Source organism: Diceros bicornis, chromosome 11 (genome assembly GCF_020826845.1).
Source record: "Diceros bicornis minor isolate mBicDic1 chromosome 11, mDicBic1.mat.cur, whole genome shotgun sequence".
Lineage (NCBI taxonomy): Eukaryota > Metazoa > Chordata > Mammalia > Perissodactyla > Rhinocerotidae > Diceros > Diceros bicornis.
In genome coordinates this window covers 9,025,108-9,097,196 of record NC_080750.1, presented here as the reverse complement: position 1 = coordinate 9,097,196, position 72,089 = coordinate 9,025,108, and the positions used below count along the sequence as shown (strand labels likewise).

Here is a 72,089-nt window from a genome sequence, read left to right as displayed (position 1 = left end):
GATAAATAATTAATTCCAACATATTTGGAATTTAGCAAAATGCTTGAATTCTAGATAACCCAAAGTAAAAAAGTATATATAGATATAATATATATATTTACACACATATATATATAAACATAGCAGGAATCTTCAAATACTAGAAAACAATTATGGAAATACTAAATAGCAAAACTTGTAAGATGCAGGTTAAGTGTTACCTTTTCTAGGAAATTCATGAAGCTTTACATTATCTTTTTTAAAATGAGTATTTTTGATATTTAGGAAGGTTTGCATTTTAACTCCAGTGGTTACCTTTAATTCAAATCCTACCTTTTTGCAATAAGCTTATTCCACTCTTTCTTTGTACAACACCTGTTCTTTACAATAAGCAGCAATAAAGGTGGCTACTTATTCCTCCATTTCCACCCAATTTTAGCCAATTGTATTATTTTTCTTGGTATTTATATTTCTATTGTTAAACATGTTTATGTTCTTGCTAAATAATTTTTCAGCTTTAAATAATAACCTTTGTCTCTAAGCCATTACAGTTGAAGCAGTTCTCATGCTTATTTTACTCTCCATCTCCTGTTCTTTTCCCAGTTTTAATGGTTGTACCGTTCCTATAATGTTCTGAGATCTGAATAAATATATTCAATGATCACTACCAGTCCTTTGTCAAAATTTCCCTAGTTAGTCTTGGTTTCGAGAGAGCTTGTCTTCTGGTTGCTAGTCCAGCATGCAAGGAGCTTGGAAGTTGTTACTCCCATTCTCAAAAGAAAAAAGCTGAACAAACTGAGAAGCAACAACTCTTCTTAGTTCCACCAGAGAATTGAAATCACTGGGCAAACTACTACCTCAAAAACTGGAGATTCAGATAAGTGGATACAGAGAACCATAGCTTACCCGAGCAAAATCTCAGGAGCAGACAGCTCTGCTGGACCTAGTACTGCGGCTCACGTCCAAGAACAGTGGAATACAACCGAAAGAACTGCATGTCTCAGACTTTGTTTAAGAAGAAGTCTCTAAGGAAACCCCCAGACAACAACAGAGATAAAAACAAGGACACCAGAGGAAATTTTAGACTCTGACATCTATAGCTACAGCAACCGTTAAACACATCCCTACTTTTAGCCCTATAGATATAAAGCCTAACACTAAAGGCCTATTTATCTCAGTTCCTTTTACCCAGGACATCATTCCTGGATTTCAACAAAAATTACAATGCATATTAAAAGACAGAAAACACAGTTTAAAGAGACAAAGCAAGCATCAACCAGACTCAGATATGGGGAAGATGTTGGAATTATCAGACTGGAAATTCAAAATAACTATAATTAATATGCTAAGGTCATTAAAGGAAAAAGTGGACAGCATGCAAGAACAGATGAGTAATGTAAGCAGAGACATGGAAACTCTAAGAAAGAATCAAAAAGAATTGCTAGAAATCAAAAACACTGTAACAGAAATGAAGAATACTCAATAGACTAGACATGACCAAGGAAAGAATCAGTGAGCTTGAAGAAACTGTCAATACAAACCTCCAAAACTGAAATGCAAAAAGAGAAAGAATGAAAAAGATGGAATAGAACACACAAGAACTATGGGAGAATGGCAAAAGGTGTAACATATGTGTGATGATAATACCAGAAAAATAGAGACAGGAACAGAATAAGTGTTTGAAGCAATAATGATTGAGAATTTTCCAAAATTAATGATAGACACACCACAGATCCAGGAAGCTTAATGAACACCAAGGAGTATAAATACCCAGAATCTTCACCTGGGAATATCATATTCAAACTGCAGAAAATGCAAGACCACGACTAAAATCTTGAAGGAAGCCAAAAAGAAAAAAACAAAAACACTTTACCCATATTGGAGCAAGGATAAGAATTACAACAAACATCTTCAGAAACCATGCAAGCAAGCAGAGAGTGAAGTGAAATATTTAAGATGTTAAAAGAGAGAATTTGTCCTCCAGTTTCCTCAGGAAAGTCTCCTGTGAATAATAATCCCTCCTATCCGGTAATCTCTGTGCTTCTATGTAACAGACAACTTGACTTGGTGTAAAGTCCTTGATTCATCCTTCTCTTACCCATCCTGTGAGTACTGCTCCACTGTCTTCTGATACCTAATGTTGCCAGGAGAAAGTATAATGCCTGCCTGATTTATTTTCCTTTATAAGTGACTTATTCTTTTCACCTGGTTGTCCGAAGTATTCTTTCTTTAACTCTAAAGTCCAATGATTTTACTAGAATATATTTCAATGTTAAGAGTTTTGGGTGAATATTCCTGGGTATATGCTGTGCCTTTTCAATTTACAAATAAAAATTTTCTTTTAAGTCAGGAAAATTTTCTTGAATTATGGTTCTGAATATTTGTTCAGTTTTAATTTTTCTTTATATTCTCCCTTATTTTGCCTTTTTTCTTCCTAATACAGTGTGGTCATCACTTCCTGTTGCCTGGCCACCTTTTACTAGGCTTGCTGTACTTCTGATTGATGACTTCCTTCATAGTCACACCTACTTCATTAAAGGATTGTCAAATTTAGGTTGCAAAGTTATATTTCAATTTTCAGCTGCTTTGTAATGACTTTTTAAAATTCATCTATTAGAAAGTTATGCTGTACTTTGTGTTTTTTTAGATTATCTTTTTGGGTAGAATTTTAAGATACTATCCCTAGGTAACCTTGGTCACAATACAATTAGCTCACTCTGTCATCTTATCCCTGGGCTGCTCACCTTGTCTGCGGTACTGCATCCCTCACATGGCCACATGTGAGCTTTGGGTCACCAAGAATATACATTACTTTTCTCTAATGTAGAAAAATAAGCTGTCCTTGAATATCTCTGCGCCCGATATCTCACTCAAAATAGACTGAATTTACAACATTCTGCTCCTTCACTGGCACTTTGAATAAAGGAAGTCTTCTGTCATCCTCAAACTGGATCCATGGACAAGTAAATTGAGATTCCCAGCAAGACAGTGTGTGCAAATTTTGGTGTACGTTTGAGCATGTATATTTTTTCAGCGACTGGGCTCATTATTTTCCTTACAAGCAGAAAGGGGTCCAAGAACAGCAACAACAGAAAAGGTGAAGGACTTTTTGCATTGAGGAAGGAGCACTAAATAAGACCTCAGGCAATCCACAGTTTGTGCCATTTACTAGCTGTGTGGGCACGTCACTTGCTACCTCTGGGGAATTAGTGATTTTAAAGCCCTTGATAGCTTGAAAATTCTGTGAGTCTAAGGCCAGAATCCTCTCTCAAATGCTGGCTCCTCCAACAAATCCTTAACAGCAATTCACAGACATTCCTTCCTTGTTATCTTCATTATGTGGTGCAATAATCCAATTTTGCTACTGTCAGAATTGGGGCCAGAAGAGTGCAAAGCTATAAAATGCACTTAGTCTTAGACCTAAAGGACAGCAACAATCCAGAGTGCACAGATTCCAACTCCTGAAGCCACTATTTTTTATGACATTTAGATTGAGCTTTCAAGGCCAGAGTTAAAAGAGGAACACTTAATTTGGAATGAAAGCTGCTATGGACGGCAATGTAAAGTTCAGACAGAAAAAGACTGGCGGTTCTTCTTTAGTTATTTTTACATTCAGGTTAGAAGTTAAGGTCGTGAGAAGTCACTCAAGGAAGATCTCCAACAACTGTCATCCCCCAGCCCACATCTGTCCCTGTTTATTAAACAAAAACCAAACAGAAAACTCCCACTTTTTGTATAAGACATTTGAATCTATAAAAATTGTAATATTTCATAGGCAACAACATAATATAACTTGAAGAATTGTGAAATAAAGCTCTCCTTTAGAGCTGTGGTATTCAAAGTGGTTTCTTTACAATTGCACCCCAGTGGCCACTTTCTTTGACAAATGAGAATCAAAATAAATGAGACATGGGTCCTTTCTTTAATCAGAATTTTCTTTTTAATCTATTATGATTGCTTATAAGATTTTGAATGAAAAAAAGTTCCAGCGCTGAACTAGATAAATAAATAAATTAATTAATTAAATAATAAATTTGAAAAATTTGACTAGAAGGAAAATGAGATTAAGAAACTGTAGGGGAGGTCTCCATTAAGGAGGAGTTCCTCTGAGTGTACCTGGGACCTGAAGATACAAATGTCAGGCTATAACACGCCCCTTGTTTTCCAAGATGGTAACGAGAAGAGTACTACAGATGCTGTCTTTTTTTTTTTTTTGGTGAGGAAGATTAGCCCTGAGCTAACATCCATTGCCAATCCTCTTTTTGCTGAGGAAGACTGGCCCTAGGCTAACATCTCTGCCCATCTTCCTCTACTTTATATGGGATGCCGCCACAGCATGGCTTGATAAGCGGTGCATAGGTCCATGCCCGGGATCCCAACCCGCAAACCCTGGGCCGCCAAAGGTGAACTTAACCCTTGCGCCACTGGACCGGCCCCTACAGATGCTCTCTTAACCTCCGAATAACTTACTCTACAGATTAACAGACAATATAAAATATACTGACTTGTTAAATGCATTTGCCCAGGAGGCTAATCTCTGCTATGCTGTGCTCTACTGCTTTTATCAGTTGAATCGTATGTTTACCAAGAATCAGTCGCATTTTGCCCAAGACCTGTTACATCATTTGTAATTATCATTGCAATTATGTAATTCAACTAAATATTGCATAAATAAATGAGTGAGTATATAATGGAAGAGAGTTGTTTCTACAAATGCTTTTGAAGTTTTCAATAATAATGAGTTGCTAAAAATGTTGCTGCTCAATTACAGTGGACAGGCAACTCTAAAAGTCTGCAAAATTTATAAAATATAGGAATTTCTGAATTAGACCTCTTCTCACTCCATTTTTGAGAAAATAAAACTGGATGCATTTTGTGTCTCTGTGCATTTTGTGTGTGAGAGACAAAGACCCCACACTCAAAGGAAAAATCTTCCCAAATTGGCTAATAAATGTACATTTATATGTTTTAAACTAAAACAAAATGTTTAAGAGATTTATACATCATTTCTTTTTTGTTACTTCAAATAACAATTTCAAATAACCAATCAACTTATATCTTAAGGGTCAGGTAAGGTGGCTTCTACTCTATATGTCAGAAAGGGAGTAATTTTAAGTGGGAATTTCCTGGCCTTAGAAAGGATAAATGAAGGGAAATTTAGATTTTTTTAAAAACAGAAAAACACAACTCCTGCAATATGACACTTAATATACAAGGAGGTGTGGTGCAGTTTGTCTCAACACAGCCTTAGTGTTTGTACAGCAAGCATAAACGTGGAAACCGGAACATGATAGAAACAGTTCAAAACTTCAGTTTCCAGTAATGATTCTGGAACATTCATGATGCACAGCAGAGTGGAAATTGGGGAGTGCCTGAACCTCATGCAGCTCACTGCAAGCTTCCCCAACGAGTTCAGGGTAAAGTGAATGCTGTTGGTGCTCTGCCCAGGTACCATTTTCTCAGATGCTGCACTCATCAGCCAAGCGTTGTGAGTGATGTCAGCAGCCTCCTTGAAAGAATTAATCTAAGCCAAGTAGAAGTCACCTCGCTCAGGAGGCTGTGGTCATCCTTGCTGCAGATCACAGACAATGATTAACCGACACGAGGGTATTAAACAGTCAGGCACCATGTATTGGGATGAACCAGAAGAGAATACCTGGGGTTGGATAAATAAGCTGTTGGGTCAAGAGGGAGCTAGATAGGGGAGAGTTTGTCAGCATGGAGATTTAACATTTTGGACAGAGCTCCAGGATTTGATTCCAATATGCTACAAGATGGTTCTTGAAAGCAATGGCCCACAGTAAATGAAGTAGAGATACTAGACTACTGTAGGCAAAACGTGGAAGAAGGAATCTAAAGGCTCAAAAAAATGGGTCTTGAATAAGCGCCATACATAAAGACGGGCAATACATTAGCTGTCCATGTTCTTCAAAAGGACTTGTAGGGCCAGCCCCGTGGCTTAGCGGTTAAGTGCGCGCGCTTCGCTGCTGGCGGCCCGGGTTCGGATTCCGGGCGCGCACCAACGCACAGCTTCTCCGGCCGGGCTGAGGCCGCGTCCCACATACAGCAACTAGAAGGATGTGTAGCTATGACATACAACTATCTACTGGGGCTTTGGGGGAAAAATAAATAAATAAAAATTAAAAAAAAAAAAGGACTTGTAGCTGGCCTCAATTTTGAATGTGTTCACCAAGTCACAAAGACAAACTGGCAAAGGGAAGAAGTCTTAAGGCTGAAATCATTGGCCGATCATTGAGCCATGAAGACACAAAAGCAACTCCTAGTAATGCAGGCTAAATAATAAAAACAAAAATAAGAAAAATGGAGCAGATACATTGGTGCCCACTGTGGAAGAGATAAGTAGATAGAAGGACTTGACCAGTTCACATCACCCAGCCTCTGTCCTTGACCACACCAGTTCTTCTAAGAGCTCATGACCAGAGTAGACATGGAGGTAGGGATGGATGCCAAGTGCGGGCCCAACGGCATGGGCTCCTTCTCATCAAGGTTGATTCTTATACTATGGCTGGTAAATGTCTGATCTACCAGAAACAGAGACCAACATTGATCCCTCAAAATTGTATCATGCCTCAAGGAGACTAACCAGTCAGTTACTGGCAAGTTGATTATATCAGGCCCCTTTTATTCTGGAAAGGCAAGGATTCATACTGGCCAGGTTTGTCACATATTCTACACATGGATTTGGGCAGCCAGAACTAGTATCCAAGGGTTCCCAGTATCTAATCTACCAACAAGATCCTGTAAAAGATTGCTCTGGACCAAGAGGCCTACCTTAAAACAAAGGAGTACCGTGAGATCCACTGCTTCTACCACAAACCACGCTATCTAGAAGTTGCTAACCTCTTGAAGATATAGTGGAGGCTCCAGCTTGGAGATAACATGCTTTAATAATGGAATTTTAACTTCCAAAACGAGGCATATGCATTTTTTTAAATGGCCAATATACGTTGCCATGTCTCCAATTGGTGAAGACATAGATTCAGAAACGCTGCATAGCAAGTCACCACAACTGAGCAGCTTCCAACAACACACACTTCTTATCTCACAGTTTCTGTGATCAGGAGTCTGGACATGAGGTAGCTGGGTCCTCTGCTTAGAGTTTCACAAAGCTCCACTCAAGACGTCAGCCAGGCTGCACCTACATTCGGAGGCTTTACTGGGGAAGAATCTGTTTTAAAGCTCACTCCATTAGTTTCCCAAGGCTGCAATAACAAAATATGCAAACTGGGTGCTTAAAATAACAGAAATTTATTGTCTCATAGTTCTGGAGGCTAGAAGTCTGAAATCAAGGTGTCAGCAGAGTCACGCTCCCTCTGAAACCTGTAGAAGAAAATCCTTCTTTGCCTCTTCTAGCTTCTGGCGTTTGCTGGCAATCCTTGGCATTCCTTGGTTTGTAGATGCATCATGCCACTTTCTGCTGCTGTCCTCACATGGCCAGCTTCTCCCTGTGTGTCTCTCCTCTCTTCTTGTCAGGACATCAGTCGTATTGAATTAAGGGCCTACCCTACTCCAGCATGATCTTGTCTTAACTAAGTACACCTGCAATAACCTTATTTCTAAATGACATCACATTCTGAGGTGCTGAGGGTTAGGACCTCAACATATCCTTTTGGGGAACACTATTCAGCCCATAACATTCACTAAGCTGTTGGGAGAATTCATTCCCTTGTGGTTGTAGGACTTAGGTCCCCAGCTTCTTGTCAGCCTGAGGCTGACTTTAGTTCTCAGAAGCCTCCCACATTTCCTAGAGGCTGCATGCAGTTTCCTGACCCTTGGGCTTCTTCAAAATGGCTGCTTACTTCATCAAGCCATCAAGGAGCAATAATCTCTCTAGCACAATGATGGAAATGACAACTGTACTGGGTTGAATAGTGCCCCTCTCCAATTCATGTCTACATGGAATCTCAGAATATAACCTTATTTGGAAATAGGATCTCTGCAGATGCAATTAGTTAAGATACAGACACGCTGGATGAGGGTGGGTCCTAAATCCAATAACTGTGTCCTTATTGGAAGGCCATGTGAAGACACAGACCGACGTAGAAAGAAGGTTGTGCAATGATGAAGACCGAGATTGGAGTGATGTAGCTACAAGCCTACAAATGCCAGAGATTGCTGGCAAACACTAGAAGCTAAGAAGAGTCAAGGAAGGATTCTTCCCTAGAGCCTTAGAGGAAGCGTGACTCTGCCAACACCTTGATTTTGGATTTCTAGACTTTAGAACTGTGAGAGAATAAATTTCTATTGTTTTAAGCCATCCAGTTTGTGGTAATGTGTTATATCAGCCCTAGGAAATAAAAACACAGCCCAATACTTTGCTATATTCTATTGGTTAAAAGCAAGTCACAGACCCCATTCACATCCAAGGAGAGGAGATTACACAAAGGTGTGAACACCAGTAGGCAGGAATCATACAGGGCCACCTTAGCAGCTCTTGCTGCTGCCTGGGCACTTGAGACTTCTTGTGCCAGTAGGAAACTAAGCAGAGAAAAGAGTTACCATACTCACATGACGTTAGACCTAGTCATCATTAGTGGGTAAGGCTACTGCTAAATAAGAATGACAAGCAGGAATATTTCTGGCACTAAAGTGATCTACTAGGCTTTCTCTTGGTACCTTAAGTTAAATGGAGACCGGAAATAGGCAAGTTCTACAACTACGGCCTGATAAGGCTATAGTAACCAGGGCCTCATGATGAGTGATGAGGTCTGGATTCACCCAAGAAGCAAGTCACATAGTACTAGACAAAGGGAAAGGCAATCTAGAATGTGCCATGGAAGAAGAAGAAGTTGAATATCAGTTATTATCTCAGGATCAACTAAAGCATTAGGAACGATAGTTCAACCTACTAACTCTCCTCTGAGGTTTCCCCAGGAAGTGGAGAATTCTAGTCCTGGAGAAACTCTGCCTGGATGGAGTGAACTTAATGTAAAAGAAGCACGGAGACAAGGGGTGAACTATAATGGATATAACTGGCAGTCTGCCCGGGTCTCCTTTACCAGCTGGTATACCCAGCCTCCAAGTGATGTGAGGATTGGCTGACAACAATGAACAGGTTCTCATTTTCCAGAGAATTGTCCTTGGCTAAATAGGAGCCACCTCCATCAGTTGGCTATGCCCTTCTTACCCTCTCTCTCCTCAAGGTAGGATTGAGATTATGATCTCAGGAGCTGTTCCAGAGCTTTCCCGTGGGATCTGACTAAAGCTAGTCTCCACCTGAGGACATGTTCTTGCTTGGCTTTTTTTCGTTTACTCAGATTTGCGTTCCTAGATCTTCTTCTCTTGAGAGCAGTTTCGTAATAATTATTTGAACAAGGATTGTCATCTCAGGCTTTGCTTCTAGGGAAACTTCTGTAAGACATGGGCCACTTAAGCAAATAAAAACTAGTGGCCCATGTCTTACAGTTTTTATGGGCTTAGGGTGCCCCAAATAACCTTTCCGTTTGCATTGTATTTGTCTTGATTAGTTTTTTTTTTTTTTTAAGTATATAACACACCTATCCCTAATTGTCTGAATTTCTGGATTTCTTCTACCATCAAGAATGAACAAAAACACAAACTTGGAGAATTAGCTGTTATGGATATTTATTTTAAAAAACCTCAAATTATTGATCTCTTTGTGAATAATACTCTTTGAACATACCTGCATGGATTAAAGGTTTTGTATTATTTGATGAGACTCCCCTTTTGCACAGCACATGTTCCCTCATAGAGAGAAAATTCTGTACTGCTCAGGAGCTGGCAAACCATGACGTTAAAGTTGTTCAAACTCAGTTCCTTGGGCCCCTAAGTGGGAAAGGTTGGCTGCAAGCCATCAGCTGTTGAGTTGCAAATGGACTCTCTTGGTTTTCCTATGTCTAGATACGGTATGTCTTAGCATTGCTGGAGCATTTTGGGAGTGTGGCTACATTTTCCTCATAACCTGCTTGTGATAGTAGTTTGCAAACACTTGAAGGGACCTGGTACTGATACTGAATATGTACCTACTTCAGTAAGACTTTCAAAGTCACACCCCCACAAAAGTATTCAGCATTCATTCCACCACCCTCAAATCCTTCCCTGGAAATTCCACGCTGACCACAATCAACTATTGTACTTTTATCTTTACATTCAAGCCACAGAGGCTGAACCGTAGCAAGTTTTGTCAGAAGAAATTGGTGAGATATTCTGATAAAATTACTGAAAAATTTATAGTGACTTGGCATGTTCCCATACATTGACAAGGTTCTTTCTTGATCTAAATCAGCACCTTCTACCACTTCATAAGGAAGGAAACTTGAGGGTAGGGTGGAATTGGGGTGGGGTCACAGAGCTGTCAAGTGAGACTGAACCCAGTGATCTGCAAGAACCAGGCTAAGGCCACATGCCCTTTTGGAGATTTCTGTCAACCTGTCCCATCATTTCTAACACAAATAAGAGATTACCTGGCAACGTATACTTGGAGATTACATGAGTTCATTCACGTTAATAACAAGAACTGGACCATCTTTGCCTGGAATTTAAATGAAGTCCTTTGTCTTGATGCCTGACCTCCCTTCCCAATGGTGGAGCTTAGAGGTTCTCGAGTCCCCCCCCTGACTTGTCTCTAAAACTTTTGCTCCGCTCATGGAGGCGCAAGCTTGGTGCTGAGTCACCACTCCTGTCAACCTATTTGGCTTCAAAAATTTGCTGTGTTCTCAGCTTCTCTTTCACCCAAGTTAATTGCATTATGTGAGACATTTAAGAGGGCACTCACGTTAATTTTGTTCCTGATTTTGATTTACAGATTCTGGCAATAAATGCTTCCTCACAAACACTTCTTTGAACTATTCTGGTTTTCTGGTCAAGTTCCATAGTCCCCTCTACGTAGTGTACATTTTTAATAAACCCCATTACTTAATTCAAAATGGGTAAGCCCTCTAGCTGTATGAGTGATGAAAACTTGGCATATGTGTCTTTACCACCTTCCACTCTTCCAAAGACTTACTTAAAAACTGATAACGAATCATGCACCAAGATGGACACATCCTTGACTTTCGACTCATATGCTATTTTAAGAGAAATGTCCTAGAAACTCGCTAGAACCTGAAGGGTGGCAGAATATGCCACTCCAAAATATGCCGCTTTAGTATATTGATTATTTCGAGCTGTAGTGCTTGACAAACAGCAGATGGAGGGAGAGGCTTTCTCTGAACTCCCCTTACCTGACTAAAGACAGATCCTCCAAAAGGAACTCAATTGTCATAAATCCCCTCCACGGGAGTTTCATTAACTAGGGAAGATTGATCTTATTACAGGAGAGGAGGCTAAAAGTTGACACCACAGCCAGACAAACTTTGTCACAAAGCATCATACCTCCCATCTATTCTTCTAAGGGCCCATCTTTCCTAAAAATCATTTACTTTCCCCTAAAAGGCCTACCACCATCCTTTCCCTATTAAGATGGTATTTAAGCCTGAATTCTTAGCCATTTCTTTCAATTACTCATTTTCCCCTGGGTATCTCTCATGTACACATGACGTATATATGCTAATAAACTGCTGTTTGTTTTTCTCTTGTTAACCTGTCTTTTATTACAGGGGTCTCAGCCGGGAAATCAGAAGAGTAAGGGGAAAATAATTTTTCCTCCCCTACAAACCTATGTTTTGTTTCTCAATTTTCATACTTATAACATTTGCCTAATACATTTTTCATGGTTCAAAATTATCATCCCCAGACTTGCCCCTCCTTAAAAACTCAAAAACACTTTAGCTTTTAGTACCTGGGATAACAAAGAACACAGGGGTTTCAAACTGATTTAGGGCCAATGGTTTCAAGTGATCTGCCTGGGGTACAAACGAGTATACCCTCCTAACCGCATCTGGTCTGGCCCATCTGCCTCTCTGCCGTATCACTCCTGAATGTGGCTTTCATTTTTCCCAAAAGCAAGTCATCTTTCTTTAAGGATTTTTAAGAATTCTTGCCAAACAACTTGAACTTCCACAACACTACAAAGGTGACATCTCCTGTGGGAGGTTTTGGAAGGAAACCAACAAGGTAAATTTCCAGCATAGCATAATTCTGGTTCTTTGGTTAAAGAACTTATCTCAAATATTGTTCTCACAAAATGATTCTAGCTGTGAAATCATTACCACGCAAACTGTGCACTTTACCTGAAAGCATTTTCCAAACGAAGTTATAATTTGTGCTAAGTCCGTTTTTCCTCAGTGGCACATTCTGTTAACAATTTAAGTGATATGGTGGAACATTCTTTCCTCCAGAGTAATGAATATTTTGATTTAGATATAGATCTAGATTTAGATATACACTATGTTCAACAATCTCAGATGCCAGTATCTGCTTCCCTGCTGCGTGTCAGTCTAGCATTTTTGCCCTAATTGAAGAAAGAAGAGAATTAAAGTCCATAATCATGTGATCAAGCCAGCCAGGAAAACTGACACATACAGATAAGATTTTGCTTTGTGTTTGTGTCCACAGAGGGGAAGAAGTATGGGAGTGATTTTCTATTCTATTAAATTCTATCCAAAATACATATGGTTTTAGTTTTAAATGCTTGGAGCACCTCATGTGGTCATCCAGTGACCGTTGGCAGTCACCTTCATCACATACTCTTTCCCACAGCTCCTCATCCTTTTAACCACTTTTCTTCTTCCCGTTAGGTCTCATACACGGTTGTGTTTGGGATTGTGGATTGGTCATCCCTGTCTAGTTCTGCTATTGGATAGGATCCAAAGTGTCCGTGTGTATTTGTATGTTTTGGGGGAAGTTGGGATGACCATGGAGGAAACAATCACACCCTGTGGTGGTACAGGGGAGAAAGTCTCATGGTGATCTATCCTCAAGATCTCTATATAAGAGGTATTAAGACCTTTCACTCTGGCAAGATTAAATCCTGCGTGAATATTTCCTGTATATATTTATGCTAAAATAAATTTTCCACATTGTGTTGCAAGATGAAAAGCCATTCTCTGTGTCCTGGCCTTGTTTTGATGTAGTCTTTCACATCACATTGACCATTGCCAGTTGAAATGATAGAAGTGCATCCTTGATCTGGCAATTAAAAGCAGCCCTTCTTTGGTGACTGTCACAAACAGTGGATGACAAACTCCTGCTTACTCAATCTATTCCTCATCTGGTGAGTCCGTCTTTGGTTTTCAGGAGATTGATTACCTTGCAGGTACTGGGACATTTTTGTTGAACACAGAAAGGCTATAAATTATGAACAGAGTCTGAGCAGAGTCTAGCATTATACTCAAATCTAATGTATATCAAAATTCTTCAGATACAGTTATTCAATAGAATGATTATTCTATGCTCCTGAGCAGTTAGTTATTAATTAATTTTAACTTAAAACATTCTTATCAAAACAATGTGTCAAGTTAGAAAATTATCCAGAATCATCTTAAGAGAGTAGGACAGAGAGATACATCTTAAAACCAAGAAGGAATCAAGAATCACGTGGAGCATTTGGCACTGCCAGGGAGAGAGATCTAGAATGGAGTGACATGATAAGTGCCCTTGGCAGCCCTTCAGACCAGAGGCACAAGGATCCAGGTTGGATGAGGATTGCGGCAAAGAGAGTTTGCTAAAGGGGAAGTGAATGGAACTGATGAAAAATAGCTCTTCTTTTGCAACTCTGCATAGCGCTTGTCTTTGTGGGGTCAATCATAGAGCATAAATGGAAGGAATTGAAGAAGAGAAAATCTGTGTTATGTTTAGCTTATTCCCTCTTCCCATGCCTGCCATGGTAAATGTTGATGTGTTATGGACTGAATATTTGTGTCCCCCCCAAATTCATATGTTGAAATGCCAACCCCCAATCTGATGGTATTAGGAAATGAGGTCTTTGAGATGTGATTAGGTCATGAAGGCAGAGCCCTCATGAATGGGATTAGTGCCCTTATAAAAGAGACCCCAGAGAGCTCTCTCCTTTTTTCCCCAGCCACCTGACGACACAGCGAGAAGATAGCTGTCTATGAACCAGGAAGCACGCTAGTAGTACCTTGATCTTGGACTTCTCAAGCCTCTAGAACTGTGAGAAATAATGATTGTTGTTTAAGCCACTTAGGTTATGGTAGCTTGTTATAGCATCCCAAATAGAGTAAGGTAGTGTCCAATATTAGAAAGGAAGTTACTGGAGACCAGGGACTTTATTTTGGTTATGCTATCTAACAGTAATTGGCTCTTACACTAAGTATTCGGTAAATACTTGTTGAATGTGTGAAAATGAATGAATGAATGCATTATATATTGTAAAGCATTTCATATACGTATAAAGAAAGGAAGTCACCCCTAACTCACAGTTTCTCTACACAAAATGTCCATCTACAGATAAAAAAAGATACTATTAGACAATACTTCATCACCGGCTCCTGATTAAGCCTTACATCATCCAATAGAAATAAGTGCATATAAGAACTCATCTGTCTACGCAGTCAGAACACTACCTTGAAACTCTTTTCTAAGTTAAGAAATGTGGGAAGTGCCGACAGAAAAGGGAGAAACAGCATGTGCTCTGAAGTAACACTGCTCGGGGTCAAATTCTGGATTAACTGCTTAATAGTTTTTTAACCTTGGGCAGGATCACACTAATGAATTAACCCTTAGTTAATGAAAATGCAAACTACAGATTGTTCTTTTGTATTTCTGCATTCTTAAGACTCTCTAAGCAAGGTCTCCAAACTTTACAGATCAGGCACTCCCATCAAATTTTGAGCATGCACCCCAATATGTGTACCCCTATTTAGTTTCATGTTGTATCCATTTGCAACTGTACTCATGTATTGTCTATATCTTAAAACATACAGAAAATTAGAAATATAAAAACAGGTGACAAAGACAAAATATCCTATTCCAAGTAATTAATTTGAGTTTATTTATAATGGTACAGAGATCATTTTCGCTCTCAGTAAAAATATGATTAGTAAGAATATAATTTTGTGAGAATAATGTGATAGAACATATTTTATTCAATTAAATCATCATGGATTTTCCTTTCTTGTGGCTGAAAAAGGGTTACTATTAGGAGAAGTATCAGCTCTGTCATTTCCTTATTGCTTTTTTCTTTATACTTGCATTATCAGAGTTACATAAAATCACAATTTTATTGAAGGGATCTTTTTTATGCTACTTGTTTATTTTTTTAGGATTAGTACAGTTTACATAATATTATCTATAAATACATTTAACAGGAACAGAAAGTTTTCAACACTTAGCATAATTTTATAAAAGACCAAAAGTAAGAATGATACCTTCAACACATCAGAGTGTCCTGCATATATTAGGGATGTGGGAGTTATGTGAGGATCTGACCTGCAGAGCAGACGAAGGTGCCCGCATTGATCCATATATTAAGCAAGTATAAAAGACTAATTTATTTTTCATTTTAGGAAAAAATTAAATATAAATAGAAGTTCAAATTTTTTCCCCACTCCGATGTTGTTTCTACTTGACTTGGAGACCATTGCTCTTCTATGCTAGCCTATAAATATTTCTCCTCCTACCCTTGTGTTTCTAACTTGGCATATTTTATTATTAATATATTTTAAAATTAAACTTAAAAAGAAACAGGTAGTTCTTTCATACTAAATAAGATTGCCACATAGATCTTCAGAATGTAAATCTCAGAAAATAATTCTGGAAATGTGTGTACAAATTAATCTTATGAGGCTTATGCAGATTGGATTCTGTGATTATAAGAGGAAACTTCTTATATTAGGCCTGGAGGAATCATAAACTTAACCCCAATAGGTGAACACAAAATCTACTATACTGTTGAGCTATTAAAAATAATGATCTGAAATGTATTTTCTCTTCAGTACAAATGAAAGTTCTTTATTTAGGGAAGTGAAATATAAAATTGCAGGTAATTTTTCTGCCTTGTCCATATTTTCCTACTGCTTCGAATGGTGAGCATCTGTCGGCTTCATCCTGTGTATTGGCTTGGGATTGCTACATAGACCTGTGTTTAAAACCAGGTCTTTTATTTAAGGCAATACAATTTGGGCCAAATTTTTAAAACTCCCTGGACCTCCATTTCCTAGTCAGTAAAATAGGAATACAAAAAAGAAGATATTAATACCAACTATGAACAGAGAGAGAGACCATAAATAAATTATCTGGCACGGTGCCTAGATGCCTGCTGCCTTGTCTTCCTGAAGGTTCTGGAGCCATCTGTGCCTGTCTTGGGCCTATTTCCCTTAAGATCCATTTCTTGTCGGTTCCCTGCTCTGCTCCACGTGGCAGAGGCTGCCCTCTGCAGGCTGTCTTTCTCAGGCCCGGTATCAGCTAGCGTCCAGCAGGGTCTGGCCAATGGAGGCACAAGTGAACAATTGGAGGGTGGCGAGAAGGAAGACGCGCCCCTCTCTGTGCCTCAGGCTGTGTCTGGAGCTACCACAGCTCATCCAATGGCTCAGTCCCCCCTGGACAGCCAGCTGTGGTTCCAACTTGTGTGTGACTCCAGCCCCTGGACTTTGGTAACTCACTGCCCACCATCCCTCTACCCTGCGCGTGGTGGTAGCTTTCTGCAGCTGCTAATCAGAGTTGCCTCCTGTCTTCCATTTAGCTTCTGTGTTCTTCCATCATTTATGTAACAAAAGCCTTATGTTGAAGTCTGTCTTTCTTAAAATCTCAAATGCTTTCTGTTTTCAGGTTAGACTCAGTATTAGTTTTCTATTGCTATGCACCAAAGTACTAAAATTTAACAGCTGAAAAGAACATCCATTTATTATCTCACAGTTCCAGGTCAGAATTTCACATGGGCTCGACTGGGTTCCCTGCTTAGGGTCTGAAGAGGCTGAAATCAAGGTGCTGGCTGGGGCTGGCTCTTATCTGGATGTTCTGGGGAAGAGTCTACTTCCAAATTCATTTATATTATTGGCAGAATTCAGTTACTCGAAGTTATAGGTCTTCGTTTCCTTCCCTGTTGTCAGCTGGGGGCAGCTCTCAGTCTCTGCTTCTCTCACTGCCTGGCCCCTCCACCTCAGCAACGGAGAACATTTGTTCCTCCAGTCCAATGCCTCTCATACTTGGAAAATTTCTGATGTCGTCTTTTGCCCACAGATGGAGAAAATTAGCCTCCTTTAAAGGGCTCATGTGATTAAGTCAAGCCCACCTGGATAATTTCCCTCTTCTAAGGTCAACTGATTAGTAATATTAATTGTATCAGCAAAATCCCTTTTGCCTCTTAAGGTAATTTAATCACAAGAGCAACACCAGGGGAGAAGGTCATCGTAGAATTCTGCCTTCCACAGACCTTAAGTGATCCACCACTTCTATCACTCGCCAGGTTTGTGCCCTTGAGCCAATCACTTAACCTCCAAGGGCCTTAGATTCTTCATTTATAAAACATTTATACATAAGAGAGACAATCTGATTGCCAGTGTTCTAGTTCTGTAATGCTATCATTTTGTGACCAGAGACTGACGTTACCTGGGCCAGCAGGAAGACCAGTGCAGGGTTTTGCTATTTTCTTTTGTGCAGTCCCTCTTTCCCTGGGGAGCATTTTGATTTCACTTCGAAAAGGAGAGAACTGTTTTACTGGGAACATTTCTTAAGTAGTGTCATAATGAAATGTTTATATTTAAGTTGTATTAACTTCAATATTTGGGAATGAGTTGTTACTTTTTCTGGTGCTGCCAGTGCCGCTGGAAGTTCTGACATGAATCAGGAAGCCCTGTGGTTTTGTGTTCAGGGTGCTGCTCTGATGTGATGGTGAGCTGGAGACTACAGAAGGGCGGGTCTGAGAGCGGCATTTAGAGGAGACCTCAGTCTCAGATGACAGTGCCAGCCCCGGGGGCTCTCAGGCATGCCACACAACATCTCTGAACTTCAGTTGTATCACTTATAAAATGAAGAACTTACAATAGGGATCCTTTAAGCTTTAACAATGAATGATCCCTCCCATCTTAAACCCTTTGTTGTAATAAAACATTGACCATAAGTATAATGAAGTAATGTTTATTAAATCCTTAGGTAGAAAGAAAGCTGAATACTTTAAGCAGAATCATTTGGAAAATTATTTTCATTAAAAGATTTCAGTGTATAGTTTTTGGATGCTATGATTCATGACTTTTTCTTCACAGAGCTAGTCTTAAAATTTTTAAAAATATATACTAACACACCATTATAAGGCAGTCACGTAATGCCCTCTTCTGGCTAAAGGCCAAAGAACAACCTTTCCCTGGGCTATGGCGTTATCTGGAAATTTGCGTGTTCTTAGTTCTTTTCTATACATTTGCTTTGTTACATATGTTTTGACAATTTTTAATCTTTTTAGTCCTTATCACTTCTAAAAATGAATGTGTTTTATAAATGATGTAGGCATTTACCTGCTTAACAACTTAAACATAGGCAGCCTAAAATAATTTTTTAAATAAATCTTGGAGTATAATCTATCCAGTTTGGATATTTTTTACTGATAAAATTAATCAATTTACCAGACCCATGTTTTATATTGTATTTATAAAGGACAAAATGATAGATAAGTTCTAAAACAACTCGGTATTATTATAATTAATTTTTCACTGTATTTGAGTTTCTGCCTCCGCATATGTGTGGGAGCTAGCTAAATGATTTCTGCTGCTCCATAACCGAGACAAACTACACTGTGATATTATTTTACCATTAATGTTCTTACAGTTTTCACCATCTAGAACAGAGATAATCAACACTTAGGGCCGCGTCAGAATCACTTGGAGGTGTGATGAAAGATTAAATTTTCTCTAATAATGAAATGTGTGGTATTCTTCAGACTTGTTGGAATACTTTGACAGCCTTATATTTAGAGTTATCATATAATTTGTCATCCAGATCTGGACACTTTTGGAGGTGAAAGAATCAATATTAACAATTATACCAGGAAATCGGCCTAAACCAGGACTATTGCAGGCAAAGCAGAAGCTGGGTCACGGCATTTATGTTACAAGATGTATCCACGTAAGCAATGGAAGCTCAGACTCATTGCTAAAATTCTGTCTTTACTTCTATTTTCTCATTTTCAATTTACAATTTCTGTTGTATGGCAAATAGAGATCGTGTTAAACTTTATACTCTCCTTGGAGCCAGATGCCCAGTTTCAAATCCTGACAAATTACTTAATTTCTCTGTGCCTCAGTTTCCTCATCTGTCAGATGGGAATAATAATAGTACTTCTCTTATAGGGTTGTTACAGGATTAGAGAGTTAACAGTTAGTGAGTAAATAGGTGGGTAACATTTGGAATACTACCTGGAGCATAGCAAACTCTATTACTAATAATAAAATTATTAGATTCTGTGAGTGAAGGGTAATATATTTGAATTTTTATGAAGTATGAGTGTTTCAGAGGTTGTACACTTATTTTAGGAAAGCACTTGTGGTAGGCAGCCTCTGAGATGGCCCCCAGGGTCCCTGCCTCCTGGGGTTCATGCTGTAGCATAACCCTCTCCCTGAGTGTGGCTGGACCTGTTGACTCACTTCTAATGAACAGAAAAAACAACAAAAGTGATGGGATGTCACCTCTGAGATTAGCTCACAAAAAGACTGTGACTTCTCTTTCGCTCTTCCTCCATTATTTTTTCTCCTTCTCTCTTGGATCCATTGCTCTGAGAGGGAAACGATATGCCATGTTGTGAGCAGCCACATGCAGAGGCCCGGCTGGTAAGGAACTGATGTCTCTGGCCAAAAGTCGGCGAGGACCTGAGGCCCAACAATAGTATTTCCGGTGGCAAATGGTAATTTAAAGATATTCAAGGAATCAAACTGTAAACAGTAGGAAAATGTGATTCTTGAGTTTCCATACCAAAAAAGTCTCAATACTCCATCTCTGTCCATAAACAAAATCATTAGACTTTCCAAATTGAAAATGGCTCAGGGTGTGCGTTGCAACAAGGCGATAATTGGTTGTAAATACAGCATTGATAGAAATTCTGGCATGGAAATTAACCTGAAAGCCTCATGTCAATTTTACCACTTGATGGAGCTAGAACGCCAGAGAACACTCCGAAAACCACACTTACATGGAAATAATCTTCAGGAGAAATTTACATAAAATGTATAATTCTAATTATTAGTTGGGATCACTCTAGTGATTACTCTCTATTCTCACCAAGCAATTTCTGTAATATGTCAATGAGAAAAATTTATATAATAATCCCGAGCTGTTGGTGGAGGATAACTTGCTAATTTTTATTTTTAAATAAAATATAGACATATTATAGAAAAAAATATAGAAATTTAAGAAGGCCATTCCTTGGCAAATACATATTTGTAATGAGAAAGCTGTTCTTCCGCAGACTCTTAGCCAGAAAATGGAAATGTTACCTACATTCTTAGTAATGTGGATGCTCTTCTCACCATTGTAATCCTTATTGTGCTGGAAAGCCATGTATCATTTGGGCTGTTTAGTTTATTGGTTTTATTAACAATAATTAAAACTGGAACAGAATGGGGGGCCGGCCCCGTGGCATAGCGGTTAAGTGCGGGCGCTCCGCTTCTGGCGGCCCGGGTTCGGATCCCGGGTGCACACCGACACACTGCTTGTCAGGCCACGCTGTGGCAGTGTCCCATATAAAGTAGAGGAAGATGGGCACGTATGTTAGCCCAGGGCCAGTCTTCCTCAGCAAAAAGAGGAGGATTGGCATGGATATTAGCTCAGGGCTGATCTTCCTCACACACACAAAAAAAACAAAAAACCCTGGAACAGAATAGAGAGCCCAGAAATAAACCCACACCTATATGGTCAATTAATTTACAACAAAGAAGCCAAGAAACATACAATGGGGAAAGGACAGTCTCTTCAATAAATGATGTTTGAAAAACTGGACAGCCACATGCAAAAGAATCAAAATGGATCACTATCTTACACCATACACAAATATTAATTCAAATAGATTGAAGATTTGAATATCAGACCTGAAACCATAAACCACCTAAAAGAAAACATAGGCAGTGAACTCCTTGACATGGATCTTTGTGATGATTTTTTGGATTTGACACCAAAAGCAAAGGCAACAAAGCCAAAAATAAACAAGTGGAACAATATCAAACTGAAAAGCTTCTGCACAGCAAAGGAAACAATCAACCAAATTAAAAGACAACATACTGAGGGGCCGGCCCGGTGGCGCAAGCGGTTAAGTGCGCGCGCTCCGCTGCGGCGGCCCGGGGTTTGCTGGTTCGGATCCCGGGCGCGCACCGACGCACTGCTTGGTAAGCCATGCTGTGGCGGCGTCCCATGTAAAGTGGAGGAAGATGGGCACAGATGTTAGCCCAGGGCCGTCTTCCTCAGCAAAAAAAAAAAGAGGAGGATTGGCGGATGTTAGCTCAGGGCCGATCTCCTCACAAAAAAAAAAAAAAAAAAAAAAGACAACATACTGAGTAGAAGAAGATATTTACAAGTCATATATCCGATAAGAGGTTAATCTCCAAAATATATAAAGAACTCATAAAACCGAAAAGCAAAAAAACAAACAATCTAATTAAAAAATAGGCAGAGCCATTTTTGCAAAGAAGATATACGGATGGCCAACAGGAACATGAAAAGGCGCTCAACATCACTAATCATCAGAGAAACGCAAATCAAAACCACAATGAGATGTCACTTCACACCTCTTAGAATGGCTATTATCAAAAAGACAAGAAATAACAAGTGTTGGAGAGGATGTGGAGAAAAGGGAATCCTCATGCACTGTTGGTAGGAATGTAAATTGGTGCAGCCAATATGGAAGACAGTATGGAGGTTCCTCAAAAAATTAAAAATAGAACTACCATATGATCCAGCAATCCCACTTCTAGGTATTTATCTGAAGGAAACAAAAACACTAAATCAAAAAGATATCTGCACTCCCATGTTTATTGCAGCATTGTTTATAATAGCCAGGATATGGAAGCAACCTAAGTATGCATCTGTGAATGAACAAGTAAAGAAAATGTGATACACACACACACACACACAAACACACGAATATTATTCAGCCATAAAAAAAAGGAAATCCTGCCATTTGTGATGACATGGATCATGAATGGACCTTGAGGGCATTAAGCTAAGTGAAATAAATCAGACAGAAAAAGATTAATACCATATGATCTCACTTATATGTGGAATCTAAAAAATAAAACTGAATTCATAGATACAGAACAGATTGGTGGTTGCCAGAGACGGGGGGTGGGAGGTGAGTGAAATGGGTAAGGGAGTCAAAAGGAAAAAACTTCCAGCTATAAGACAAGTAAGTCATGGGATATAATGTATTTGTGTATTTGAAAGTTGCTAAAAGAGTAGATCTTAAATGTTCTCATCACAAGAAAAAAATTGTAACTATGTGTGCTGATGGATGTTAACTAGATGTATTGTGGTGATCATTTTGCAATATATACAAATATTGACTCATTACGTTATCTGAAACTAATATAATGTTATATGTCAATTATATCTCAATTTTTTAAAAAATGAATAATTAAAACTATAAATATCCTCATGTTAGTTCAAGTAAATTTCTGCTGACAAATAAGTTTGCAAAAAGAAAAATAACTGTTAGATGTCAGAGATCTTTGTATTTTTGGAGTTGTGGATGTGGGATTGTCAGATGGGCAGAGAAAGTACCAGAGACTCCCCTCTATGAGATTCCTGTGACAACCTTTCATAAAGAGTGTCGCATTCCTCTACTCAGAGATGGCAACGTATCAGTGCTCCTTGTTCTCACAGTTGGTGCCCACTCTCATACGTCCATCCCCATGCCTCTACCCTAGACCTCCTTGAATCTGATTACTCAGTCTTTCTCTCTCCACGCCCCGATGGGTGAAGCCATTTGCCATTGCCCATGATTCCATATATGTACTAAGCTTGAGCTTAGATATGGCCGTGGCTGCTGACTCAGAAGCGGAGGGGCAGGGACAGGAGCAGATTAGATACCAGGGTCTCATGTCACAGCAGACAATTGCAACCACTCACCTATGACCCTGGACCAACGTGGGACATGAGGATTATCACAACTAAAGTAGGAAATTAGAGGGAAGACTGAGAATATCCTCTTTACCCGGTGGCCACTAGCTGACAACACAAATACTGGTTAAATAATAAAATAGAACAAAGCATGAACTTGGTTCTCAAAATGCTTATCAAAGAGGTGGTAGAAAAAAATTTCTAAGAGCTCTTCAGTGTTCATATATGTAGATTGTTGTCACCTTAAACTCAATTTATTCAAAATCAAACAAAACAAACCAAGAGAGGAACAAAGGAACAGCATGCCAATGCTTACATTTCTAGCACTGGTCCATTTTTCTCAGTCTCTAACTTTGGAATCGTCTGTGACTCTTAAATCTCTTTAGATCCTACACTGAACCAATCTCGCCATTCTTCCCTTACACTGCTGTGTTTCCACCTCTGGCTGCTGCCTGCAGATCCTTGTTTCACTTTTTGATTATGAACTGGTGTCCTAACTGAGCTTCCCCCGTCTAAACAAGCCTGCCTACATCTGCTGGATTAGTTTTCCTGAAAATCTATTTTCAATACCTCATTTTTGCCCTGAAACTATAAAAATATAAATAAAAGCTGCTTGTTAAATACTCTTAAAAGATTTTAAAAAGAAACCCAAAACTGAGAAAGTATATTTGCTATGTTTGAGTGATTACTATTTAAATTAGCTACTACATAAGGGATGCTTGCAACTACATAAGGCATGCTTGCAACTACATAAGGCATTGCAACAAAGCAAGGCAAAAGACAGAGTCTCCAGAGAAAAAATGGAAAACATCAAATGGTAACTCACAAATGAAGAAATATAAACAGACAATACCTATGAAAAAATTTGTAAGCTGATAATAATAAACATGCAAATTAACATACAACTCATTACCTTTATGTGCTCCCCAGAGAGGGCTCCATACAGCGTTGTTCTGGGTTCCTGCCGTGACTTAAAGGGAAACTTTCACAATGTCTGGAGCCCCTGATGTCCTGCAAGTAGAGGAGGAGGATGTCCTCAAATTCTTTGCAGCAGGAACTCACATAGGTGGCACCAACCTTGACTTTCAAATGGAATGAATCTACAAAAGGAAAAAATGGTGACATCTACATCATAAATCTGGAGAGAACCTGAGAGAAGCTCCTGCTGGCAGCTTGTGCCATTGAAGACCTAGCTGGTATCAGTGTCCTATCCTCCAGGAATACTGGCCAGTGAGCTGTGCTGAAGGTTGCTGCTGCCACTGGAGCCACTCCTATTGCTGGTGACTTCACTCCTGGAACCATCACCAACCAGGTCCAGGCAGACTTTAGGGAGCCATGACTTCTGGTGGTTAATAGTCCCAGGGCTGACCACCAGCCCTTCACAGAGGCATGTTATGTTGACCCGCCTACCATTGCTCTGTGTAACACAGACTCTCCTCTGCGCCGTGTGGACATTGCCATCCCTCACAGCAAAGGAGCTCACTCAGCGGGTCTGATGTGGTAAATGCTGGCCTGGGAAGCTCTGTGCAGGCATGGCGCCATCTTCCGTGAACACCCGTGGGAGGTCATGCCTGGTCTCTACCTCTACAGAGATCCTGAAGAGATTGAAAAGGAAGAGCAGGCTGCTGCTGCAGAGGCTGTGACAAAGGAGGAATTGCAGGGTGAATGGACTGCTTGAGTTCCCGAATTTACTGCTACTCAACCTGAGGTCACAGACTGGTGTGACTGTGTGCAGGCCAGGAGTTCCCTTCTGAAGACGAGCACTCAGCCCGCCACTGAAGACTGGTCTGCCGCTCCACTGCTCAGGCCACTGGATGGGTGGGAGCAGCCACTGAGTGGTCTTAAGCTGTTCTTCCATGGACTCTTAGCCGGAAATAACAGTAATGGAAAACAAATAGTTTCTTAAAAAAACAGAATACAGCTCATTATTAATTGATTCTCAGGTTGGTCAAGATTAGAAAGAATGATTATATCCATCATCAGTGAAGAAGTGGGGAAACAGACCTTCTCACAAACACTGTTGGAGTGAACGTAAATTGATGCAAACTTTATAGAGAAAGATTCCACATATATTTTTAAAATTGCTCTTTGATCTAGGATTTACACTTTTAGAAATTTATCCTAAGAAATAATTATGCATCTGCTCAAAGATTTATCTATAAAAATGCTTGCTGAAAAACATTTATGACTGAAAAACTGAAATATTAGAGAAAAATAAATGAAGAAGAAGCTGGTTTAAAAAGTTGTGTAATCTCCATATGGTAGAATACCATATGCAATTATCAAAATTATGTAGTAGAATATATTGTAGACTAGGGAATATATTCAAGGTAGAGTGTTAGGTAACAAAACAAATTAACAACTAAACAGTTGAAGAGAATCCCTGAGGACCACCCTAACCCCACAGATTCTAAACACGGTAACCCGTTCTCTTGTCGTTTCTTCCTACTTCCCTTCCCTCCCAGACAACCAACCTGGGTTATTGCATTAACACAACCTGCTTAGTCTGCAGGCTCTAGCAGGAAGGACAGACACTCTGGCTGCGTAATAGTTCTTCAGGATTTGGGTCCATGGCCCTCTTCAACATGCAGCTTCAAGGAAGACATTGTGTATACAATGTCAACCAGACAAGCCAAATGCCAAACCAATCCAGATAATTAATGGAGTGACAGACTGGGGAGTTAGATTTTCCTCATATTCAACTGAAGCAGTTATATTTAAGGATAGCATATTTTCTTGTTGTTGGTCAAATGAAAGTATTTATTTTTATAAATGTTTTCTCCAGCCAGTTTATCTCTAATAGCACTTAAGAAACAGGAAAAAAAATCTGTATTTAATCTTGTGCCAAGTTAAAAGAATAACTAGTAGCTTCAATTTCTCGTTTTAGGATGTTATTGCCATTAAATTATATTCTCTTGGTATAAAAATATTTTTAGAAAAAATCCCAAACTAACATGTAAGCAAGCAACAAACCTATCAACATATACCTATAAACACAAACATGGCCAATGCATAGACATAAGGTAAAACAGGAATGGTATTTCTGGTGGTTTAACGGCAGCAGATATTGCAAGAAAAAAAATTCCCAGAACATGATCAATCTTCCTTTTTAAGCACAGGATAACTTTTCATTTCATGGCTTCATAATATTAAAAAACAATATCCTGATTTACCTGACTAAAACCAGAGGGAAGAGGACAACGTTTATGGGGAGCAACAACTTACATAAAGCACCCTGGGGGCCACGCACTGACCAGTTGAGGGGGGGGCTAGTTTCAAAGTCTGACCTGTAAGGCATAGGGACAAGTTGTCAAATCTTTACCTGGGTAGATGTATCAAGGATTTACAAGGAGCTGTTAAAATACGTGTTCCCCTGTCTGGGTTAATGTACTCCAAGGATGATCAGTTTGAGAGAGAAGCGCTCCTTCCGAGTCACATGTAGGATCATTTCCAGATTCAATGAAACAGCAGGCCTCTTCTGTGTCTTGACTTCAGGTGACCAGCTGAATGAAGAAGCGTTTTCTTCTTGTCGGTGCAGTTTCTCAGCCTCTTGTTGCTTCTTCCGCTGTTCAGAACTTTTTAATGTAAATGTCAATTGCTTGCTGCCAACCATGGTGTCTGATACACTCAATGTCCCACTTTTTGCTTCAAGTTTCAAATCATCTTCAAGGGTTTTATTCATCAGCTTCTGCTTTGTGTCAGAGTCTTTCAGGCTTCTCAGTTCTTCTCCTGCCCTGATCTCAGAAAACCAGGACCTGAGGACCATCTGCTGGTCCCCCTGGAGTCGTTTCTGCTGCTTCACGTTTTCCTCCTGGTGGGGAAGTCTGCGCTGTTTCCTGACTTCTTCAACCCAGGCCTTTTCATCATCTGAACCCTCAGAATTTTCTGCATCACTTGATGCAGAGTTTTCCTTCCAGTCCTACCTCCTCTTCTTTTTCATGAATTCTTGTTGCTCTAAGACTGTTAGTTTCTTCTTCCTTTCTTCACTAATTTTTGAAACAAGTAGATTCAAAAGCCTACATTCTTTACTCTCTTCATCTACTTGGAAGCCAGGGTTCTCAAACAACTTTAAGTTGATCATTGGTGAGAATATTAGGAAGGCTCTTAATTTTCTTTTTCTGTGTAGATTTTTGCTTTTCTTCCTCTTCTTCAATTAATTTAAGAGCCAGATCTTTGTTAACTTTTGGCAACTTCTTTAATTGGACTCTCTGTGCATGTGTTTCTTCTGTCTTCTGTCGGATCTTATCTTTCCTATACTCTTGATAAGCAAACAGATTTACCCTCAATTTTGCCTCATGATAGAGTCTTATAACCAAGAAAAATCCGTGCATATATACCTGGTGAAAAGGTGACCCAATGAGGTGTGTGAACCCTAAATTTTCAAGGTCTTTCTTGGTGACAAATTTGTAATCATTGTAAACTGGGCTTTCTGGATGCTCTTCTAAGTCTTCTGTCAAGTTGTCTAAGAAGGAACACCACCCGGGAGCAAGACCCAACTAAATTATCATTTATTATAAAAGGGTATAACTCAAGAACAGCCAGATGGAAGAGATACATAGGGCATGGTATGGGGAAAGCGCTCGGAGTTTCCATGCCCTCTCCTAGTGTGCCACTCCCCAAATTTTCACGTGTTCACCAACCTAGAAGCTCCAAGGATAACGTATTTTTGTGAACCAAAACATGAAACACAGATGTCATATGTAAAAGTATACTTATGGAGACAGTGAAACAGCTTATTTTAAATTGGAGTTGCCTCTGATAATCTGAGGCACGTGATCAGCTTAGAGACATCTTCAGAAAGTGGTGGAAAAATTGCTTTTTTTCTTGTGTTCATTACCACCCCCAGGCTTTCAGAGACAATGAGAAAAATTAAGATAAGCAATTCTTAAGAATTGGAGGACATCACGACCAAAAAAAATCAATAATAAAATATTTTTTAAAAGAAGCAAATGTGTCAACATTTTCAAAATGAAACTATAGCACTGAAAAAAGATGTGACTTTTTAAAATGCACACTATATGCTAGATACCTTCTTATGTATTAGCTTCTTGAAGCTACATATCCATTCCATAGACGATATATAAAAAAGAGTTTAGTCTAGCTAGTGTAGGAGAAATACTAAAGGAAATTAAATCTCTCCTAGAAGCTCTGGGAGAGCTGGAGGAGAGCCAGACTTGGATGCTGCCCTGTCAAGAATAGCACAGGAAGGAAAAACTCCCAAATAGAGTTTAGACATGAAAATTATTCTGAGAAAGTAAAAAGCATAAAAGAAATTATTGTCAATGGCATCATGAGAAACTATTAGTGCATTAGAAAAATTATTCAATATCTTCTCTCAACTTTCATGTGATTAATCTTCATCCAATTTCACGGCCATTGTAGGTACCCAAAAGCAATATGTGTCATTCAAACTTGCTGACATTAGTTTTAGTTCTAATGATGCTTAAGCAAATTTTACAAATTATAAGACACTCAACAAAGTGAGTAAGTTATCAGTTAACAAGGTGAGGTAGATTGCGTTATTTGCTCACAATTATTTATCTCCTTCTCAGCCTTGTCATGCTTCCCCATTAGCAGGAAATATATCCTCAAGTCCCATTGACACTGGCTTAGACATACAACTTGCTTCGGACAATGGAGTGCGAGTAGATGTGATATATACCCGTTCAAGTAGAAGCTTTAAATGCCTTGCCTGGCTTGGCTCTGTCCCACCCAAGCAGTTGTCCTCTGCCATGAGAACATCATGTCTCAGATGGTGACTCCTCCCTCAGAAGAGATCCAAGAGTGAGAGGACTCGGGGAGCTGGGCTGAGCCCAGTGGAGCCCAGTAGAGAACAGCCTTCAAGTGCCATCCACAGCAGTAAACACGGGTCTTGTGGAAAGCTGCTGCAATTTTGACTTTGCTGCCATTAGCAAAAGTTGGCTAATATACAGGAAAACACAATGTTTTAAAGTAGTGTCAAATTTAGAAATTACTAAATTTAAAAGGAAAATCCCTAAGATTAAATTAAGATTGAATTAATTTTACTTCCAGATGCCTTCCCTAGTAATTTATTTCTCCCAGCAAAAAGACCTTATCATGAAAGAAGTATATTCCACAGGGGCCTTGGACTAGTGAAACAGAGTGTGTAGTGGCTATATCACTTTTTACATAATATATGAACACCTTTAGAGAATTTCCTGAGTTTCATGTTATAATTTTTTTATTAATCATAATCAGTTTTAGATACAAATACAAATAAAATTGAATGTAGAATTCAGAAGTGATGGTAATTAGTATGAATTTGCTTTAAAACAATGGTAAAATTTCTATGAACTAAACCTTATTATTGCTGGGCATACTCAAATATAAGGCAAATGTTTTTTTCCTCCTAAAATATTAACCCTCAGATAAGAGAGTAAAGTTACTTTATATCCAAGGTCTTACTTGTTGCTGGTCCTCTCTTAGTTTACTAAATTTACTCAAATTTGACTAATCAAGTATTTTGAGGTAGAAGACCCATTAGTCTGAAACCACATATGTCAGTACTTGTATTAAGTGATTGATTGACTAAATTGATGAGAAAGCAAAAAAAACTTTAATACACATTTCTTCGTTACTCTTGTGGGCATGACTTTACAATTCAAGTGTTTGATTGTGAACAAGCTTTTTAAAGTTTACTTAAAAAGCAAAGCAGAAAGTGGTTATATTGGGGACATCATGAATGTGTGTACATAGGATATAAATTTAAAAAACAAATGTACTACTGTTTTGTAATTGTATACCCTCAGGATGAATTTTCCAGTGAGAACATCATATACAGACCCAAAACATGTTTCATCTCAAAAAATGTGGACCAACAAAACGATGTGCTCTCAACAAATGCATTAGAGGATTTAACAAGCAACTCTGATGATGATGAGACTACTTTAGAAGATACATATGGAGAACTTGAATAAAATATTGCCAAGAAATGTGGAAAGTATGTTTCCATATTAATAAGGTAATTATATAAGTGATTTTGAATATATTTTTATAACTTATTTAATAAATTAAATATTAGAAGTTCATATTGACAATTTTATATATAATTAAATGTTAATATGTTGATTAAATTAATATGGTTAATATCGTTAGTAAAAAAAAAACTCTCCTTTTGGATCTCCTCCTTGAGAAAATGGGAGATGGTTTTACATTTTGGGCTAACTCATAGTAGGAATGCGTGGTATCTAACTCCGTTCTCAATCACTTTCCTTTAACATTTACTACCTAGTATTAATTAATATCTCATTCATTTCCCCACCCAAGATCAGTTCACTCATTTACTAATCAATTAACAAGTCTAGAATGTAGTTTACAAGAGGAAATGTCCAGAAGCCTAAAGATTGGATGGAAAGGCAGAAGTCTTATTTAATCGTTCTAGTTTCCATGATTATTTTTCTTTTGATTAATGAAGAAGCAGCTAGAATTCAAGAGCCAAAGGGTAAGCTGTCACCTCAGGCTCAGATCAACCCTTTGCTAATTAGGAAATTGCTGAGCCCAATTAGACAAATAATGATTCGACTACTGTCATTGGTGAAAGGACGCAGCTAAATTGGTTTCCTTCACCACATTTTAAACTGAATCTTCATTAAAACCACAAAGGTACATTTCTTTAAAAATGGCAGAAAAAAAGAAAAAAAAAAAAAGGAAGAAAAGACTGTACAGTCCCCTTTGGGGATTTTTTTTCCCCCATAATTCTAAAGTTCCAAAATTATAGGTTGATTTTTACTAATAAGTGAGGACACACAGATAGAGAATACTTTCCCATTGACTTGTGAGTGGATTAATACGAACTCACGTGGGTTAATCCTTCCAGAATAATGGCTAATAGGACTTTCAAAGTTATATCAGGAACTTAGACCTATGTCCTCTCCACCAAAACATGGTCAGAAATAAAATAATCCAATGATTCCCTTGGAGCCTACCTGCAAAAACCTAACTTTGACCACTTCAGGTTAGCTTGGTGCAGCGTTTTGTTTTAAAGAATTAGTATTTTTTAAAAGCACTCATGTTTTTGGACAATTTAATCTAAAAATATTCTTAAAATTGTATATGTTGTAAGTTTGATCAGCTCCTATTCCACCTCTGATTCCTTTTCCTGAGCAACAGATTCTCATGCCGGATGTCATCCCCCAGCTAATCCCTTGTTTCTTCACATCTGTGCAATATGTGTCACACATGCTGACAAATGTGCTCTAGAGCTTTGCTCTTCGAAGTGTGGTCTATGGTCATGCTCACAGGGGAGGCTCAGGCTGTGCTCCAGACCTACTGTATCGAATCTGCATTGCTGAGAGTAGCCCCAGATGATTGGTTTGCACTTCAAAGTTTGAGGAATACTCCTCTTGGGATTTCTTTATAGTTAGTCTTTAGAGTAGTGGTTCTCAGCCCTAGCTGCACATTAGAATCACTTGGGGAACTTGCAAAATTCCCAGTTTTGATGCCCATGCCACACACCTGACTACATCAGAATCATTGGAGGTAGTCCAGACATCAGTATATTTTAAAGATCCCCAGATGATTCCAACATACAATCAAGGTCAAAACTCTTTAGCATGAATCAGAGTCACCTGGTGGGAATTCTTAACACACAGATGCTAGCCCCCAAATGCTCAGAATTTCTGATTTAGTAGGTAAAGAGTGGGGTTCTAAGATGTATCTTGAACAAGTTCCAAATTGCTGCTGCTGCTCTGGTGGCCATGCTTTGAGAAATATGAACTTAGAGGATGTGACTCAAACGTGGAGATTTCAAAACTCATTGCCTATGAAAAAATGTTACTCCATTTCCAGACCATCTCCTGCTACTACCTTATAAATAAATCAGTGAATTCAATATTTATGACCCATCTGACACCCTGAAGTTTACTCTGAAACCTATGTCTCTACTATACTTCAGAAACCCAATCACAGAGCCACAACATGGATTTTTTTCAGCACTCAGAACAGTTCCATTTAAAAAAAGTCAAACTTCATACTTGATATATACGCTTGAAAACAACATAAGAACCCTTGCCAACATGCTCCTCTTTCTGGACTTTTCATCCCACTGAATTAAATCACCGTTTACCCCAGCTCTCTAATCTAGCATGTCCCAGAGTCATCTCTGGTTCTTTTTCTCTTTTACCTTGTATCCAGTTCTCCTGATCGTTTCCCTGTCATACCCTTAATCATGTCCCCTCTTTTCCTTATTAATGGGGAGCAGTTGGCTCAGTCTCTGTCCCCTCACGATGACCGTATCTCTCCCTATCCTCAGCCAGTCAGGCTTTGACTGAATTGCTAAAATACTAACTGCTTGTTACGCACAAATCTTATTCCCATAATTAAGAAGTGCCAATATTTCTCCATTACTCATAAAGTCCAACATAAATATGGCATTTAGGTTACTTTCACAATCTTCTCCCTCAATTCACCTTTCCAGTCTCTCTCTCACAACTTTTCTTCATAACCCTGCTGAATTTCCAAACGTACTGGATCTCTCATGATTCTATAAACATGATATTTGTTTCCATTCTTGTAGAAATATATACATGTACCTACAACATATACACATATATAGTTGTATCTATACGTAGAAATACAACTCGAATATATAATACATATTCTATGTAGTTCTATAATATGTAACTGGAAAACTCTTCACTGTTCTCCGTTTAAAATCCATCTCAGTCTTCAAGACTCAGAGCTCATATTCCCTCAAACGCAAAGTCTTCCTCAATACTTCAAGTGGAATGAATAACTTATTCCATTTTACCATTTAACATTTTCCTATTGTTAATTTTACATGAATATATCTTTCTTTACTCATAATAATATCCTTCACAGCATTTAGCAGTATCTGGCTCTCAAAGAGAATTGTTGAATTTGTTATTATATAAGTGGCAGAATTATCATCAAATAGTAATTCCTCATCCTTCAAGACTGTTAATATGCCCCACTTCAAAATATACAAAAAAGGCAGAATCAGGGAAAATTCTCTCTCCAATGTAGTTGTGGAATTCTTCTTTTCCATTAGGAGTTCGTATGGATTAGAAAATCCTGCTAATGCCACTAGCAGTCACTGCAATATCTCTATAAAAGAATAAGTTCCAGGTCATCAATCAGGATTCTGAAGCCATATTTTGGTCCATTTCTGTTATGAGAAAAGAGTTGGAGAAGGAAATTATAGGGAAAACTTCTTTTCTCATTAGACAACAGCTATATCCCTGTGAAGAATATAATAAAGTAATAAAAATCTAATAAGATAATAAAACACATTATTAAAAATAACAAAAATGCAATATTTTTAATACAAAATAATACAAAAATTTTAATACAAAATAATGCAAAAACAATAAAAATGCAATAATCTTTTTTCTTGTCAATTTCAAATACAACTGTCTCAAATAAATTTTCACATCAATTTTGAAATTAAGGGAGAAAATTTTCCTATTTTTCCAGTTGAGCAAACTGAGACACTGGGAAACTAAGTAATTTCCACATCAGATAATTACTGATAGGGTTAAGATATAACTAGTAGTCTACTTCTTAACACATTCATAGACTTCATAGCCAATAGCTGCTTTTCATTTCGATTGTGTCTCTGGTCCATATGCTAACAGCATAGCTCATCTCATAGCATGCTGAGAATGTGATAAGTGATTTGCTAGGTTTGATATACCAGTGAAGTCCAGAACTGGAGAACTCAACTACAGAATTAAACTAAAATCAGCTTGATGGAAAATATATTAAACTAGCAAAAATTACTTAGTAATTTACAAATTACTAATAGCAATTTAATAATTCAACTATTTAAGTATTTAGTAATTACTAAATAGCAATTTATCAGAAAAATATATCTCAAGAAAAATAAGTGAAAGTTACTTCTTAAAATGATCATTTGTTCTACTCCATGACTGAATGAAAGCATGAGTCAGAGCAAGAAAAAAACACTTTAGTTCAGAAGATACTTAGCTGATATTGTGATATAATCACATAAATTAATTCAGAAACAACCAAATTATGCAGAATTTAACTGAGAGGTAAGAATATAAAACATATATAAATAGCTTCATAAAGTTTATTATATCCTTCCCTGCATTAATAAAGAAAATATACTAAATGTAATTAAGCCTTTACTTGTTAACTCAGAGCAATTATTTTACTTCAATTGTGGACTACAATATGGAAACATCTCTTCTCCTCTCTCCCAATCCTTGACATAATGCTATGTGTAAAGCATATCTTGCTTTCTTTTTTTTACCCAAAATTCTGCCAAACATCTACATTGTTCTAATTGCTCATCTGTCTTTTCTCTACGACCTTCCACTCATTGTTGTTGTCATACTATTTGTCTCTCTGTTATCCCACAGCTCTTTTCCACACTCCGGTTATAAGTTAGGATGGATCTGAGGATTATCAGGGGATTTCAGAAAACCAAGCCTTAGAACTATCAGAAGATGTTGTCAAGCACAGAGATTTGCTCTTTTCATTTTCACTTGAGAAACTAGTGGAGGGAGAAAACCCAGTAAAAGAACTGGATCTGCCCCAAGGAAGGAGGTCACGGTGGAGGTGGAGTCACAAAGGGACCCTGACTGGGCACATGAAAAGCCATCCTGGACTATTCTGAGTATCTTTCGCAAGGGGAAATAAAGGTGACCTTGTGGGCTATTGCTACCTGAAGATTGCCCTGTTTAGGGAAGAAAATAGACTTTACAGCCTGAGACCAGCCCTGAGTACAGGAGTGGAGGTGTAAAGGAGTCACTCTTCTGAGAAGATGAGATGAGGATTGTACTCCAGATGGAAACAAGGCTAGCAGGACAGTCAGCCCATCCAGGATCTTTTTGAGGTTATAGTTCTTTTTTGTCTTGAACATCAGCATCCAGTCTTAGGTTTCCTGTCCATTCCCCAGACCACTATTCCAGATTAAAATTCCCTCTGCTTATCACGAGCCTGTAACCTTCTGTTCTTGGTGGGGCTAGGGGAAATTACATGAGAGGGCAGTAAAGAGAAGTGGAACTTTCCTCATACGACAATTGCAACAGGATGATGGGCGGAAACTGAGCCTGGGGTTCTGTGAGTAATCACAGTGAAGTGAGTGGTGGCCCCAGGCGGCGCTGAGAGTGGCAGAGAGAAGGCGATGTAGAGAAACAGCTGCCACTTGGCTTGACTCCAGACGTGTGAAATAGACCTGCTAACTATACTGCAGAACGATGAGTCTCAATAGGAAAGTTCATGTTACAATTTAAATTATAATAAATAGACTTTGTGACTACCGTTTATCTTATTAATTTCACTTATATTGTTTTCTTGATTTGCTCAAGATCATTTCAGAAGTCTGAGACTGCTGTAAAGTTCTTACTTTTTTACTAGTCACTTGAAGCACCAATTTAGTCATATAAGTTTGCCAAAGCTAGATAAAAGACAAAAATCGGGGGTGCTCTGGAAAGTAAGTGTCTGCCGCCTGGGATCCACACAGTTAATAACCACACACACACAAGAACTTCAGAAAGAAAGAATATGCAGTCTGTGCTGTAAATCATTTCCCTATTTTTATAATATGCACATTTAGATATTTTCTGGTCTAAATTATCCTTATCTGTTAAAGACATACATCATGCTCTTCCCAAGCAAATTGTCATAATAAATATTTAAATGTTTAAGGTGAGTTACAGTACATTAGAGGTACCTTTTAAGGTCATATTATTTCTCTCTGGGAGCTTTTACAACCTATTAGGGAAGTACAGCCTGGCTACTATTAATCATTACCTAGAATAGATGGAAGGACCATAGTGAAATTGGAAAACAAGAGCTAATGCTGAACTGGGAATCAGAAAATAGAGTAAGAATTTGAAATTAATTAACCTGCAATTTTTGGTATCTCTGAGTATGCATCCTTTTGAACCAAAGTTCAAAATATTATGTCGCCTTTTTGTGTCTATAGCTGTGCTGTCTAATACGGAAGCCACTAACCATATGTGGCCCTTTGAATATAAAGTTAAATTAATTGCAATTAAGTAAAATTAAAATTTTGTTCCTCAGGTACACTAGCCACATTTCAAGTCCTCAATAGCCACATTTGGCTAGTGGCTACCGTATTGGACAGCACAGATATAGAACATTTCCATCACTGCAGGAAGTTCTATTGAATAGTGTTGGTGTATTACAGTAGGATTTTCCTTTCCTCTTTTTTTCTTTTTCCTCTGTGTGGCCCAGGTACACATTAAAATGTAAGCCATTATTTCAACATTTGGGAATGGCATATCCCAATATTCTGGCTAGCTAAAATGGAAAACAGTTTAGTGATACAACCATATCCTTTTTTTTTCATGATCTTTTTTGGACTAAAGATACAATAAAGTTTAAATGCTTTCAGAGGTCTTTCGGTTCTCATATATAGCTAGGTTATGACCATGCCCTTCAGAAAAGGAAATCCAGTTGCTTATTCTCCCCATTTGGTGGTATATTATTTCTGGATTCACGGTCTTGGGGAATGATAACATACAATTTGGGGAATAGTACACAATTAAATGAAGGTGGATTCCACTCCCCTGCCAGAGAGCAGAGGAGAAAAGAGACCTACACTTGCTCACGGAAGCATCAAATAGTTCCATGAATTAGAGATCCTTGCACTAAGTTCAGGCCTCTTCTGAGAATTCCCAGTGGGTATTAAATTTAAATACCTCCCAGTTTCTCACTATGTGGCCATCAGGACAAACACAAGGTTTTTGTTAGTATTATTTCCTTTCTCTTCCCCCAGTAATTGCATTTTGAAAATGTAATCAAGATTAGGAATTACCTTCATTCGAGCAGAGATGTGATTTAGTTAAATAGGAGCTGTTGAAAAAAAGGAATACACTAGAGGTTTAGCTGTGGATTAGCTGTGACTTAAGCACTCAGCAATCAGGATTCTGACAGGATTTGAAAATAATGCCATCTGATAGTCACTAATGTGAATTATTGGCATGTCTCAGAGGCAGTGGCCAAGCTATTGAACTTTCTAGTGGCCAAGCATTTCTATCTGGTCCTCTGCCTCCGTATGTGGTTCTTCATTAGCCAGATTATGTTACCTTAATTGTTCTCAGAAGTCTGGTTGACCCAAATACCACAACTTTAATGTCTCAAATAAAGAACATAAGACTATCATTGAATAAATGTCATGTCGTTGTACCCACATTGAATACTGTGCAGTTAAGTTTTGGCATATGGTTAATATGGTTGGTAAGGATGAATTCCTTGCATGAGGTTGAGAACATACAAGCAATCCATCCATACGAATCACAACTGCTGCTCCTGCTCATAGATGATTGGGGAGGGAAAAAAGGGTAATTTAGGGAAGCCAACTCAGAAACCCTGCCTCAAATTACTCTCTCAGACTGCCCAGCATAGTCACATCACTTCGTGACAATGCTTGAGATGTTACTAAGTAGAACTTTATTGGGCAAAAAAAAAAAAAACACTTTTTAATAATACGAAATCTTCTCAGAAGGGTAAAATGACGGGTACAATAAGCGTGTAAAAATGACTTTAACCAGATTGTTCCTGTACAACTAGATTGTTCTTGCCCATATATTTGAACATGGGAGCAATGAGATTGCAAACATAAAGGGTGGGAAGTTAGTTGGAAAACTGATTTGCAAAAGGAGCATGTTATTTATTCTGTAGTCCAGAATGGGAAGGTTCAGTGGTATAACTTAGAAGAGAGTGACCAGGAGTTGCTGTAGGATTGCTCTGTGTATATATTATCTATGATTTAGCAGGCCCAGAGACCATAAATTACCCACGAGAATCAAGGAATATCAAGGAACAAATTATCTTGATCCTCCATAACAGCCCCAAATGTGCTAATGCTAGCAAGAACTTTAATCACTTAGCCTGAAAAAAAAAAAAAGACCTATTTATTGGGAAAAGAGCAGGCCCATCCCTATATACTATATACCATATATATATATGGCCATCCCATATATCACATATTTAAACAAGTAAAAGTTATAAATTAGAATAACAAACTGTTAAATCGAATGTTCCTCTTTAGACAAATATATCTTCATAAGTAAAAAAATTAAAAATATATAAAATTGTTTTTATATGACTAAAAATTGGCATAAAAAATCAAAGACAACTAAATCTTTTATGATTGCCCACTTTTTGATGTTCTATTGATGGGAGAGCATTACATGAGTAATAAATGAAACATTAATAATTTATAGATGATTTTATATTTATGCCATAAAATTTATTTTTTGTCTTACCAGCAAAATAACTTCTATAACAATCAAGATAGTCACGTAACTTTTTTACCCCTGTGGTAGGCAGAATTCTAAGCTGGCCCCCCAAGATTTCTAGCCCCTAGTGTACCAGGGGCTCCCAGTTACTACATTCAACCAAACACTACTCTAGGTATTGCTGTGAAGGGATTTTGCAAATGTAATTAAGATCCAAAATCAGTTGGCTTTAAAATAGGAGATTATTTGAGTGGGCCTGACCTAATCACGTGAGCCCTTTAAAAGCAGAGGGCTGGAGCTGGCCCCGTGGCCGAGTGGTTCAAGTTCCGCATGCTGCAGCTTCGGCGGCCCGGGTTTGTTGGTTCGGATCCCAGGCACGGAACTACTCCACTCAACAGCCGTGCTGTAGGGGCATCCCACATACAAAATAGAGGAAGATTGGCATAGATGCTGGCTCAGGGCGAATCTGCCTCACCAAAAAAAAAAAAAAAAAATTAAAAAAAATAATAAAATAAAAGCAGAGTGCTGGTCAAAGAGGAAGTCAGAGACTCAAAGCATGAAATTCATTGCATCATTGCTGGCTTCTAGAGAGATGAGGCCACATGACAAGGAATGCAGGCCACCTCTGGAGCTTAGAGCAGCCCCCCGCTGACAGCAACAAAGAAATGAGGGACTTCAGTCCTATAGCCTCCACCAACAGAATGAACTTGGAAGCGGATTTTTCCCCAGAGCCTCCAGATGAGAACTCAGTTCAGCCAGCATCTTGATATCAGCCTTGTGATACCCTGAGCAGGGATCCCAGCCACGCTGTGCTGGACTTCTGGCCTAAAGCACTGAGTGTTAACACGAGTGCTGTTTTAAGCCACAAAGTTTGCAGTAATTTGTTGTGTATCAATAAAAAATGAATACACCTTCATTAAAAAGCTATATAGACGAAATCTTTAGAACAATGTTATTGAATGCCACTTTGTTTTTTAAATCTTGGTTTAACATTTTGTCATATACAAATTAGAAGATCTAGTTGAGTTTATTTTAATACTTGGCTTTAATCATTGATAACTGATAAAGATATCTCGCATAGATATATAAATCTTCACTGAACTTACTAAATAATGATAGTTATTTTTTACTCCTATCCATCCATCAAACAATACATCTATTATACTTTTGCTGAAATTCAGGAAGCAAATTTTATATTTCCTAATGTTAATCAGTTATCCTTGGAACTAATCAGAAAATATTGTATTTTTGTATTTGTAATAAATGTGTTCAAAATTAACTAAAATTCTTTGTTTATAAGATTTTTAAATAGGTTATAAAATTTTCTTTCCAAGATTTTTGCATTTTTAAATGTTATTTTGATATTTGTGACATATTTTCAACAGCAAAATCATATAATCTGAAGTATTTCCTACTATGTATATGCACTTGGTTTATTTACTTTCCGCTTGAAAAGCATTTGCTTATTCAGTGTTTTGTATAAATTCACTTTCATTTTGAAAGGAAAGATAGTTTTTTTTTTAATTGAAAATACCTTCTTGAAGTATACCACTGCCATCACAGAAAAAGAAAAGAAAATTAGGACTCATCTTTTTTGTAAAATAAATCTGTTTGAGGCTCATCTTTAAGTCCTTTATCATGAAATAACCAGTATACTTCTATAAATACTAAATATTTTCTTGATCATCTACATCTTATTATGAAATATTGTACTATCTTACTCTTTTAGAAAATGAACCCATAAATCCTTTTAATTGGGCACATGTAAACTGTAATGTGTCCAAAAATGATGAGAGCAAATATATAAAAAAGAACATCCTATGGGGATATGAATGGTCTTTTCAATAAATGGTACTGGGTCTACTAGATAGCCCCATGGAAAAAAACAAAGTGTGACCATGCATAAGAATTAATTCCAAGTAGATACAAATATGAAAATAAAGCCCTAAATGTTTTAGATGATAACATGAAAGAATATCTCCACCATTGTTAAGGTAGGCAAAAATTTATTAAAGAGAAACACATAAAAAGCACTAACCATAAAAGAAAAAGTTCGTAAACTGGACTTGACTAATATTAAGAACTTCTGTTTATCAAAAGATGCCAATAAGAAAGTGAAAATGGCAAGCCACAGAGGGGGAGAAGGTTTTGGTCTGAAATAGGACTGACAAAGGACTCATCAGGAATACATAAGGAATGATTAAAAGTCAGTAAGAAAAATAGATAATCCAGTTTAAAAATAGGCAAAAGACTTAAAAGGTGCTTCACAAAAGATGGTTCCCAAATGGCCAATAAATACATGAAAATATGATTAATCTCATTGGCAATCAAGAAAATGCAAACTAAAATCACAGTTATATATTTCTACATATCCACCAGAATGGCTAGAATTAAAGAAAATAATAATGAATTTTGATGAGAATATGAAGCTCATGACCTGCTGGCAGGAGTGTACATTGGAACAGTCACGTGCCCTATAACCCAGTAATCCCATCTTCAGATACATACTCACCAGAAATGTGTGCATAAAAAGACACATACAAAAGTGTTTAGAGCAGCAGCATTTCTAAAAGCCCTGAGCTGGAAACATCATAAATTTCCTTTAGTATTATAATAAATGAATAAATCGTGACATATTTACACAAAGGACTAAAACAGAACAGAAGAGTGTTTACCTTTCTTTTGTCCTTTTTTCTCCTTAGGGGGATGAAGAGTGGAAAGGCACCTAGGAGGTGTCAGAGCTGCTGGTGATATTCTATTTATCAGTCTGATTGTGTTCACTTTGGAAAAATTCACCATGCTGTGTGCTTATGATGTGTGCACTTTAAGTATATTTTGACAGAGTTACTTAAAAAAAAGGAGAAGGAGAACACCACCACTGTTATCTCCCACTGTTGCCTCAGTACCCCGAATACTATACATGGCAGAAAACCACCTGGGCCAAATGAGGATTCCAGGTTCAATTAGGTATGAAACATCAAGAGAGCTTAATTTTTATTCTATATCCAAATATATATGTACATAAAACATGTAAGAATTTCTTGTTTCGCCCCAATAGAGTGCTTTGCACACTTCCTGGGAAGTGCAGGCTCCACTGTGGACACCATCGGTATATGTAAGGTATCTGTGGAATCGAGCACGCGTACCACACTGGTCGTGGTTTCAGGGACCATCTTCTCACTAAGTTCATCCCTCAGTTCTTCTTATCCCAAGTGCTCCTCTCTGATCCATCTCCCTCAAGGGTGATAGATCGGAAGTGGAGGTCTACATTTGTTGACTTAACCATTTTATCACACAGCAGAGTTTTATAATAAAAGGAACTAAAATATTCTAATAGGTTGTTTTTTATGCATTATTACTTATTATAAATAGAGAACCTCTATTAAATGTTTGTGTTTAATTGAGTATTTCTCCCCCACCTTAAATTTTCTGAATCACTAATGGCCTGCTCTGAAGACTGGGAACTCCATAACATTGCAAGCTCTGTGGCTCAGCTTTCGCTCTGGGGTTTAAGGCTTTAATGACTAGCCTGAGAACCAAACTCCCATTTGCAACTTTGCTTATACTGAAGAATATGTTCCAAGTTTCTAACTGACCCACAAATAAGCCTTTTGGAACAAAATCAATTTGTAAATTAGAGATTTCTTGTGTAACTGAATTGTGGAAAATATAAATAACAAAAATGTGGTTTTTTTGCTATTTAAATATATGAAAATGTTTTAAAATATATCACCCTTAAAAAATAAAATATCTTTTAAAAATTTCGTAGGAATGGCATCGGTAGAGCCCATCTTCTGAGATTAAGATAAATTAATAGACTTCAAGCTGGGATGCAGATCACTAACAAAGTCACAAACAGAATGGTGGACTAAAACTGACTATTTTTCCTAATCCAAGGATAATATAAGTTCAATGCAAGAATATAAGTAAACCATTATTATAGTTGAATAGTTTTAGACTCAGTGAAATATCAAAATGAATGAAAAACATCCTTTTTAAAACAACAGCTAGAGATTCAAGCCAGGCAGACAACATTCTTCCTTCCTAATGTTTTATTTTATATAATTAGTAGGATTCCTTGACATTTAAAATCTCTTCAACCTCTTTACTAAAAATAACTTAATGTGAGTGTTTAAAGCAAAGGTTTTGAAATCAGACCTTTATTCCAATCTCAACTCTACCACTGACCGTGGTTGACTTTGGACAAATTCTTTAACCTTGCTGGGTGTCAGTCTTCTCACCTGTGAAATGGGGGTAGGGACTCATCCCTCTCACACCCATTGTCAGGATTAGATGAGATAGCCCATTTAAAGCACTTGGCACAGTATCTGGCATCTAGTAAGTGTTCAGTAAACAGTGTTCTCTGTAAATCTATATATTTAGTGTGGGTTTAATGTTGTCATTTACTTTTGTTTGTGGTAAGGGAACACAAAAGGTTAACCTTGGGTCCTATGTTCTACTTATTGATATTTAAGTTATTAAGTTATCATATCCAGCTGCAGGAAAAAAAGAACCCTCCATACAAACACAATGAAAATCATAATTTCATTTAGGAAATTGGAGGAAGTGAATGTTTTATTTAAAAACGAAGTTGCTGTAGAACCAAGATAACCCTCAATTTTGTCTTCCATGCGGATGATATAGCTAAATGCACCCTGCTGAAATCGGCTTTAGCATTTTTTTCCAAAAAGTTATTCCACCTAATTACGAGCTGATAGCTCACAGGGGAGCTGCTGATGTTGCTTCTTTTGCTTTTGTTGCTCTCTCTGAAATACGTAAGATATACACCTTAAAATCTGCACTATTAAGAGATTTCAGATAAAAAATGGAGAGGAAAAGGAAAGCATTTGTACTTTAGCTCAGCTTGTGGAGGAGAATTGAGGGGAAATAGGCGAGAAAAGAACAGAGATGGGACATAGGGACAACCGTATCTTGTAACTTTAAAAAGCCAATGACAGTTGGTAGAGAGTAAGTTCAGGTTTTCAAACAGTGCCAAGAGTGATGGCTTTAACTTCATCAACACAAGTTGTCTTCTCAGGACTTGAGTTTGCTTCACATCTAAGTATCCCTGATGTCTATTGTCCTTCTAGGCCACTCAGCTCTCCCGACCAGATGTTAATCCATTTCTCCACCCTCTTCCAAGGCTTCTTCTGGCCAACACCACACCTCGCCATGCTCACTTCCTTTCACTTCAATCAGCAGGACAGTTCTTGATCTCCTGATACTCATTGAAAAACAAAATAACTCCGTGGACTATTTTGTTTCGATTTTCAAAATTAGAAGAGTTTAAAAGCTAGTTGGTTGCAGGGAAAGCCTTCTCAAATGTGTTAAAAAGAAGTTTCTTCCTTTTTCCTGCATGGTGTTCTTGAAGCCACAATGTTTGTTTCTAATATGCTTCTTAATGAAGTTAACCTAAGAAGAACAATTTCTCATAATCAGATTAACACTCCATCATCTCTTTCTTAAAAATATCTCAGAACAACTTAAAATGGCTGGATCTGTGACAGTATTGGAAAGTTGGCTGAGTTCAACATTATACTTACAACATTGTGACAGAAAATGTGGTAGTAAATACCTGTTTTCTCTTTTGCCCCCCTGCCACCCTCCTTTTTGTTTTCCACAATCAAAAAGTTAGCAAAGATAAGAATTTTCCTCAATTTGAAGCCAACTCTTCAAGTTCAGTCATCCTAAAATTTTCAACAGTGTTATTATTTATCAACTAGTTGTATTCCATACATCACACTTCTATCATATGCCAATCTGCAGATTACAGGACATCGTGGGGATGCTCCCAAATGTTTACAGATGAAAATGATTCTCTATCTAACCTGGTACAACCACAAAATACCATTTCCCTATAGAGTGATTCTAATGATGCTACTCTATTAAATCAGAGATCAGGAAAGTGAATTCAGAGTGTGATAAATGTCTCATATATCATGGCAAAATAATGAAATAATTATGAGAAACCACACAGCATTCCTGTTTGCAATTGAAACCTTATACAGCTCTGCTCAGATTAGCTCCTGATAAAGATGAGATGGAAAGGAAATAGGCATTTTCTTCATAATTGTAACTTAAAGAGATTTTTCCAAGAGCATTTTCTTTAGGTCTCAAAAGAATTTGTGAAATATATTCATCAACTAGATATATATTTATAAATATATGTCTATTCCTGCCTGGTAAATAATGGGGCACTCATAGCCTTTAGGAAACAATGAAATTTCGCTGGGCTATTCAAAATCATGTGAGATTTATGTCCGTCTGATTCAATGGATGTCTATGTTTACATTCCAGTAGTGCACGGTGATATTTATGGAAAGTGAGCCCTAAAATGAGTTGTTATGTATAACATGTTGAGATGTTTGCTTCTTTGAGCAGAGGATGAATTACATATTTTCACCATAAGTACAGATTTGTTCCCTGCTATAGATAACCTGCTTCCTAAGACTTTTCCTGAAGGTAAATTATAGACAGCTCTAAGATAAACACATATATGCAAACGTGAATGAATGACACACTAATAAACAATCACTTATGGTAGTGTCTGTAGCTAGATAAATATTGGCAATTGCATTGGACTATTAAGGGGAAAATACTCATATCAAGAAACAAGCGATGGCTCATTTCTCTTTGTATTGATTTCAGTTGTTGCCATAGGAGCAAGCCTTGCTCATAACCGTAGCAGGTAATTGGTGTCATTTATTCTACATGTTAAAGACTTTTTTACCCCCTTTCTTAATCCATTTAAATCTATTTTCTAATCCTATCTCCAAAAAGATCCTTTCATTTAAAAAAGATCATGTTTCCATGTTCTTGGCTGGTTCTGACTTGATTATTTATACAGAGATCCAGCAACTTGATATTTCTTTCTTAAATTTCTTTTCAGTAGCAAAGAAATTTCAGATATATCCTCATAATTATTTTACCATGTTTCTTCTAAGAAAAAAAATCGTATACCTTTTCTACAAATATTACTCAATAGAGCTTTGGACAGGCTTTCATGGTGATTCTAACACTAGGTTCTTTCAAATTTAAAAGAAAAATATTTCCCTTTAATTGCCCTCAGTTGGATTTTGTAGAGCTGACTATCTGACTTTCTGGAAACTTTTAGGTAAAATCCTATGCATGTTCCAAAAAAAAAAGGGAACAATTTCCTAAATGGTGAATTTGGTTTATGCACTATTAGCTTACAAAGCAGTATATTCATTTACATAAGCTTTTTTTTTTCATAAGGAGTTAGAGAAGCTAGAAAACTGATGATTTCAAGGCAAACATAGGATTTTTCGTTTTTTATGTTCTTATGAATTGATTCTTAACCTCCATAATTTTTGGAGGTTAATTTTTACATTTTTGGTACTGAGTTCTCTTATAAGCCATGGAACTCTTTTCATAAAGAAAACTTAAAAGTTAATTTGTATTTGAGTATTTTGAAAATATCATGAATTAAGGGAATTTCTTGAATACTTATATATTTAATTTTATTATCTATTTTAACTGCAATGTAATAGTTCTGAATTCTTTACCATGCATTTTTTTTTCTTTTGCCTTCCCAAGTAGACGGCAATCATTTGACAATGTCTTCTACATTATTTCTGTTTAATTCCTGCTCTTTTACCAACATTTCCTCTTGGATGATTAATAAGCATCACAAACCTGATAAACCCAAATCTGAACTCTTTGGTCCCCAGTTCTACCCCTCAAGCCTGATCCTGCTTTTCTACCTTAGGGAAAGGCTACTACTTTCTTCCAGCTTTTTAACAAAAAAATCTCAGACTCATTTCAACTTTCTGACCTTCACATCCCGCAGTTAATCTGTCAGCACATCCTATGAACTCATCTTTCAAAATCTATTCAGTATCTTAACCACTTCTTACCACCTCCACTGCTACAACTACACTCTGTGAACAAATCTCCGACCCCCCCTCATCCAGATTATTGCAAGTCTCCTCACTGGTCTTTTTACTTCCATCTTCATGCAACTATAGTTTATTCTCAACATAGCATCTGGAGTAATCCTTCTACGAGGTGGTAGATCCCATCACTCTCCTGTGCAAAACCATTCAATGCTTCCCATCTCATGCACAGTAAAAGCGAAGGTCCCTCCCTGCAACGGCTGGCACATTCCTCACTGATCTGCCTGCCACTCTGAACTCATGTTCTATACTGGCCCCTCACTTACTTGATTCCAGCCACTCTGGCCTCCTTACTGGTTCTCCAACAGGCCAAGTCTACTCTGTCTCAGGGTCTTTGCATTTTCTCTCCCCTTCTGTCTTTAATGCTCTACCCCAAATATCCACTGGCTCACTTCCTCACTTCCTTTGGTCCCTTCTCAAATGTTATCTTCTCAGAGAGAACTTCCCTCATCACCCTATATAAGAGAGCGCACCTCCACCATCACCAATCTCCAACCCCTTATCCTGCTTTATTTTTCTCTGGATTGCACTTATTACTATCTGGCATGTCATGTATTTCTTAAAAGTTGCTTTGAGTTTGTCTACCTCCACTAGGCTATAAACTCCACAAAAAAGTGGCTTTGTTTTGTTCACTTTGTATCCCAGGGACCAGCACATCAGAGGCTCTCAGCAACTATTGATTGGAAGGATGTATGGATCAACTGCGCAGTGGTCTGTGCAAGTAAACACCAGCTGGGTGTTAACACGTGTTTTGAGTTGAAATAGTCCCGTAAAAAGTAAAGATATTTGAATAGTTATTAACCACAGCCTAGTTTGTCTTTAGAATAACCTCTTTATCATAAAATGTTTTAATGAAGCTTGAGTACATATGGAATCATCAAACTCTTGGTTAAATAGTTCTCACTTTAATTTCTAAAGCAGAAAAGTGTTCATCATTATTCTTCTAAAAGCTTTCTTTATGTTTCCTATCAGCATCATCATCAACTAATATTTATTGTTCACCTGCCGTCTTTCAATCTTACTCTGTCAGTATTGTTACTCCGGTAGCTTTCTCTTTGTAGAGTAAGCTTTGTAGAAGCTACTCCAGTAGCTTCTCTTTCTAGAGAAAAAGTGAAAATTGGAAGATTAAAATATAAAGAACATGTATACCATAATACAGGTAATGATCAGAATTATTGCCAAATGCCGTATTCAGAGCAGACTGAAATATTCCTGGGGAGTTGGTTCACCTACTAGCATGTCATTCCTTAAGCTTTTAATAGTTCCCCATCATAATAATTTACTTTGTTCATTTCTTATTAATTTCCAGGCAGTAGAATTGTGGTTGAGAAATTGGTTGAACATTTGAGTATTGATAAACCAGATGAGAGTGCGGGACCACACAATATAATGAATTGGTGAAGGAACCCTCTGCTTTATTTTAGACAGTAAAAGCACTGTTTTTCTATTTGTTTTTATTTTTTTCTTGGTTTCCCCTGGGAGCATGTTCCGGTTCCTAGGCGCCTCACGCTTAATCTCTTAGCATCCTGACCACTCAAATATTTAATCTTATGATAATATTCTAAAATTCAGAGATTTACATGAAGACTCACAAAAGATCAGTGGTTTTTCTGTTTTTCATTTCCCAGTCTCCAGCTGTCCAAAGTGGGCAAAGTGGTTTCTGCAGTTAACACTATGCCCACAAGTGCCTGGCTTCCACTCAAGCTAAAAAAAACTATGCTTAAAAGAGGGGTCTACCATAATAACATTAAAGGTAAAATAGCGAGCTTCAAAATCTGTTAGCAATAGCTGTACAAGTTATTTACAACATAGCAACTAATAGACCTGTTTAACTTTCTCTTTGCATTTTGCCTTAAAAGTCTCTCTTCAACATTTGTATTTAAATATCATATCCATGAATGAATTATTTATATTAAGTATAATAATTTTTAGGCTTCTAAAAACTTCAGATTTCTGTAAAATTTTTTTATTAAAAAATGCACACATGAGACAATATGCCGTCACAAGCGAAATATTCCTTTACCTGGAGTAAGACTTTTCTCACTTGAGTAAGCAAACATGAAATGTCTACTTTTTGTACTAAAAGGATTTCAAATGCAGTGGCACAGCTTTAATTCGCAGACACAGAAGACTGTTTCATTTACTACATCTATGACCTGTGTAGCTATAAAGTAACATTGGAATTTGACATGTTAAAGGGTAGACATCCTTCTTTAGGCATAATTATTTTTACCAGAACAGTCTAATTGGGTGTATAATTATTCATTTACAAATGAGATATTTTTTGGTCAATCTACAAAATGATTGTCAATATCTGGGAATATTTGACACTGCACTTTGTTCTTACTGGTATTATATGGTGTGTTCAAAGCCAGAAACAAGTATATTTATGATGCATTTGAGAGTCTCATGTTGCTTGAAACAGTGATAAGAATACCTTTTAATTTACTTAGTGCTCTCTAATACTGCAGACTAGGAATATTTTTCTACCCTTAAGCTCCCGTCAGATCATCAAATGCTAACAACGTTTATTCCTCTGGCTCAGCTGTGAATCAGTTCACCAAAGGATTAATGACTACTTTTTAAAATTGGTCTTTTGAGGTCAGTGTAGGCTGGAGAAAAGTACTTTACTAAACCTTCTCTGCCTTTGTACACGGTCAGGGGCCACTAGAGAACATACACCTGGGAGTCAGGACCTTGGATTCACATCAGCAAGCCATTTGGGATGAATTTTAAACAAGTCAGGATCTTGACTCACAGGCCAATTTCATTACTTTTTACATTCTGTAGGTGAAGAATGAACTGTTTTCAATAACAAATGGTGTTCTGAGATCTAATTAGAATTTGGAATTAAATAAGAAAGTGTTTATGGCTAGCTATGAAACTCAGACTTAGTCATAGAAGCTTGAGGATGATGTGAAGAAAGGCGAACCAAGTGAACACTTCAATTTCTGTGAGAAGCTATGTGATACAGTGAAAAAAACAAGAGCTTTGGAGATAGACAAGAAATTAAATATCTAACCTTGAACATTTAGAAGCTTAGCACCTTTGTTATCTTGGGCAAGCCACATGTTACCGCCACTCTATTACTATTTTCACTACTATGACTAGTACCAGTTATGCTTTAAATAACTTGCCCAATCACAGAGATAAAAAAATTAACTTCTCTAAGTCTCAGGGTTTTGCTTGTTTTCCACTGACAAAAAGGATAATAAACCCTACTTTTTGTGTTGTTGTGAGAATTAGAATCAATTTCTATGGAGATATTGGTTGGCATTTAGTAGAACTTCAAAATTTGAGTACCCTTCTACTGTTAACGGTTGGTATTAGGACACTTATGGATAATTCTTAAATCCAAATTTACTGAATTTAGTCCACATTTAATTGTAATAGTGGCAGAAAGCAAGAAAATTTTTTTCGCAGTCTTAAAACTTGCTGAAATCCAAGTAGCTAACCTAGTGTTTAAGGTTACTTCTGCTTATAATTTAGTTTCCTAAAGATTATCAAATGGGGCCATGTGTATATACTTGACTCTCAATATATATTTGTTGAATAGAATTTATTGACTCCATACATACAAGTAAAAATGCTGAAAACTTTTCATATCTATTTTTTAATGAACATATTGACTTTGTAAAGTTGTACTTAAAACTTTGATTTGCAAAATCTTCTGGAGAGGTGGAAGTGGTTTGGGAGAGAAGAAAATATTGCTTATTATGTACCTTTTGCGTCCCAGGCAACTAACTAAGCACTTGAGTAGCATCAAGGCTAACATATAAATATGAAATGGTTTTATTGTTTTCAACAACTTCACTAAGTGTACTGTGTCGAGCAGTCAGTCCATCCACAGGGGACAGGTTCATCACTGAGCATCTCTAGGGAACACATTCAGCTTGAAGTCCTCTCCCCTGACTTTACCTCAATCCACTTGCACAATTATTTTCAATAACTTTCTATTACTAAGCAATCACTCTTATTTTCCTACTCATCCCTATCCCCAGGAGGTTGAACTTTAGTGGCTTAGAAGTTTGGAAGCATGTGTGTGGGGAGGATGTTCTGGCTCCCAAATCTCTACCCCACACTCTCCCCAGTGTGTACCTTTGTAGAAAAGTTAGAGATGGGTGGAGGGGTGGGGAGGCAGTCTTCTTGAATGACTGCCCATGACAAAACTATGGTCTTCGCTTTAACTGGTATAAACTCCTTAACTTGCTCATTGTTTGTGGGCTTGCTGTTGACATGTGAGGCCCTGTAGGTGAAAGGCTCACTCCCATGCAGCTCACCTGGGCATTGGTGGTAAGCCATACATGTTCATCCTTCTGGCAGCCTCATACTCCATTCCTCTGAAAAGTGCACACTTTTGACCCACACTTCTATGGTCCCCTGTAAAACCATGGCTCCACGTGTTATCAAGCGTTTTGGTGAGTTCTCCGACCAGAGACACTCGTGGGATCAGACAATGAGATGACATGTCTTTCTCTCTTTCTTCTCTCAGATTGGAAATCCCAGCAAACCTTCACCTCTAACATTTTTTACTGATGCTTTGGTAGCACAGAAAGCGGGAAGTCTGATGGCTAAATACATATCCAACCAGAAAACAAAATGTAGGTCCCTCACTTTACAGGCACCCTAGACTTATAAGGTTTTCTCTTTGGGCCTCCAACATCGATTTTCAAAAGGAAAAGTATGCCACTCATTCGAATGGGAGATGGGCAGATGGAATAACTTCTTTTCACAACATTTTCTACAATTTTCTGCTCTTAACCTTCATCTTATATCAACAGGGGGTGGTGGTGGTGATAGTATCAGGAAGGTGGTGGCCTTAACAGATGGGGATTCTCTGAACTTAGGACACATATTTCTGAGTTGTGGGTCTTACTCATTAATTCGGATGCATATTCTCTTACCCTAGATGAATTTTCACAAGTGTAGTATTCACAATTCAATGTGTTTTAAAAGAAAAAAATGTGTATGGTTTTGTAGTTAAATTGGACCTGGGTTTCATTAGCTGTATTTATTTTGGAACTGGATCTATTAGCTGTATTAATCTTGGGCAAGTGTATTAATCATTCTAAGCTTCAATTTCCACAGTTGTAATATGTGAATAATAACTTCCCCCTAGGTTGTCAAAATAATTAGACAATGCATATCTTATATAAATAACTTAGGATAACATATGGCAAATAAGAGACATTTAGTAAAGTTATTTTCTCCATTTAGCGGTTAGAGATTGCTCACCAGAGATTAAAAAACTTTTTGTCAAGATTATTGAAAGCAGTAGAGACAGTATCTGAACTCAGATCTGTCCAATGCTAAGGCTTATGTATTTTCCACTGCCACATGCCACCACTACATTTGATACTTAGTAAGAAAAATTAATCAGTTGATTTATTTTCTTTAAATGTACAAAAGCAGTTTCTAATTTAAAATGAACCTTTTTTTAATTCATAAGAAGAATTTAGAATATTGTCCAAATATACAGTGCTATTATCCAAATTAGAAGCAACGAGGAAAATCTGGCAAGGGAAAAACAAGGATCAATGTAAAATGGAGGGCTGGCCCAGTGGCTTAGCGGTTAAGTGCGCGCGCCGCGCTACTGGCGGCCTGGGTTCGGATCCCGGGCGCGCACCGATGCACTGCGTCTCCAGCCATGCTGAGGCCGCATCCCACATACAGCAACTAGAAGGATGTGCAACTATGACATACAACTATCTACTGGGGCTTTGGGGAAAAAAACACGAGGAGGATTGGCAATAGATGTTAGCTCAGAGCTGGTCTTCCTCAGCAATGAGAGGAGGATTATCATGGATGTTAGCTCAGGGCTGATCTTCCTCACAAAAAAAAAAACAAAAACAAAGATGTAAAATGGAGTCAGCAATGAGGCAAATACGCAAAATAAATGCAATGAAATGAAGGTCTATCTCCTTGATAATGGTGGGTTGCTGAGGAAACACCCAGAGGAAATCACGTCAATTATACAACTCAGAATACAAAAGATGAATACCAATTGTTTAGTGGGAGCACAACACTGGGTTGCTCCTTAGATCAGGAAGTACTGCTCTCAAGGAAACTTATGAAGAAGGTGCTGAGAAAAGCATTACAATATGTCTTAATGCATCCTCACAGCGATAAACAGAATCTCTCATTATAGGCTAATACACTTACACCAAATGGAAATTATGGGGAGCCCAAATGTTCATGTGCAGCTCTGCTAGGTTAGCAGCATATCTGAAAGTACCTCGAATAGGAAGAGCCCTTACCTGGAATCCTTGGACCAATCTTAGGCTTCAAAGGAAGTCCACAAATCCCTGAAATCATGTGCAGTATCTTGTATGTGAATGCATATGTGTAATATCCTTGTGTATTCCAACTGTTTTCATCAGAAAATTAAAAGAAAACAAAATAAAGAAACCCAGCAAAAACTCCATAAAAATCCTTTTTTTCATGGCACTGGATACATATTCCATGAGAAATTCCCCTGTAAAGTCTCCTTGCTCTCACACTAATATAGATATTGTGTAGTACTGACTTTGAGTTTAAGGACTCTGAAAAATACTTACAGAATGACTCCTTTCATGTTGCGAATTAAACTCAGACCTTTGTGGTTGAAGAGTCAGAGGGACTTGGGCTAGCATCCTTTACAAAGGACCCGTGGCTCCTAGAAGGTCACCTCACCCCAGCTTGAAGCTAAATGTAACTAGAAATATCTTCCAAAATTTGAATAAATTCTTACGACGGGAGTTGGCATCATCTCTAAAACCTAGATTTACGCACTCTAATTCAATCATTATCTGCCGTTACAAATCTGAGGGCTCTCATCCAAGGTTCGGGGCAAAAACTGCCAAAAAGTAGCTTGCCACCACAAACCGAATTGTGCAGAAAAGGATAAAAAGGCTTCAACAATTATTCATCATTATTCTTGTATAAGATTTCTGATAAGAATCTATTGAAAACTTCAGGTTTTTGTCTTATAAAAGCTGCTCTTTTATAAGCCTTAAAACCTTAAAAATTTTTAAATAACAAAAGGTTTAAAATACATAGGTTTATATTAAAAAATTTAATTATTATAGAGATTTTGATTCTGTTTATGCCTTTTATTATTTAAGACCAAACTCATTTACAGATATCAATTAATTTATTGCATGAATCAAATTTCATTTTTCATCTACAATACAATAGATGTGTAGTATTTTATATATACAAAAAAAGAACCTTCAGCAAGGCATTTTCAACACAACTCTTAATCTTATAATGCTATTCCTTTCTAAATAATCTAGAATAATTGAAGATTTTTTTAAGCTAATAGCTTCAGAAATGAATTTATCTCCCAGAAACACCAGAATTGTTTCAAACTTTCTTAAATTCAGGGCGCTTCCCTTGATTATTTTTTCTTTTCACTTTATCAGTTGTAAAGCATTACTTAAACTCACTTTAGTTTTAAGGAGTAATCAGCTATGCTAATCATCTCTAAGGAAAAATACATTGAAAGCTATAATCTGCTGACATTTTAAATCTTGAAATAAAGTAATAGAATTATATATTTCACCAATGGGAGACATATAATTTAATACTAATATTGTAAAGATGAAGAGAAAGAATTAAAATTTTATTGAAATCAATATATTCGTTAAATTATTACCTACTATCAGGGTGGTGGAATATTTATGATATGCCATTGTAAAAAATGAAACAACCTTTAATGTTAAATTGGATAGCATTTGTTACCAAGCTGCTTCTATGTAATTTAACTACACAATTCGTTCCAGTTGGCAATTACCACACATTCAACAGTGTCTCCCAGACACCTTATTGCCAGAAATCATGCAGTTATATATTATTAGATGTTGACCTTTTATTATTTAATCCTACTTTCATCCATTGGTGATAAGGAAGTTGAAAATAACATACGCACTGGATTAGCAACAGATTGGACTTCTATCTGTCCTCCTGATAGTCACTAGTCACAGGAATTTTAGAAAGTTACTTCATTTCCTCGAGTCTCTGTTTTCTTGTCAAACTTAAAAAGCGTTATAAGGATTAAATGTGAGAATATGTACGGAAGTACTTTATAAGTGATGAAATTATTGTTTTGTGAATTATGGAACACTGTATGTCTTGCACAGTATATATACACACACATATATATACACACACACACACACCACTAAGGGAACTCAATTAGGGCACATGCTCTGAAGCACCCTGGGGGACTCGGAAAGACAGCATTGGGGTTTGCACCTAGTCCATCAGCCTTAGTCTCATTCCCAGCAGTATGGTCACCACTCTAGAATGGCTCAGGAGGAAACCCTCCAACAAGACAAGAAAGTGATGGAGGATCTTTACCCTACTTTAGGATTTAGCCAAAAGAGGATTAAGAATTATCTTATCCTTTTGTCTCTCCAGAATCTGAAAAGCCTGGGACCTATTTTTCCCAAGGTCTCTTTCCGCAGGGTACTAGTTTATGTTCCACTGGTGGAAGGCACCACACAATGTTTGGAAGGTGAAACAGAATCAGAGCCATTTTGCTCTGGCAGCAGTAGGCCAATGTGTGGGCAAAAGATAGGCACGCTGTTTCTCTGGCAGCTTTAGGTGTTCTGTGAATAGCTGCGTCAGTACTGCAGGCAGCTGGCAGGTCTGCAGTGATATCCTGACGCTCTGATAATTTCCTTTGCCGTTGCCCGCAACTTCCAGATTTCCTGAAAGTCAGTGCTGCCTTCCTCACCTTTGTTTTTCTAGCTTTTCTAACGCTTCTGTATGCATGTAATTTATTATATTAAATCTCTTCCTGTTTTCTTTACAAAACCCTAATGGTATGGTATCTCACTTTGCTTAGATATTTTTGAGAATTTCTTTATCAATTACCTAATTGCTGCATATCACACAATCCAAAAGCATAATGGCTTAAAGCAACAATGAAATTAAACTAGAAATCAATTAAAGAAAGATACCTAGAAAATCTCCAAACATTTGGAAACTAAATATCACAGCTTTTTTTTTTTTTTTGAGGATGATTAGCCCTGAGCTAACATCTGTTGCCAATCCTTCTCTTTTTTGCTGAGGAAGATTGGCCCTGGGCTAACATCTGTGCCCATCTTTCTCTACTTTATATGAGACGCCGCCACACCATGGCTTGATAAGCAGTGTGTAGGTCCGCATTGGGGATCTGAACCTGCGAACCCCAGACCACCAAAGCAGAGAGTGAGAACTTAACCGCTACGCCACCAGACTGGCCCCTAAATATCACACTTTTAAATATCCATTGGTCATAGAAGAAATTGAAATAGAAACTAGAAAGATTTTCATTTAAATGAAAATGAGAGCACAACATATAAAAAGTCAGTGAAATGCAGATAAAACACTGCTTAGAGAGAAGTTTATAGAACTAAATTCCTGTATTAGAAAAGAAGGAATATTTGAATCAGTGACTTAAGTGTCCATCTTAAAATATTAGAAAAAGAAGAGCAAATTAAATCCAAAGTAAGCAGTAGAGTAAATAAAAAGTTAAGAACAGAAATCAATAAAATAGAACACAGAAAAACAATACAGAAAATAATGAAACAAAAAGCTGATTCTTTGAGAAGATCAACAAAATTGACAAATGTCTAGCCAGATTGATCAGATAAAAAGGGAAAGAAGGCACAAATTACCAGTATCAGGAATGTTGGAGGTGACATAACTACAGGTCTTATAGATGTTTAAATATTAATAGAGAAACGTTATAAGCAACGCAACTTGACGATAAATTTGACAACTAGGTGAAATTCGTTGACAGTCATGAACTACCAAAGTCCATCAGGAAGAAATAAACAGAATGGCTCTACATTTAGTAAAGATATTGGATTTGTAGTTAAAAAGTTTCCCACAAAGGAAACTTGGGGCCCGAATGGTTTCACTGATGAATTCTACCAAATATTTAAATAAAAAATAAAACCAATTTCACATAAATTCTTCCAGGAAATTTAGGAAAAGAGAATACTTCACACTTCACCCCATGAACTCAGTATTTCTCTGATACCCAAGACAATGCAAGAAAAGAAAAACATGGACCCACGTAACTCACAAAAACAGATGCAAAATTTCTTAAAATTTTAGCAAGTCTATTTCAATGGTTTAAAAGAAGAATAAAACAGGATGATGAAGTTGAGTGATCACAAAAATACAGGTTTTGTTTAATATTTAAAAATCAATCACTGTAATTCACCATGTTCACAGAGTAAAAAATATATATGTGATCACCTTATTAGATGCAGAAAAGGCATTTGACAAATATATCAGCAAATAAGCAATAGAAGGAACTTCCTTGACCTTACTAAAGACTGAATACTTTCCCTTCCAATATCAAGAATAAGGCAAAAATGTCCACTTCTATGATTTCTACACAACATTGTGCTGGAGATTCTATTCAGTACAGTAAGGCAACAAAAAAATATATAGAAGTATCCAGATCGGAAGTGAACAAGCAAAACCATATTTATAGACAATCTGATTATGTAGAAAATAGTAAAGAATTTATAAAAATAGTAGTGAATTTAGCAAGGTTGCATAATACAACATCAATATATAGAAATCAGTTGCTTTTCTATATACTAACAACAAGCAATCTGACATTGAAATTTAAAATAGCATCAAATTATGAAATTCTTGGGGATAAATTTGTCAAAAAATATACAAGACCCATGAACTGAAAGCCACAAAACTTTACTGAGAGAGAGTTTTAAAAAACCTAAATAAATGAAGAGATGTGCTGTATTCAGAAATGGAAAGTTCAGTAGTATTAAGACATCAGTTCTCCTCCATTGAATCTATAGATTAATTGCAATCTCCACCCACCCTCCAAAAAACAAAATCTGAACATCTTTTTGTAAAAAGTCACGTGCTGATAGTAAAACTTATATAAATGAATTGATCTATAAAATTTAAAGTTATTTTGAAAAAGAACAAATTTGGAGACTTAAAACCTAATTTCAAAATTTATTATAAAGTGACAATAATTAAGACTGTGTACTATTGGCATGGAAACAGATAAGTACATCAATGGAACAGAAAAGGAAGTCCAGAAATAGACCCAAACATATATGGTCAATTGATTTTTTTTTGTCAACTGATTTTTGACGAAGGTGACAAGGCAATTCAATTGGGAAAGGATAACCTTTTCAATGAACGGTGCTAGGACAATTGGTTAGTCATATGCAAAAATACAAATTTTGATCCATACTTCATAACTAGTTCAAAAATTCACTCAAGATGAATCATTGACCTAAATGTAAAATATTTTTTTCTATAATATTTCTAGAAGAAAACATAGAAAAAATATTTGTGGCCTTGGGCTAGGAAATTTTTTTTTTTTAGATCCAACAGTAAAAGTATAATTCCTAAATCGGTGTGTGTTTGGATGGTGAGTGGCTGAAAATTGGCACAGGAGGCCACTGAAGGCAGTGGTGAGAAATGACATTAGGAAAATCTTTATAAAATTTTGCTTTTGATTGTCCCTCTGTTATCGTTGGATAATTATTGCCTGCTGTTTATTAATGGAAATTGGCAGCAACATCTCAGACCCCTGACATTGATTCTGATGGAATAATAAGCAGGGAAGGAAAAACCCCTGCTGAGGTGATGGAAACATGTACGGATTGTCTAGGCTTTGCTCCTTTACCACTTCCCCGTCTAGAACTCAGAGCTGGGATTTATTTCTCCCTAAGCTTTTACAGATGAAATTGTGATCAAAACATCTGTCTGATATTGAGCAAAAATAAAATATAGTAATTGAGACTTTCAGATTGGATTCAGAAACAGAATCCACTAATATGTTCTCTGTAAAAGATCTACTTAAAAACAGCCAAACAGGGTGAAAATAAAAGGGTGGAGAGATAAATACCAGGTAAATATAATTAAAAAGAAAGCTGAGGAAAAAATATCAATATCTGATTAAACAGATTTTAATGTAAAAACATATGATAAGGGCATTGTTCCTGTAAAAGATACAATAGGACGAGATGATATATCTACCATAAACATACGCCTATCTAATAATACAGACTCCAAATATATCAAAGCAACAACTTCAGAGAAGGAAGACAGATATACATCAACAATTATAGTTGTTGGTTTCTAGAATACCTTTCTCAGAAACTGATAGAATAAGTAGACCCAAAATAAACATAGATATTAAAGACTTGAAGAATAAAATGAAAAATCTCGAGCTATTATGTATCTCTCTCTATTTATCTACCCTGCTTTACTCGATAGACATTATAGATTCTTTTCCAGAACACATAGAACATTTTAAAAAATAGATCATGTATTAGGCCATAAAAGAAGCTTAAATAAATTCTAAAGTATTTTATAGACTTTTTTCTTCTACCAAAATGAAGTAAAATTAGAAATAAATAAAAAAGAACAGCTAAGAAAAATCTGTATGTTTTTAAACTAAATGACATATTGCTAAATAGTCTTTGGCAAAACCAGAAAATTACAAAGGAAATGTAAAGATATTTGCAACTTGATAATGAAAAAAATGATAGATACATAGATAATTAGGTAAATACAGGTATAGATACATAATAGATGTATAAAAAGATATATAAAGTCAGCATTTGTGGGAAACAGCTAAAGCCGTACTTGGAGAAATATTGATAGCTTTAAATATTTGTTTTAGGAGTTAAGAAAGATTAATGAGCTAAATATTGAACTCAAGACGTTGGAAATAGAATGAGAAAGTGAACTCAAAGAAAGAAAGTGGATAATACAGATCATGGCAGAAACAAATGAAATAAAGAATGAATAGAACATATTAAAAAATTCAAAATCACATTCAATAAAATGATTAATAAGATAGATGGCTGGCAAAGCTGATTAAGAGAAAAAAGAGAGAAGAGGTAAAAAGGGAAAAGATGCAAATAAATGAAATACAGAATGAAAGTAGAAAAATCACCACTGAGACAGAGATTAAGAGAATAGCAAAAGACTATTAAAATCAGTATTTGCCAACAAATCTGAAAACCGGATCACATGAATAAATTCCTAGAAAAATAAAGAATACCAAAAATTGGATCAAGAAAATAGGGAACTCAAAGAGACCAATAAGTATTAAACAATTGCAATGTTAAAATATTCCTCTGTTATGAAACCCTAGACCCATTTGGTTTATAGATTAATTTAGCCAAGCTATAAATTACTAGCTAATTACTGTCTTATAAAAGTTCTGGAAAATTGAAAAAGCATGAAAGCTACATAACTCATTTTATTAGTGGCAATTTCATATGGTCCAACCTAATATTAGACTTGTGAATACTGATTCAAAGCCACACAAATAATACAAGAAAATAAAATTTTAGGTCTATTACACTTACAAACCTAGATGGAAAATATAATACTAGGTCACCAAATCCAAAATAAAAAATAATATAACATGATCAAGTAATGTTAATTCAAGTATTCAAAGATTTTCAACATCAGACAGTTTGTCCCTATAATTTATCACATTAATAATCTACAGTAGGAATTGATAAACTACAGCCCATGGATCAAATCCAGCCTATAGCCTGTTTGTATAAGGCCATTGAGCTGAGAATGGTTGTTACATTTTTAAAGGGTTGTAAACAAACAAACAAAACTAAGACTATGTGAAAGAGACTGTATGTGGTCTGCAGTATAAAATATTCACCATCGGGCCCTTTGCAGAAAAAGTTTGCCAATCCTTGGTCTAAATAATAAAACTAATGAATATCTTAATCAGTATAGAAAAAGCATTTGATACTTATGATGAAAATTCTTGGCAACCCTGGAAGAGAAGGGAACTTTTTTAACTTGGTAAAATTTTTATGTAAAAAAATTTATGGCAGATGTTATACATACAGGAGAGAATAACGGTTCACTGCTTTTCAGTTTAGGAGCAAGAGAAAGAAGCCTACTGTCACTGATATAATTGAACATAATACTGAAATTCTAGGTTCAAGCTACAATAAAAGAAAAAGAAATAAGAAGTGTAAGATTTAGAAGGGAAGAGAGAATTTCTTATTTACAGATTATATGATTATCTACCAGGGGAAAAAATAGAATTAATAGATTATTTGAACAACTAAGCCTTCAACAAATTTTCTGGATATAAATCAATTACATAGCATTTTTCTACATCAGCAATAACTGTTAAAAAAATAAAAAATAAAATAATATGTGTAAAAGTAAGATAAAATATGAAGAAAAACTAAGAAATATCCTAAACATTACCTAAATCAAACATATGTAAGAAATCTATAAAGAAAAATTTTAATTTGGAAACTTTCATGCTCTTGGATTAGATGAGTTAATATTACAAAAATATCAATTATCCATAAATTAATTTATATATTCAATGTTTTCTAAGTCTAAAGTACCAGTAGATTTTTTCAAAGAAATCAATAACTTTTCTCTATATTTTTAATCCTAAGGAAATTCTCACCTTGAGCCATAGGTGACTCATAAGAGGACATCCTTGCAGCACAGTTTGTGGAGGTGGGGAGTTGGAGGCACTCTGGTGCCATCACTAGGAGAGTAGAAGGTAAAGTGGGAGGAATATGCACCATGGAATATCACACAGGAGCTAGAAGCAATGGAGAACACAGAGCGACATACGTGACTTTATGGATATGTTGCTGAGGGGAGAATAAGAGATAAAGACCATGAAAGACAAAATGAAATATGTAAGACAATACCATTTTCATAACTTCAAAATACAAACACACAAAACAATAATACAAATTTTGCAGCAACACAATGAAACAAAGGTAAATAGATAAAATTGATTAAAATGGTTGCCTTTGGAGTATCAGAGAGGAAGGGAGTTAGGAGTGGGGACACAAGATAAGAGGAAATAAATATATAAGTAAATAAAATAAGAGCAGGACATTGCACAGGCCCAATGATGATGATGCTGTAGCATGAACTGAGAAATTTAATTCACCCAACTCTCTGAGCCTGACAGCCAAAGGAGATTAAAGTAAATAGCCAAAGAAAAGCACACACAAAAGGTACTATTTAGAAACCAAGAACTGTAGGCTACTAAAAGTCTCTACGAATCTACTGAACAAATGTGACTGAATTTTTTCCCTCCTTTTCTGTTTAATCTTCAGGATCTCTCTTTCTTTGCCTTTTCACCTGAAATTATACTTATTCAATCTTCTCAAATTCTAAAGTAAAATAAAATAATGTAATAACTTATCCTTGACCCTACGCCACCCCTAGGACTATTCTCTTCTTTTCAAAGATTCTCAGAAAAGCAGCTTGTGCTCAATGCTCTGTTTCTCTACCTCTTGTTTACACTTCAGGCATTACAAGTGGGCCAGCAATCCTCTGACATACACGTGACATATATTGCAATATTTTATGTGTTTACAAATTGAGTACGTAATGTATTTTATTTACTTAACTTAGTGTGCCTTAAATATATTAATATCCCATTTAATATATCCTTTTCCTACACTAGATAAGAAGTTTCTTAAGACGACCCTATGTGTAATTCATCCTTTCGTCTACTCACGCATCCTAGCACAGTGCTTTGCAACATTAAGCATCTCATAATAGTAAATGAATAAGCAGAGTTTTGATTTAATAAAAGTAAAAATGTCCAGTTATAGACAAAATTGAGAAGTTGGCACATTTACTTTTGGAGTCCCAATCTACTTTTCTTTGTCTTTTGTCTTCTTTAGACAGTCTGGGTCTGTATGTCGGCCTCGTCACTCATGGCTTATGTACACTGGGAATGATACTTAGCCTCTCCTAGCTTCCATTTCCTCATCTGTAAAATGGCAAATGCAGAGTATCTATCACATAGGTCTGTTATAAAAATTCAATGAAATTAGACTTGACCAAGTTGCCTGGCCCACCATATGTAAGAGCTCAAAAGTAATTGCAGCACTGTTATTACACAGCAGTCTCTCAATTCCTCTTTCTTCCTTCTTTTCTCTTGTGCTCTACTTATTCCCTGTCAAAATTGGAGATGATCAGATCTCAGTTATTTAGGTCACAAGACAAGGTTGTCAGTCTTCAAACCAGCTCCAGTAGAATGTCAGGACTGGGGTCTGACAGGCCAGACTGGAGACAGCAAGGATTAAAGCCAGAGAAGACCTGTGCTATCACGACAGCCAGTCAATTGGCTTTGCAGAGTAGGAGGGATGAGAGCTCGGAGAGAAGATGCTATCAGTAGAAAACAGGCAGACGTTTTCCCAGGCAGTAGAACATAGCGTGGAAAGAATTTGAAGTAGAAGGCGCACTGAAATTTGACACAGTAGTGGTCTACACTGGAACCTCGGGGAGTGATTTGAAGTTGCACAAGGATTGGAGAGGCACAAGGGTGCAGGACTGGGAAGGAAAGGCGAATCCAGCCCAGAGAGAGACAGAGATTTATGCATTGCAAGGGGGCACAGCGGTATATGTTCTTCCTTCCCCTTTGCTACCAACAATACAATATGGGAATGTATCTTTCTGCATCAGTCCATGTCCTTCAGGCAAAACTGACCCACTCCTAGTTCCATGAGAAGTGTCGATTGGGCTAAAAGTGGTCCCATCTCTTTGCACATTGCTTGGTGAATATGGAGCAATACATGGCATTTTCCCGGCCTAATAAAAGGGTCTGGCTCAGTAATTGACTTAAGACTCCGCCCGTGCTAATCAGAGACAAGTGGAGGCATGCTGGGGATTTGGGGGAAAAGGTTTTCTCATTCTCATTTGCTTTATTGGCCAGAAACCAGTCCACTCTCCAGTTTGGGATGATGTGGTGTGGGATGAGAATCCTAGAAGTGCTACAGCCATTTTTACCTTTCCATTGGGAAGTGAACTGTAGCAGAGAATGCTATATGATCACCAAAGCCTGTTTCCTGTTCCTCCCGGGGGCTATAAGACATTTTCTATACCCTCTGCACTTAGGGAGATCACATATCCATGTGACTAAATTCTGGTGACCAATATAAACTGAAGTGTTTCTGTCACTTCTGAGCAGTGACAAGAAGTAGGTATGCCTCCCCCATGCCCTCTTTTGCCTGACTGTAGAGAACTCTGGGGACTTAGAAAAGAGAGGAATCACAAATTGGGAGGAACTTGTGTCCCTAAATGACAACATAGAAGGCTTCTCAACCAGAAACATTCACATTTGATGATGATATGAGCAGGAAGTTCATTTTTATTGTGTAAAGCCTCTAAGAATTCAGGATTTATCTATTGCAGCCGCTAACTAAATCACTCGCCTTAGAATTAAGCTGACACAAGGGAGACAGAGTAGAGATGGACCAGTAACTAGGTCCCTGATGACACCTTTGAGCCACTGAGTCAAACAATCTCTGAAACTCAGATTATCTTGAATATTCCAGTAATGGGAACAAATAAAAGCCCATTACTGTTTAAATAGTGAGTTGGGTTTTCTGTTACTTTTAGCTGAAAGCTAATTTTATGAAGAATAAGACAAAAACCAATCAGTGGACACAGGTTACAAGGCTAAGCCAAGCCACAGAGAACAAGGCAAAGAGATAGTGAACAGAACTAGGTTGCAAGATGGGCAGGGTTCTGATGCTAAACTGTCAGGCTGTGAAGCCATGGATCTTTGTATTTTTTTATAACCTTGGCCAAAATTATTCTAACCTGTTGGGTTACAGCTGAGCCTGTAGGTGGAGGTTAAGTAGAGCAGGGATAGGGGAAGCTATACTGGACTGTGTAAGCAGGAAGCCAGCTTCCCATTACACCAGAAACATAAATCAGGGACTGGCTGGCTTGCAGCTGATAGAGTCCACTTCAAGTAACTGATAGGGATAGAACATCATTTTTAATGTCTGTCCTGCACCAACAAAGAACTAACATGTAGATCCCTGACAGTTCACCCTCTTTGCCTCTTCTACTTACCCTTTCTATATCCTTTCCTGTATTGGTAATTGTGAATATTTCACTCTCTCTCTGATATTACATACATATTTTCTGACACATTTGACTTTTTCATTAGTACCATTTGTATTTTAATATTTAAGTCATTTATATTGTACATTGGTATGCATATCTCTGCTTCTTCTATCATTTTGGCCTCTAGTAATATTACTTATGAGAAACTGTGTCCTTGTAAAACATCCTTTTCATTGTTAAAAATGTAATGTTAATGTTATAGTAGTATCTTTCATTAACAATAAAAACACCTTGATTATTTCAAGCAATCCCTAAGGATAATGCTTTTTGTATATTCAAGCAGAATGGGTCAACAGTAATGAAAATTGTATATCAATAAACAATTTATCTGAGATAATTATATCACATTCTAAATCCTATTCTAAAAATCTAATAAAAATAGTTTAATCCCTCCTTGAGTCTATTGTTTAACCTGTAAATTATGATGAATTTTAGGGTTCTCAAAAAAGTTTTTTTAAAATGTGTTATCTGTGATTCTAGTAGCTCAGTATAGCTTTATAATTGCAGCTGCAAGTAATCAAGATAGTAGCATTGTACTGTGGTCCTAAGAAAGGACTGGAAAGTACTCAAATTTAAACTTTTCCACAGTTAATCATGAATAGAAGGAGGAGATAAAATTACTCCCAAGTCAGGAAAATATCTGAAGCTCAATACGGCAGAATTTTGCACACAGTCATCGAATTTATTGAATACGAGAGTAGAAAGAGAAACAGAATTTGAACAATAGTTCAGATTACCTCTAAGAAAATTAAAGAATATATTTTGAGGATTTACCAGTGAATAATTCTGTTCCTGGACCTCTAGTAAACTAGCAGATATTAGATGCACTCTCTCCCCTCAGGCAACTTAAAACTCAATAGTTTTATTAAGGATTTAATGTTTCTATTGGGAAAAAAACACCATATAATCAAATGAAAAATTACACCAAACATAAAAAAAATGAATTGTTTTAGACCAAGCACAGACTCTCTAGAGCCTCAGGGGCTCATTTTTCTTATAAGAATTGTTTATTTTTCTGCACCTGCAGAATCTGGACTATGAGTCTAGCAGTTTACCATGAATTGGATAATCATTTTATCTGCTACCCATGCAAAGAGATTAATAATAATCAGAAGAAAAATTTTAACACATTGAAATTATTACATAATAGTAGGCAGAGTTTTCCAAATCCTATTACTGAATAGACAATTGTCTAAGGAATACTTTATATTACTTTTGTAAATAATGGCAAAGAATACTTCATTCACATGAATTTTGTTTTTTAGATGGAAGGACTAAAATCCCAGATGGATGTTTAAATAAATTTTCAGTGGAAGAACAATATATTCTGGTGTACTAAATGGATTTGAGCAACCTGAATGTGACCTTGGTTAAAAGCTGTTAAAAAAGTGGTTGTGGTGGAGGAAATCTCAAAAATTAGGCTTAAGTAACAGAGAACAGTCCATTCTTCAGCTCAACCAAATACAAGAAAATACTTTTATTCTTCTTTATTATTCTTGAATTTCTAGATAATGATTTAAAATACTGAAAAAAATATATTTAGAACACTTTCCAGATATCAGCTTGATAAATATAATTTTGACATAAAAAAACTATCCTTAAGCTAAATAAAACCACAATCTACATTGATCCATGAGCGTGTCTTCAACTAATACAAAGAGCAGAAGAGATTGTAAATCATACTGTATGTGATGAAACTGATTTCACTGTTGACGTTTTTCAAGTTTCCCATACATAGATGGAAAAGTTAGAGATTTAAGAAATAAACTACAAAAAATAAAGCTCCAGTAACATTTTGGAATATTAGTATATCGCATTGCTGAGTTCACAGTTCTTTAATGATATAGAGTATTCTACATTTTGCAGAGACCTCTGTTATATCCATTATTTTCCTGAGACGATGGTCTTACTGCTTGTGAACACTGCCTGTTAAGGAGTAGAGAAGGGTGATTTTAAGAGTGGTTGGTGGTTATACGGAACTGGAGGAATTCCATTTTCTGAAGGAAAGGGCTGTTGAATACTCGGTTAGATTGAAATAATGGTAGCTCTTTTCCCATTTTGAAGCAAAGATTTATTTTCCCATATCTTGAGCTGAATAAACAGCAAATTCCAATATTTTTCTTAGAAGGAAATAGTAACTATCCCTATTTGTACTTTTGTTATACTCTATCCTTTGAAGAAAGGTATAACAAACTCAATGTTTGTGTCCCTCCCAAATTCATGTATTGAAGCCCTAGTCCCGATACGATGGTATTTGGAAGTGGGACTTTGAGAGGTAATTAGGCTATAAAAGTGGGGGTCTCATGAAAGGGATTATTGCCTTTATAGGAGAAGGCCAGTGAGCTAGATCACTCTCTTTCTGCCATGTGAGGATACTCAAAGTTGGCAGAATCTGCAACCTAGAAGAGGGCCCTTATGTGACCGTGATGGCACCCCTATCTCAGACTTCAAGCTTTCAGAATTATAAGAAATAAATTTCTCTTGTTTATAACCCACCAGTTTATAGGATTTTGTTACAGCAGCCTGAGCTGACTAAGACAAAAATGTATCCAGAGCTGGCCTGGTACCCACATTTAGGCCATGGTGCTTTTCTGCTGAACATAATCCCATAGACGACCAACATCAGACAAGGCCACTCTGCAACAACCATGATGAAGCAAGACAGAAACAAACCCAGGTCATAATTGTGTTTGAGCACAGATGCACACCAAGTCACTGTGAAAACAGAGAAATGACCAAACACCTCCCTCTCCTAGGTAACAGGAGTGACTGATTTTTTGAATGTTAAATCAGTTACAGCTTTAGTCTCAATCTTCTGGCTTCCAAGAGAAAATTCATTAAGATATCCAAACGTAGAATTACTCCTTCTTCCTGACGGCTTCCTTGAACCCTCCCCCAAATCACCTACCCCAATCCCAAATCCTATAATAATTCCTTTTATTACCTTCTTACTGGGGCATCCCACAGTATAGGGTCTTCTGTGCTGCAGCAAACATCAAGAAACCCAGGTTTGTTTGACTACAGGTGTGCTCCTGGTGGTCTTCGACTAATGGGCACCAACTTTATGCCATTAGTCTCAGTACTGTAGCATACTTCATTTTTTAATATAACCAAAATAGTCTTTGATTAACCACATATGCTCTAAAGGGTTTTAAACCTAGGTTCTACATGCAGGTTCAAGAAGCTCAAACCTCAAAGGCTATAATTGTCTGGTTTACTTTTCCATCTAGCACTGTTATATCTTTGGCTTGTATATATAAACTGTTCTTTGAGTTTCAGCCACTAATAGCCTTCTCTCCATGCACTAGACAATAAAGTCAAATTTTTTTTAAAAGGTGCATTTGGGATTTGCATTAATTAACAAGTCAGACATAGCTGCAAGATAATGGAAAATAATCAAGGAACCCCTCACTGTGTCAATTTAAAATATGCATATACTCAAGTGCAAGAACTACCTTAGGATATTCTACATATTCAACTGGGGCCCATCGTCTGATGATCAATGAATGCAACTATTCACATGTTGTAAATCTTTAATAAAGTCTTAGTTAACGCAAGGCAAGTTAATAACACGGAAATCAAGTGATGTTTTTATACCATTTGATGGTATTAACTTTGAACAACATAGAGAACCCAAATCTTGCCCTGCCAATCACTCATGATCAATCCCACCCAGTTTCCAAATAGTTATGCACAAAGAACATGAGCCAAATGGGAATCAAATGGCCTTTTAATTCATATCTGAACAGGTATCAGTGCAGATTTCTGGTAAAGGCTTAGCTGATACACAGATTCTATACATAATCTAAGCTTAAAGCTTGAGGAGGATTCCTGCATTGCTTTTAAGTATTAATATTGAGACCAACATGTCCAGATGTGTCTCAGCGGTAAAGAGAAAATGAGACAGAGACATGGGGGGAGGGGAGAGATGAGGGCAGAGAGAGAGAGAGAGACAAGATAGACAAGAGAGACAGATAACTGGGCCCCAGGAAAGACCCTGTGTCCCTTTCCTGATAAAACTGCATTGTACCAGAAAAAACTAGAGAGACAAAGTAACCCACTTTTTGGTGAAAAATTGCCCAAATGAACATCTTACACCTTACTCCATCAGATTAGCCCCTGCTTTTACCCTTAGAGGAGCAAGGAATTTGGAGACCAGATCACCTGTGTTCAAGTCCCAGCTCAACCTCTTATGAGCTGTGGGGCATTGGACAAGTTACTTAGCGTTTCTATGCCCTTTCTTCATGCATAAATTTGTGATCGTAAAATTACCCACCTCACTGGGCTTTTGTGATGGTTAAATGAAGAAGTATACATAAAGTACTCAGAACAATGTCTGATATATAATATGTGCCATGTATTAGATTTTACATTTATTATTATTCACAGAAAGCTAGGAAAGGAATATGGACCTGGCATGGGAAGAAAGTTGACAACTGTCATCTCTCCTACACTCACTGGGTTTTATAACACAAATCTATGATCCCCCACTGGAATGAGATCTGAAGCATGTCAAGGTAATTCTGTTCTCATTCTCCCAAGACCACTCTCTTAATGTTGGCAACTGCTGCTTTTGTAGACAGTCCTGGGAAAAGAGAGATGGGAAGTTTCATTTTTGCCTCAGAAATGTGTCTAAACAGACATTAATTAGGTTATCTCCAAGGTTTCAGCATTTACTAGATTGAAAAATCACTCCCTAATTTATTATGAATTGCAAAGTATGCCTAGCCACATTATTCAACCACGTTACTAGGGAAGGTTTTTCATTTAGTACCACAGGTAGCTTAGCTCAGATACAATGCCAGTTAAATAAAAATGCTTCCAAATTGGAATCCTCTTCTCCTTATTAAGATTTACAAAAAAATTAAATTTAAAATTAATTCCTCTTTCGGATTATAATATAAAGAAATTAAAATCTGCAATTATCTTTCCCTCAATTTTTCTCATTCTCAGCAAATGGGTTCTAACTCAGGGACTTGGTAGAATTTTAGTTTATTTTCCAACATCTATCTCTAGAGTCACCAACTAGCATCTATAACATTTCCAATTCAATCCCAAAAGTCAAATTGTCCTATTTTTGAATAGCTGAAATGGTTAACAGAAACTAGAAGACTATTGCAAAATTAGTCCTCTACTCAAAATATTCATGGGAAAAATGCAAGTTCTTATAAGACACTATTTCAAACAAAATGATGGTATCAGCCAGGAATTCAACTCTAACTAGCTTATATAAAAATATAAAATGTACTGCCCCACGTAGCAGAACAACTTATGATGCTTCTGGATCTAGGGGCTCATATTGTGTCATCAAGCCTCTCTCTTCCCCTTTCCCTCTCCTGGACTGTCCATTCTTCCACACAGGCTTTGTTCACAGGCAGGCCTTTCAAGAGTTCCAAGTTTACAAAATTCTTCAAGGTAGCATTTCTAGCAGAAAGAGATCTGCTCTTCCTAGGAGTTCCAAAAAACAAATCTTAAGATTTAGCCTCATTGTACTGACGTATCCCACACTCATCAAAGGTCAGAGCAGAGATATATTCTCTGGGAAAATGGGAGGATGGAGAAAAGAAAAAAGAGAAAATCTTCTTGGTTTAACATTATCCAGGGTACCAACTTGTGCATACTAGTTGTCCAGAATTCATAACTTAAACTGAATTGGGGGGAAACTCTGTTAAATGATTAATTTTCCTGCTGTATGTTTCCACCATGCCCTGTAGAATCCAAGCTCTGTGCTTATGCTGTTCAGCCTTCACAATCTCTGCCTCCAGTGGCCCAATAAGAATTAATATGGCCTCTGCCATGGGTTTGCTCCCAAATATCATGGTAGCCAAAGACCTCTGCTCAGCTGTCAGCATTTCTCAATTTCCCACAATGTTAGAAGCCAAATTTGAAGCAAAGACTTCTATCATATGTTAGTCCTCCAACATCGCCTTCCTTCTTCTTTTTAAAGACTTATTCCTGAGGCATCATAAAGTCCTTGCTCTCTCCTTAGTTTTGGCTATAGTGAGACCTGACTTTAAACAAAGAATCAAGTCATTTTCTTAACCTCAAGAAATGGGAGGGGGGAGAAAAGATAAGAAAAAGAAAAAGAAACCAACATATAAACATTGAAAATAAAATAAAAAGCTACAGACGCTGAGACTTCTAATCCCCTACTACATACCAATTCCAGGAATTAACAACATAGATGCCAAAAATCTTTTCACACTTAATCTCTTTTAGAGATTTCTCTGGACTTGACAACTTTGCTTATGAAAAAAGTTTTTTTTTTTTTAAAGTGTTTTATGATGAGTTTAACTAGTCACCAACAAGAATCTTTCCTTCTCCTTGTCTCCAGGGTCCCTGAAGAAGAACAAGAAAATAACTATTTATCTCTGAGCCACATGTGATCCCTGTTTTCTCACTTCAAAGTCCCAAATAAGCCCACTCTGTGGCCCAAGTGAATCATTCTTCGTGCAAACTATAAACGCTAGCTGTCTTATTCCCCTAAAATCTTTGATCTCCATATACAGTGGTTTACTCCCAAATGCTGCCCTCCATGTGGTGCCATACTTGAGATTGAGAAGGTAGGAGTTGGGACTGGCTTGGATGTTATTTGACGGTATTAGAATATTCAAATCACAGTGTTTGTGCAAGTGGCTAGTGCTTCTGTGTGATTGCAGCTCAGAGGGTGACCAGGGTAAGGATGCTGAGTCTGAAACGGTATGTTAAAGCTGCGTTTATGTTTCCTATGCTGTGCTGTATCTAGGTTTTACTCTGTAGGCAATGGGAAGATTCACAAGGAGAAAGATGTGACATTTGTATTAAATTCTGTATTAAAGGGAATGTATCTCAACTTTTATTAAATATTTATGTCTCTAATTGGCATTGCATTCAGCTTAAAAGAATGTGAGTAACAGAAGGGCGTGTATTCAGAGTTAGCTTTTGGTATTTAATATCCAAGCTAATTAGAGAAGGGAGATTACTCTCATTTGGGACATCTTGTTATTTTATGAAAAGTCAATACTTTATTGGTAATATTTTTAGACAAGTCCTAGGAATCTTACTTAATTCTAGGAGTTACTCCCTAGGAAAATAAGACCAAATTTTGCTGATTTTCAAGCAATTCAACAGTGTGATTTAAGCCACTGAGCAGGACATTTGGATCACTGTGCCAACAACATAGACTCAGAGTGTCTTTTTGAAGTGACCCTGCATTCACAGACTCCATTAGATCACCCTGCAAAGTGCATCACCAAGAGTAGTAGTATCAAAGCTTCTTGGAGGGCAAACAATAGATATCCATTCAAATAGTGTCCCAGTCCATTCGGGCTGCTATAACAAAATACCACAGACTGGTGGCTTATAAACAATGGAAATTTATTTCTCACAGTTCTGGAGTCTGGAAGTCCAAGATCAGGATGCCAGCATGGTCAGGTGAGAACCCTTTTCCAGGTGACAAACTTCTCCTTGTGCCCTCACACAATGGAATGGGAGAAGGGATCTCTCTGGAGTCTCTTCTATAAGGGCACTAATCCCATTCCTGAGGTCTCTGCCCTCATAACCTAATCACCCCAAAGGTCTCACTTCCTAATACTATCACTTTGGGGGTTAGGATTTCAACATATGAATCTGGAGGGGATACAAATGTTTAAATCATAGCAAAGAGGAAATTTGCTGAAGGGATATGGGGGGAAAGTGCAAGGAGGCTTGTGGAAGTGACTCACAAATTATGAAGCCGTTAGGGCCTGAAGTAGCCGTTCTTTCCATCTCTCTAGAGTCACATTATTTCTCATCACTCCTTTTTTGGTATGTCTCCTACTTCTTGCTACAAACTGGCCTGGCATTACTCACAAAGATTCACATGGCCTACAACAGCCCTTGTGACCCTGAATCCTGTTCTGTGGATGCCTCTTTTCAAATTCACCTGGAAGAAGTTCTGATTGGTCACTGGTCATACATCACCTTGCTATTCTTGTATTCTCCTCCTCCCTGATCACATGCTATTCACAAAGGTGACTGGACTCAGCTGCACATCAGGCACTGGTAGTGGTGAGAAGTTCCTAATGAAGAGGAGGAGGATGGGGGATAGTCTCTTACAGTGGTTTATAATTTGTTTTTTTATAAATGATAATTGAATGAATAGGCTATGATGGTTATTTTAGCTTTG

General features: G+C 37.2%; 2 pseudogenes; one reads left to right on the top strand and one right to left on the bottom strand.

Annotated features, from left to right (window-relative positions):
- Positions 1-23,883: 23,883 nt before the first annotated feature.
- Positions 23,884-24,738, top strand: LOC131411116 (small ribosomal subunit protein uS2-like; annotated as a pseudogene).
- A 1,611-nt stretch (positions 24,739-26,349) lies between these two features.
- On the bottom strand, positions 26,350-49,098 carry LOC131411603 (nucleolar protein 10-like; annotated as a pseudogene).
- Positions 49,099-72,089: the final 22,991 nt, after the last annotated feature.